Source organism: Puntigrus tetrazona, chromosome 7 (assembly GCF_018831695.1).
Source record: "Puntigrus tetrazona isolate hp1 chromosome 7, ASM1883169v1, whole genome shotgun sequence".
NCBI classification, from domain to species: domain Eukaryota; kingdom Metazoa; phylum Chordata; class Actinopteri; order Cypriniformes; family Cyprinidae; genus Puntigrus; species Puntigrus tetrazona.
In genome coordinates this window covers 15,405,839-15,463,013 of record NC_056705.1, presented here as the reverse complement: position 1 = coordinate 15,463,013, position 57,175 = coordinate 15,405,839, and the positions used below count along the sequence as shown (strand labels likewise).

Genomic DNA, 57,175 nt, shown 5'->3' with positions numbered 1-57,175 from the left:
TTGATGACAAAAAGCAAAACATCCAAACTCATGAAAACACTCCAATGCTTCGTTCTGTGGCATTTAATTATTATTTTGAAAAATGTATTTAAATTCAGAAAAAAATCCATAACACTTATGATTTGCTTTCTAACCTGGATGAGTATTTGTGCATGCATGAATGTTCCATAAATGTCTAGACTAATGGGTTTCAGGAAGTCTCCAGCTTGATAAGATCCAGGAAATTCCTCAAAGAGATCAGAAATCCAAACATGGACTGACACAGAAGCTAAGTAAAATGTGAACAGTTTGTTGACCCAGATGGTGATCGCTGTGATTGAGTGCTGGATGAGCCTGGCCGTCCGTAACAGCAACACCTTGTGAGTATTGTGATTTGCATAAACCCTAAAAATAAAATGGCAGTATAGTATCCCAAGTATTAGTACTCAGTTTCTCCTGAAAGCTGATAAAAACAAGTCTACAGCAGTATAAAGTAGAAGTTGAGCTCACACAGAATGACCACAAAAATATGCAGAAGTCAGCAGTCCATCCTAGTCTGTAAGTCTCCAGCAGCTGCCAAGAACAGGAAAAAGGGTCAAGGCCTATAGGTGACCTCATCCAGAGTGCAATGGAGTGCCTGGTGCTGATCTCATTGTCAGATATGTTGCTGTTTTACCAGGACCAAACCATTTCCAGACAGGAAATGATTCTTATTTTATACATGAAGACCGGAGGATGTAATTGTTTGGTGGTGACCTGGCTCATAGGTATTTGAGTATATTCTTTGAAGGAAGCTTGAAAAAAAAAAGTACTAGTGGGTAAAAATTTAAAATTCTCCAAAATGTCCAGACACACTTGGGAGAGTATGAAAAACAACTTGCTGTGTTCTGTCAAAAAAAAAACTGCCTGAACCCACGGCACACAACATTCCCTCTCCACAGAACATTACGTTTCCTCAAACCTCCACACGCTTTCTCTGTGGTGTCTGTTAGTGAAACACATGGGAAGAGCATCATGCAGCATAGCCCAGAAAGGAGAGTCATATGCGTGATTACCAGAGTTCATAAACAATGCGATAATCAGCATATATACTACACTTTAATGGTATAGTATAATGTTCTATTAATCAGCAATTTTCACTAGTCTTATAGCCTTCTATACACTTACTACAGTATACAAAGAGTGACTTTGTCTAGATTCCTCAGCAGTGTTTCTATGCTCTTGTGTGATATGACCAGCTAAAGGCGAGAGTCCCGAAGAGGTTAACAGGAGAAAAGGGTCCATCTGGTGTAGACCAGCTCAGATTTTTTACAGCGTTCCAGACCCACCAAGATCTTCTCCAGCCAGACCTTAAACATCACTGTTTTCAGGTCAGCACTTTTCACATTTTCCCCCTGACATCTCACCTTGTCCCTCCATAAAAACAGCCATAGAGACTTCTGCAGCTCAATGGTAATGTTGCCAAGTTTTTTAGCAACTGGAAAACACACACCCAGACATCCAGTCTGCACAGGGCATTGCTTTAAAAGGGATTTTGTTCCAGTTTTCTATTATGCTCTGCCAAAAGCATTGATCGTGTTTATTCCTTAAGCCATTTAGTTCCATTAAAGAAGTCCCCCTACTACCCTGGCATGTTATTCTAGGACCATCTCAGCATGGTGTATAAATGCAATGAATTATAATGGTGATTTTACTGTCCTCAAGCTCCAGCAACTTTTCCCGGCTATCTAGGAATCTTTTTCACTTAAAAAATATCATATGTGTGCACTGGTATCTATGAATTTTATTATATAAGAAAAATCTTACCGATGCATCAAAAGGAACATTTATTCATAAAGATGCTGGATTAAATTACTTGAGATATCAAAATACACTGGTAAAAACTAGTTTGTGTGCTCAACAACGAAAAACAACAAAAGGGAAGAGTGCATAACTTCATAACACGAACAGAATATTGCTATGGCATTGACAGAGAGAGAAACATCGTCACACACTTAATAACGATAAAGCAGTCGTACATTCTGCACTGTGGGTGCCAATCACTAACAAGTCCAAATACACAGCTGTATTCTGGAAATAAGCCCCCAAAAATCACAACCTGCATTCATCTATAAATAACATCTAGGAAAAAAAAAGTCCAAGAGCCCAAAGTCATTTATAATAAGCAGGCTTGGCAACTCTGTACGGTCCAATGCCCAAGTGCAGATGTACAGGATGAATCACTACTGTGAGGACACAAAAATCACCATAGTAACTATCACTGTCACAACTCCTATTAGCTATTTTTATTAAATTGCTATAATACTTTTTACTGAAATTAAATTAAAAATATATATATAGATGAAACATGTAATTAAAAAAGTTATATATATATATATATATATATGTGTGTGTGTAATGATTTGAAATAATTTGAAAAACAGTATTTCTGTAATTCAGAGCTGGTTTGACCTTTTGAACTTCTCCTTTCTTCTCATATTATTAGTGAACTCCCTCCTCCCCTTCATTAGCCATCTATGTGAAGTGAAATTAGATTAAATTCAATGAGGGTGAGCAGTGTATGACTCGGTCACAAGTGTGTGTGTGTGTGTGTGTGTGTGTGTGTGTGTGAATGACAGCTCTGTCTCACGTAGTCATAAATGTCTCTGTGGCTTCCTGTCAGCTGCTCTTGCTGTCAGTGACCATCGGCCATCAGTCTATGATACAGTATTTCTTTCTTTAGGTGTTTATAAACATTAGGAATTAACGAATTAATGAAACTAAGTTCAACAGGCGAACGTGAGACTGTAAATACTGCTTATAAAATGCAGTTTCTAGACTATTTCATAAAAAGGCCAGTGTTGAACGACTGTATACAGCCACACAATGAAATAATTCTGCATTCTATGAAAGCTATTAAAGCAAAGTGCGGCAGCTGTTGTTGCTCGGCGGGCTGGCAGAACATGATCAGAGAGATATACCAGACTGCATTCTGACAAAAGACAGCTCCAACGTCAGCCCATCACCATTATAATTACAAGTGTAGCTCTGGAGACCTGGAGCAGAGCATTACCGGAAGGATGGGAAAGGAAACTGATGTCCTCTTTGAGCTGAATTACCATAGATCAATGGAGAAAACGTGCAGGTTAGAAATACAAAACACACTGTACTGAAGGTACAGGAAGGTGAGGAAATTCATAACATGCTGCATTTATGTGGAGTACTGGACATGTGCATCTAAAAAAGAAATGTTTTCCGTGAGTATCCATGTGTGTGGCAGCTGGACAAGATTGTGTGAAAACAGGACGGAGCTCGTTGGGTAGGGCGGATGTGAAGGGGCCGAGCAGGTGGCAATGAACCCTCTATTGTTGAGGGAGAACGAAGGGTGGGCCGTGTCATTTAACACCTCATAGAAACACGGGAGAAACAGACCACCATGATGACCCCTTGAGGAAGACCACCATTTGCCTGCATAAATGTTAAAAAAGCAGAATGACACGATATGTTTAAATTTGGTTTTAGATGGTTTACTAATACAGTGTATATTGCTATTTACTCAACTGTTATGCAAAGCATTCTGATTTTAAACTTCCCAGTTCACTTTAGCTAGAACAGATGTGCTACTGCCACCTAGTGAAGATCTGGCAAAAGTACACGGTGGATAAAAACACAGAGCAAATAGGTTGGGTGAGTTTTTTTTATTATAACACATTCAGCTTAAGAAAGGTACATGTAGTTATAATATTTCTATCATTTCATAATTATTGGTAGGGGGCTGTATTCCCTGTATTTAAAAAAAATAGTATTTTTCACAACATTAAAATAAGTGTGTACCTTTTATTAAGAACTTAAAAGTTTTACATATGCAAAATATCCATTACAGATGCCAGAAAACACTGTTAGCGTATTTTTTTAATTTATACTTGTCATAGCAAGTATACAATTAAAGTCGTAGTGGTGCCAGAGAAAATCTGTTTAATTAGGAGCGATGCAATAAAAAAAAATCAAGTCTGCAGTCAACTTTGGGGGCTAATCTTCATTTTGGTTCACATCATCAAGGAATAGCTTCATATTGTAATTCCTTACAAATATCCTCATACAAATATGCTCAAGTCAAGCATGTAGAAAAGACATAAAATTTATCATCTGTACAAAAAGGCAAAAGTTTGACTCCCTAGACTTGTCAAAATCAACATGCAAATGAAATCTAAAATATATACACACTAATAAAAAATAAACAAAGCGACCTGAAACAAACACTGGTGCACAAACATACATGATGGACTATAACACAGACAACTTTCTTATTTGGGACATGCCGCTAGGGCAGAGTGGGAATTGTGTCAGTCTATGTATACCACAAAATGAGCACACGCTAAATATCTAAAGAAAAGTCCCTTGATTTAACGAAAGCAGGCCTTTGTGGTTTTTCTGTTGTCCATAAAGCATAACCAAAGTTTAATAGGATGTTAACTCAGTGTGGGCTGCTACAATGTCGAAATATCAAAGCAAACAGACCAGCCTGGGTGTTATAAGTGTGTTGTTGTATAAATAGACCATTCAGGGGCTCTAGGACTCATCATAGGCTTTCCATTAATTTATGTGGGCAGCTTTCATGTTCTACACTTCAGACTGTCATACAATGGACTATTCAAATTGGACTAAAAAAGATCTAATTAAATATCACAGGGGATAGTGTTATTGACGTAAAGTGAAATCTCATGACTAAACATAAACCTAAAGCTTATGTTTAGTATATATTGTAGAAAAAGAGATCTGTTGTTCCACGTAAATAAAGAAGGACTGAATACATTTGTGTGCAAATCCTCAGTACTTTGGCACTTTGGTGTAGTCCTCTTGGTGTACACTCTTGCAAAGGCCCATCGAGAGTATCATTCCAAGGAGCTGTAAGAAACAAACAACAGTCACTACACTGAGATAAGAACAGAAAGTCATCTGGGTCTTTACTCTAAGATACAAAAGCTATAAAGGTGCATACTATAAATGGTACATATAAATGCACATATTAATACCTTTTTAAAAAAGGCGCCACCCCAATGACAGTTTAATTTTGTTTGTTTTTCTTTGCACAACGATAATAAACAGCCCAAAAATTCTTAGTTATGAAGAGGTGTATTGTTCGTGCTGCCTAAGGCGGAGGAGATACGACATACCTCAATGACAGCCACACCAAGGCAGATTCCCAAAATAATTCCATAATTTGTGAAGAGCCAGCTCCCCACATTCTCCAGGCAGCCCTATTGAAGACAGAAAAACACTCTTTCCACCTGTACTACACCCGTTTCCAAATTCATGCTACTCAAGATTCACAAAACTATGAAAGAGAGAAGTATGTGAAATATAATTTGCTAGTCATCATCTTTCCCATGCGTGTGTAATGAATTTTGCCCACAGTGTTTAGTAAAATTATGTATTTCAAAGAAGAGTCCACACATTCATGTGTTTAACCGCCTTCATGTGATTCCAAACAGGTATGACTTAATGGGAATATTATTTTAAAGCAATGGGTTACACAGTTCCAGTTATGAACATTGAAAAACATATTTTTGACCATACAGCGGAACTCAATGAAATCAAAACGGTTTGGTTACTCATATTCAATATTTGTGGGATATTTAATGTAATAGTATTTAATTGGGCGGACTGTCACTTTAACAACACAAAGCGCTTACTTAACACATTAAAATGATGAACAAATAACCGATATTTCCCATACCGTCTCATAGATGGGCCAATCGTTACTTGAGGCCTGACAGAAGCCGCTATCAGCCACATTAGGTGGTGGGAGGGACACATTGTGGCAGGAGCATGGGTACAGTTCTAGTGAATTGTTCTTAATCATATGGTTCGCCAACCAGTCCTGACGTCCATTCCAGCCACAACACTGCATCTGAGACACGCACAGAAAAAACAACAGGTCATGAAGCATTCGATATTACTGGCGTGACTATGAACCAGAACTATTCAACCCGCTAGCATCTTAATCATTAATTATCAACCACTAATTTCTCATTAAAATGTATTCGGTATTCAATCTAATACACTTTTCCAGGGCAAAAAAATGACACTGTATTTTAAACGTTAGCAACTGAACAGTCTTAATGTCAGTTCTGAAAGGCTGAACTGACAACCCAGCAAGCATTTCTACATTCCAGAGCTTGTACCTCCCACAGAAACCGAGCGTGTTTTCGTGTCACTGAAATAAACAGCGTACATACACGTCTCTAATCTGAATTAAAGACAATGTATGAGTTACGCCCATTCTCAACTCACTGTGATCTGGAGGTAGTCCCAGGCCTGCTCCGCGGTTTTATTCTGTCCGGGGTAGTTCACCACAACTTGGGACACGATTTCGTTTGCCTCCTTCCTCAACTGCAACGAGAGTCAAGCGGGTCAGTGGTTTATTTTTCTAGCCCCAGGTATTTGACCTGAGACTCACTGTGCTGACTGAGGAAACAGTTGTTAGTAAAATGGTTCAAACACACTTGTTTCACACAAATCTTTTCCCACGAGAGAAGTACGTGTCGCATTCTGCATTGGAAGCACATATTCAGCTGTATGCTCATCTTGTCTCCAAAACGGTTCGCATTTATGTCTGAGACGACAGATTAGCAGATAAAGGACAGCATCTATCATCTACTTGCTTAAAATGCTTTATTATTTACTGCATATCCTGCTCAGATGCTTCCGACGGCCTCCTCAGAGACACTCGCTGCTGCCTGACCTAGGTGGAGGGTACAGAAGTGTTTGTGTGCATTCGTCCTCATCCTGCGTCCAACATTTATGATTATTTTTCTCATGGGTCATCATGGTGAAGGTCTGTTCAACAATAGAGGTTCTGAAATGCGTGTATTTTTTGCTATATGCGATAGGGGGCAGTACATTTTCATTTTCAGCCACTAAAAAACTCTTGACCTCGTTTCAAGCTGTTCAAGCCAGAATTCTAAACAAAACCTTCACAATGAATTCTAGCTGGCAAAAGGAACACATGGAGATCTGACCTCAGCTTTTCCGAAGCATTTTAACATGCATGCGAACCATAAGTGTCTTGCTCACAAAAATGTTTTGATGCCAGGCTTTTAAGAAATGGTTTAACCACAAATAAAAATTCAGCATTCTGGATCAAAACCTGTACGACTTTCTGTCATGAACTAGAGACATTTTTCAAAATATGCTGCTGCATAAAATCAAGCCAAACAGGTTTGGAACGATACAAGGGCGAGTAAGTGATTCGATTTTCATTTTTGAGCAAACTATCACTTTACAGCAACCACATTAGAGCATTCACTCACTCACCAAATCCCGCTGGAAGTAGATAAGAATGGCAGCAGCCACTTGAGCAAGGAGGATGAGCAATAGGCAGGTGAAGTACTGTAGAGAGGGAAAGAAAAAGACAATGGATTCAGATATCACACAACCACCACATATGTCAGTCTCATATATGCACTGCACAGTCTGCACATATGTGCAACAGAAACGCAACAGCTGGTTCAGTCTAGTCTATTTGGGGCATGTGACATGAAACCGCTCAGCACAGCAAATTTACAAGTGAGAGCAGAAGTACCTTTCGTACTTCAAGTTTGCATGAGAAAATAACATGCGATTTACAAAAACAAGCATGAACTAAATTAGGATAGACGGTAAAACTGTGCTAAATATTGGTGCAGTTTTGTGTCTTACCAATCCAAGCAAACAGCGGATTTCATAGATGGCCCCCAGACAGCCCAGAAATCCCAGAAGCATGGAGAATGAGCCCACGCCAATCAGAATATAAGAGACCACCTTCAAGACCATGGATGAATCCTCTTTTAGTGAGAAATACAAACGTAATTCTGGTTACAAACTAATCAAAATTGTTAACGAGCAGTGATTAAATAAACATAATAGTAATTTGGTTATTTTCCACACTTTGGTAACATGAAAATTGGTCAATTCAACATGAAACATGAATCCAACTATGTTGACTATATAAGACTTCTTGTTTAATGTAAAAAAATAAATAAAAATACAACAGTAAGAGGTATATAAATGTGTTTATATGTTTGCAAGAAAAAAATATTTATAAATTAACATGAATCAATGATATAGCATTTTAAAGTGTTACCAGTGCTCTTTTATGGTCTGCTGAGGTTTACACTTAGAAGAGAACAGCTTCAACTTTACATAATAAAATGCACTTCTGCTGGTCACTTTGCATGTCAACAGCTAATTTTGGTCTCAAATACTCCAAGCCAGTAAATACAGTCTCGGGTTGTCCTCATGAATATGCATTGTGTAATGTTGAGATGGGCTTGGCAAGTCTCCCTTGTGATCCTGACTTAGACATGAGGGCCTATAGTACCGGCCGATGCTCAGTGTATGCTATTGAACAGTTGGGTCAGGCATTCTGTGGCTTCGCCTCAAAGCAGCAGCACATTCTCCAACTGTGTTCTGGTCCTGCTTCAGTCAGGCTTTCGTGCGTACTGACTGAAAAGCCTCTGTCATATCATCCTGCCTCGAAATACCTCAATGGCTCCCCAGCAAAAACAACATTACCACAGACAGCCTCGCAAACAATACCACAGTGTGACTGTGAGTGCAGAGGATACAATGGCCCATCATGTGACCCGATGCAATCATCATTACGAAACCAAGCACTTAGATGAGATGACCATCTCGACCCTGATGATTGCAACTTGCGTCAAAGCACAAATAACAGAATGAGTTAATCTTTTCACACGGTTGAGAGGGTACTGTTTACATCTTACATAATTCAGGCTATTTGGTAATTAATGATTAAGAGAGAAATGGATACTGGGAAAACCACATGCCAGAAATTGAGAAACAGCGGGCTGCATTTAGTAAGCAAACAAATCCAGCATCCTAAGCAAAAATGTGGAGTTAGTTATCTTATTTGGAATCATTTCAGCTAATTCTGTTCTGTTAAAAAAATAAAAAACTTTTTTTCACAGCAGTTCGTTTTTCTGAAATGTCTGACTTAACTATTGGTAAACAGCTGTTAACGCAATTAAAAAAAATGTCAGAGTCTTAAACTGGAAATACTGAGATGAGTCTCTTTTTCGTGCCATGTGGTAAATATTATCAAATTTCTCTGTCGCCATAACAATACCACAAACAATAGAATAAAGACCAAGACCTTTTTCCTTAACAAAGCAAATGCCTTTTAAGTGCAACCACTATGTTTAGCAGAAACCAAGTTCAAAGCATTTGGCCGACTGCAATGAATGCAACGATTCAGTTTCAATTATTCCATCCAGTGCCCAAACCCCAAAAATGGGCAGTGACACTGCAAATAAAACATGTCTGCGTTTTAGCTTTAAATGTGTGGGCCTTTGTAGCTTCAGTACTGTAAATCTCAAACTGCCCCATGCTGTTGAAGTGCCTAATGGTGTCTAACGGAAACAGGAAAATCCTCTAGGGATCAGCTGAGCCAGTGAAGGCCACTGGCATCTGGATTAGAGAAACAATGATGTTCAGAAAACTTTTTTTTTTTTAACGATGGCCTCACAGTTTGTATGCATGGCTGGGAGTCCCAACAAACAGCCAGCAGCCGCTGTGCACTGCAGGAATGTGTCTGTCAGATGAATTATGACGTGCAAAAGAAGGAATAAGAGAGGCTGACAGATTCACTGCCGTTGGTATCATGCTATGGTGCGAGCCTGCACTTTTAAAAATCAGTTTTCTGCTCTGAACAATCAATCAAACAAAAAAAACTTTACATGCCACAGCCACTCGGACTGGGTTCAAGTCTTAGGTCAGGCTCACTACATTTTGCATGACAACCTTTAAAATGTTCTGACCCTTTCCAAGACTGTAATGGATCTGTAAATCTGAGGACTGTCAGTGCACTTTCAGTAGTGTTCATTTTCACACAACCTTATGTTGTAGACTAAAAAAACATTCAGTTAATAGTTTGTCACATCATATTCATTCATTTTAGTCCGTTTTACTTGGAATAAAATGGCTTCTAATTTTAGTCTTTGAAAACCAAATGAAGTAAATATTAAATATTATATTTATATATTAAATTCATTCTCTGTTCAGTTTACTGCACTGTGTTTTACTGTATTTTTGAACAAATAAATACAGCCTCATGGAGCATTAGAGACTTCTCTAAAAGAATCTTCCTGTTCCCAAACTTTTGAACCGCGGCATAGATTAAGACCACTTAGAATGAAGTGACAGAGGCAGATAGAGGGTCATTCTTTTGTATATACTTGCTCACTAGTGTTAATTTGTTCTTTCAAATGACTAATGCATCGAGAGGCCTGATCTGAGCATTGACGTGATGCATGCTAATGAGACAGCCGCTAAAAGAGGCCTGTGTGGCAGCGAGGGAGCACCTGCAGACTGCCTCAGACGTGCTATGTCACACACAGGCCCTGCCTGGCTCGCGCACAGAGCCGTGAACTCAATAGCTGATCCGGAGCCAGCTGTGAACATGTAGCTCCGGCCTGCTTGGCACTGTCTGTAAGACCCAGACCCAGTGACCCAGAGCTCCCTGCAATGGCCTCTGGGATGGAAAACAGATCAGAAGTGTGCAGGGGGGGAGGGGTGATGAAAAACACAGAGCCCATCGTGGACAATCTGTCCAAAAGCCTGAATCATGCGCTTTAAGACGAGACTAACAGTGATCATCAAACAACATGAAATGAGAGACAGATGGCCTCTGTAAAAGTGGGTCTGAGTCACTGGTGCACGAGCCCAGGGGGTTTTATTCAAAGGTAGAATGGGATTTCACTAATGAGACCGACAACCAACTCTTCTCATCGCTTCCTCTTGTTTTTACTGCAACCAACTAACAGCGAAAGAACTCTCCCACGGGGCATTAAATAGCCTCTTAGATTAATGTGAACGCATTTCAAAACCATCCCGAGAAACCGGCCAGAAGAGTAGATTTAGGTTATTAGGAACATAATTTTCCTGCTTATTCGCCTGCTTTATGTTTTACGGTTCTCTCTTAGTTGCACACATTATATGAAGACACTTACGCAACACCGCAATGAGGCTCTGATTGTCTAGGAGGATCCACAGTCCAAATCCCATAATCGTAGCTCCGAAGATCTGTGGAGAGACAAGAAGGAAAAGACAGGGGGCAGAGGAAGAGAGAGGAAAGAAAAAAGAAGCAGAGAATCAATCATGAGCTGCAGGACAGAAGGGGAATGAGGGGCCCCACATTTCAGTTTACAAGCTGCAACTTGTTCACTCCAAATCTCTTGGACAGACCTAAAGATGGAAAGTCTAGTATTCATGCGTTCCCTGAAAGACAGGAAGGTTGTGTGCTTCTGTGTGTGTGTGTGTGTAAGTATGTAACAAACACACTAATCCTGGCCCATAGGAAGCTAAGAACTGTTGCCTGATCTCTAACTGTGGGGTTTCAATTCTGCTCTGCTCTGAGCTCACATCTGGGATTGATTGGGCCGTGCTTCTGCGTGGCAGTGGCAGGAGGGGAGGGGGAGCTCAGCGGATGTTCCATGAGTTCAAGAACACCACAGCCTTCTCTAAACCCACTGGACAAGCGTTCTGTCTCCTCTCCTTATGTCTAACACCAGGGCACATGCTGAGGTGTGTGGTTTAGGGGGGCATGCTAAAAGTCCAGATATGCTTTGCGTACTTAGTTTAGGGGTCAGTTTTTTCCAAAAAGGTCAGTTTGGCATACTTTGATTCGTCTCAAATTATGTTACACCAGTTCATACCTCTGTAGTATATTTGAGCCTTTATTTGTAAGAATGCAGATTAAGCTTAAGGTTTATGATTTCTGAAACTAGATCCTCTAGTTATTTTGGTTCAACTTCATAAAAAAAAAAAACGGTGATGAAGGTAAACCCGGCAACATTTCTTGATGGATTTTTTTATTTAAAGGAACACTCCACTTTTTGTAGAAATAGGTTCATAATAAGTTAAGTTTCACCATTTTAGAATCTATTCAGCCGGACTCTGGGTCTGGTGATAGCACTTTTAGCATAGCTCAGCATAGATCATTGAATCCAATTAGACCAGTAGCATCGCATTCAAAAATGACCAAAAATTAATGACATACTGTATTTTTCAGTACACAGTTCTTTGTTATTGCAAATCTTTCAAAATGCTAAAATATAAACATATTTAAACAACAGAATAATATTTTAATGTTTTGTACCATATTGAAATATGATGTGTTTTTAATTAATTATCATCTAAAAATATTTTTACTAAAACATTATTTTTTAATTTAAATATTTAAAAAAATTATCTTTCTGTGCTTTATTTCTATGTACCAATCTAATGCAATCGTTTCGGATAAAAGCATCTTTTAAATAATAAAAAATGCTGTTGTAATGAATAATTGAATAAATGCAAACACAAGAAACTGCCAATAAGAACACAATTATGTTGTTATATATTTTTCTTCTTTAAACATTTTCCTGGGGTCATTTAAACATGTATTTAAGTGCACTGGTTGGGTTACAAATAGTCGGAATAAATCTTTTGGCTCTTCCTGTGCTCTTTGAGCCTGAGCACCCAGGACTGCAAAGAATAAACTTGGATCAGAGATTTCTTTTTTTTTTTCCTACATGGAATAATTCCAAGGATGACAAGAGAGAGCAGGCTGTTTCTCTCTGAGATGGAGAAGAGTAAACTGTCTGGGTAACAAATGGAAAACACTTCATCTGGATGATAACTGGTGCATTCTTGAGAAGGAGAGATGCCAGATTGCTATGATGCACCTACAACTAATAAAAACGGCACATCAATGGGTAAACAGAATTGAATTATTTATATTAATGTGAGCCCTGGTTCAGTGAATATCAGTGTTAAAGTAATGTAAAGAAAACTGGGACACCAGCTATGAGTGAGCAAAAAGCATAACTTATAAAAAGAAACAGGTTTGGTAGAATGTTTCAAAATCCTTGCCCAGAAATTTAGCCCAAATCGAATGCAGTAACACTTTATTAAAACATAAAAATTTGATTACGTTTGTTGTTTTCTGTAATGTTCATTTTTACATATAAACAATAGAATATATAGAAATTAGCATTAACCTATATTAATAAATGCTGTTTATTTATTAATGATACTAACTGCTTTAAAAATGTTAACAAACTTCTAAAAATGTTACATATAACGCTAACATTCCGTTGTTGAGGTTTATTAGTCCTAATCAAGCAACAAAAACAAAGCACATCAAATGATCAAAATAACCGAACTTGTTCTTTAAAAACTAAAAAGTGAAACTTACAAAGAAGATTAAGTTGAAGAGAAACAGGAAGTACTTGGTGGCAGCGATGCATCCTTTCCCCATTTTGTTGACCTTTAAAAACCCAAAACGGAAAAACAGCAATAAATTAAGGATCACCGAATGTGACACATGACACAGATTAAGAGAAATGGCAAAAGGCAACATGACAATGTTCAATTCATTGAAATGAACAGACAGCTGTAAGGATTACAAAAACATTTGGGATTAGTGATGAGAGCTAAACAAAAAAAAATTTGAATCTGTAAACGAAGGTACACAGTTTTCATCACGCACACAGGCTAAAAATATCTACATATGTTTGCTGTAGTTTAGATATTCAGCGCTTCCCCTTGCTTTCAGACAGAGCGTGCCGTCATAGTCAGATAAATCTATGGAGTACACTGATCTAAATACCACAGGATCGGTCAATATGATCCTCTGGAGTGTGATGGCTATTGCCACAGTTTTTTGACGATGACCCACATTCCTGCTATCATTAATAGGTTAGTATTATACAGGCTTCTCGTGCTATTTGTGGGACTGTTGGCGTGCCGCATGACACACTTTGGCACAGCAATGACCTCAGCGAGGGCGAAAGAATTGAGAGTGATGATAAGCAGATATAGAGCAACAACACAAAGTGGATCTGGCAACAGATGGAGAAAACACTATGGCTGGAGCCATTTATGGACAAGCACAGGAGCTCATTCAAAGCTTTCTTACTGTGGAGATCAAAGGATGGACTTTCATCTCACCTCTCAGTGATACTATACGAGAGATACTACATCGGAAGAACCTCTTTTACAGTCAAATTAACAAAGTTAATTCTGATTCGACAAAGCTGTTTCAACACTGATAAAATAATGAATGATTTCTGAAGGAACATGTGACACTGAAGATGGAAGTAATGGCTGTTAACAGTAATAAATTAATTTTCAAAATATATTATAAGCATACAAACAATATTAACCCAAAGTCTGTGAATATTCATAAACAGACTTAAATAAATCTCGCTTTGGATAAATGTGTCTAAAACAGGATAAAAGTGGATAAAGGAGTTAAAAAACCACATAAGCCAACGTCTGTCCGCAGAGTTCCTTAGTCTTTCTTTTTCTTGAAGTTATGTAACAGAAAGAAAAGCATTCTATTCAAAACTTCACAGGCAAACTCACATGAACTTTTTCAATGTTTTCAATCTTGGGAGAGGAGAGGAATACAATTTAAAACATGTTTAACTTTCTTGTTTCGGCAGAAGAGAATAGCAGGGCAGAATAGCCAAGCAGCTCAATTAAAAATCTCTTATACGTCTCTACCATGGGAGAGACTGTAGTGGGTTTTTTTTGAGATGCAACAGAAGTACGTGGAATCAAATTACCTGCACTTCCTCTTAATTCTGCAGAGTGAAACGAGGCCTTATTTTCACCTTAAGCGAGTTTCCTAATGTCTGTACCACGTGTTACAGAAGACATAAACAAAAAGGGGTTATAAACAAATTACCCTTGATAAAAGCCCTGTCGCGATTTGAATCAAGGCCAACATTGAGCTGATGTGCCACATATGAAGGTCACAGCTATTATGTCTACACACATGTAACTTATCCAACCTCAGTCAGACAGATAAAAAGTGTGTCACAATGCACTAAAATTTGAATTAGGCCAGCGCACCACCACAAGCCAATATATATTAACAAGACCTGTTTATCCGTAGTAGCTGATCTTATCCCTTCCCTGCTGTAATTGCTTTGGCAGCAAAATAACCTCAAATCACCTGAAAAGCAAAGCAAAGCTTGCGAAATGAGTACTGCCACTTTGAGAGTATCTATTAAGCAATTACAATTATCCTTTGAGGAGAGCCAGGCTCAGCCCTCATTCTGAAGTTCATCAGCATTCAGCTCATCTACCCAGTGTACACTGGGGCTCTAGTTCACACCCCGATCTCCAAGCACCCTCCCCCACGCTCACACAGATAGAACCAGCTTTGATTTCCCACCACGACAATGGCAGCTTTCAGCCACGCTTTTCAAATCGAACAAAAGGAGAAACTCCACACACTCAGGAGCCCACTGTAGCCTTGAAGTTACTACCAAACCGATGACATCCCTACCGGGGTGGGCAACTTTAACATCTAAAGCGAACATACAAGTGCACAAGTGTCATGGAACGCGTTACTAAAAGCACAAGTATGCACACACGTGCTTCATACAAGGAGATAGAGCTTCTTTGCAATCGCTTAAGCTAAAAACATTAAGCCTAAAAAGAATGATCCAAGGCCTTCCAGTCTTTGTCACTTCCACGACAACTTCATTTGAACTTGCGCATGCCAAACAGTTCGCCATGGTAACCAACAAGTGGGCTGGCACGAAGGGGTGCAGAGTGTCCCCTCTTGAGAGACTAAACAGTCTCACACTCCTCACAGCATGCAGAAAAAAGAAAAGTGAAACCCCAAATAGGGGGAAGCCCACTGGGGCCAATGGCCTTGTCCATCCACAGTTACTTCAGGCAGAAACAAGGCTTACATTCATTAGGACGGTTAATCTCTCCACCTGAACACAAAGACCAACTTGATGGCACCAGTCGTGTTAAAGTGGGCTGCACAAGTAGCTACTAAAATGGTCCAGAGAGGTTAATAAAGTTGACTAGTTTTATGATGAATGATGATTGTGGTTCAGAAAAACAATAAAATTTTAACAACAGGGAGGAACCAATGTTTGTGTCTGACACATCACCTATTAATGGAATGCAGACAAACTGGAACCGTACATTCAATAGAAAGCGTTACTGTTTAGAAATCGTTCAACAGAAATTCAGATTTGTTATGTTTTATCTTTGTCTCAATGGTGTATCTTAAAATTCGGGGGAAAACTTAAAGTAAGGACAGATGAGGTGATTGTTGACATAACAGCTATTAAAATATGGATGTGGGTATCATAGACCTGATCATATACTTTTAGAAGAAAAAAAAAATATTCAAAATGTTTTCAATGGCCTTAATTGAATATCCTGGTGCCTATTTATCACCGTTTATTATCATTGCTGTACAGAAGATACAGCTTAGACGGATTTTTCTTTCCTAAGGGCATGTTTGCCTTTCATAATTTAAAAAGAAAGAAATATAGAAATATAGTGGACTTTACTTGAACTCACAAATTGACTGTAAAGAAACTTGCAATACCGTATAAACGAATCAGTAAAGTATTAAAAGTATTACTGTTATTAGGCTATGAATGCATTAATTTGTAACTTACAGTAGATTACTGATTTGTAGTTCAATTTAATGGAAATTTTCACCCAAAAAAAATTCACCCAAAACTCCTTTCATCACTTACACACCTTTAAGTTATTCCAAACCTGAATTTCTCTGCTCTGCTGAACATCAAGGTATTTTTAAGTGTACAATTTCTGGTCACCATTGACTTGCACTGTATTTTTTTTTCCACACTATGGATGACAATGGGAACCAGCAGCTGTTTGGTTACCCATATTCTGCAAAATATCCTGATTTTAAACATTCAAAAGAAGAAAAAAAGCGTACAGGTTTGGGGGTGAGTAATGACAGACAGTATTTTTATTTTGTGGGGTGAACCATTCCTTTAATCCGATCATAATTTGTAGGCAAAGACACATCCAAACTACACAGTTATTGTGTCCATCAATTTCCTATTCGCCTCCAAACCGAAAAAAGACTATTTCAATTCACTTGCCAAATCACTTACAGTTGTAAACCGACCTGACCTACATTCGACAGATCTCACATTACAGTTCATAACCAGTGAATTAAACCATCCTCACGAAGAGAGCTGCCTAAAAACTATTAAAGAGGAAAAATACAGAATATGCGAAAACGGGATTTCTCATAACCTTGAAGAAAACTAACAAGCAAACTATTTTTAGGATTATAATACATTGTAAACACTCCTTATCCTGACTGATAATAACAGTTTAAGGGGAAAAAATGGATAAACTGAAAGCGAAATCACGACAATGAGTGGGAGAACAAACAATGGCCTACCTAACATGTTTTCATAATGTTTTATGGAAGCAAACTATGAATAGTAAATTAAATCCAAACCAGAACAGCGAAGCAACGTTAAAAAAAGCGACAATTGTAAACTTACAAGTACAAGTACACAAACTAGGCTACTCACAGAAAATCTGTTACACACGACACGACAAAACATTAAAACTGCCCGCGATATTAAAACATTTGAAAAGAAATGCAGGGAGAGGATCTAACCGACCAGCTCACGACCATCTAGGCTATTTAAACTTTTCACTTAATTCAGCTCCCCGTCTTCAGCTGTTAAATATGTATAGGCTAACCTGAAGAAATATTGAGAAAATGATACACAATCATCTTTGAGGTAAAGGCTACGTTTTAAAAGGTACTCACGTATAGTGTCGGGATGGGAAAATGAGAAAAGTAGAAGAGATGTCAGCTGCGCGTCTCGTCCAGCGTTCTTGAGTCTAGTGCGAGCGAGCAGCCTGGACTTCTAAGATAAAGAGGCTGCTCACGGTCTCCACCAAGCGGCTTTGATTAACATCAGCCAGCGGACCACCGTCCACTTGGGGGCGTCGTGCACAAGATATCTTTGAATTTCCCATTTAAGTTTGAAATCATTTTAGCAAAAGCGTAAAAAATAACTATACTATTTGGTTTACTTTACCTTCAATAAGACAGCATATGAAATGCTTGTGAAATGAAGCGCCCTTTTTTTTTTAGTGTTTTTTAACATGCTGAGAATCTCAACCTCAGGGAGAAAGAACTGGTTTTAGCCGGTTATTGTTCACGCTTTAGTCATCTTCTATAACAGACAACTCACAACTAAAGACTGTATGGCTGCTGTATGTTTAGATAGCAAAAAATAAAATAGGCCTAATACGTAGACAAAAACTCAATATCTTCCTTTCAGTTTAACCAATATTTCGTCCAGGACAGTACCTATATAACCGGCTTCACACTTACGGTCATCTATAAAACTAGCATTCATTTAAGAAATGCCGTGTGCTAAAGTGGGTATGTGCAGAAGCGTAAATGACAGCATGGGGGTGAAAAAAGAAACAAAAAGTGAAGGCTCCAACAGAGGGGAAACCCAATTACTTGAAACCCAACTTTACTATGAAAAGATTCACTTAAGAAACACCATTTGCTGAGACTGAAATGTGAAACCAGTCTTTTTAGATACCAAATAAATGACAGCATGTAAAAATCGAAAAACCCCCAACACCCCCATAACTCCTCAATAAGTTTTAATTTGAAATGTATGAAGAGTAGATTGAAAACACAGATTTTTGTATAAAATATTGTTTTATTAAAATGGCATATATAAAAACATAATGTTGACATACTACAACATATAAAACGTGCTACACACACACACATATATATATATATTGTGACGAGTCGGCTGCCCCTCCTCTTTATTGTCACCATCACCCCGTCCTTTATTCGCCGCCCTTCACCAGGCTCCCGACGGGAGTGGGTGTGTTCGAGAGGAGGGGCGTGGTATCGGTCAGGTCTGGCGGCGTGTGACGAGGCGCACCTGAAGGGGATTAGCCTTGTCACCGTCGCCGTTAAATACCTGACCGCGTCTCTCCTCGGGAGACCGGTCTCTTCCCCCGTGCATGCACGCTGGTGTCCTCGTGGGTCCAGGAAGGGTGCGCGATGGACCTCACCCCGCCGTCCGAGAAGTGCGTCGTGGGACCCCCGTAGTCCAGGCTGTGAGCACACAGCTCATCCCACTCTGCCGCCGGAGCAAAGAAACGACGGAGACGCCGCGGAAGAAGCCGCCGCCCCTCGCGCCCCGGGCCAGAAAAAGGGGAGCGCGTGCGACCGCCGGACTCCGCCCCTTACCTGGACCCTTCCCCCCTGGAACACGGCCTCAACCTTCACTTTCCCCGCGGCACGACGAGGACACCAGATCCCCCTTTTATTTGGACACTTTTCCCCTGGACACTTTATTATTTTGTATTATTATTATTTTGTCAATAAAAGCCTCTCCGAGGCCTGACGCCACGCCCACTGTGTCTGTCGTTGGCTCCTCCCGTCACAATATATACACACTAAACTATATCTACCCAAAGCATATATAAGAAAACTATATAACAATATAAACCAGGCTATTCCCTAGTATGTATTATTATATTCATATGTTAATATGATATAGGCCAATACATCTTACAGTTCTACAAGTGCAGCAATACATACTGTCCGATTAATCTTTTTTTGTCAATGAGAAAGTGAAAGCTGCATTTGCAGCAAAATATCATCTGATTAAATGCCATGGGTACACATTTCTTGCATCTTAAAATAACAGCGTGTGCATAAAACAAAAGTGCAAGTCTTAAGAAGGGGAAGCCCACAGTTATTTGAGCCAAATACCAGCAGTGCATTCAGGACAGTTAAGCTGTCCAAGTCATCATAACGCTAAATATTGAAAGAGAAAGCATCTAAACATCGGCATGAGTAATACTAAATGCTCTGTGATAGTTCAGTGGCCTCAGGGGGCATGTTCGGGATCATACATATTAGACTTCATCCGACTGTAAAACTTTTAAATAGCTTTTGGGCACAACTCTTTAACTACAGATCAGAATCAGAGCTCCTGTGAGAAATCAGTCAACGATTCAAGAATACTTTTTCCATTTGAAAAACTTTATAGATTTATTAAGCACATTCACTTTATCTCTACAAAAAGTAGATACATATGAGCATTTGAACAAACATTCTAAAAACTAACATTGAAATCATCTTTCTCAAAAACAACTACAAAAAAGTCGCAAATTTACAGACGTTTAAGAAGTGTTACTCATTCCTGAATCATTCAAATATTTACAAAGCAAAAAGTGACCTAAAAGATACCGAGTCGGTTATAATCATAAATTGTGCTTTGACTTCTCGATTAAATCACCGTCAATTGTTTTGCTAACGAACTATTACTAAAGTCAAGAGAGATGTACAGAATAAATAAATAAATGGCAGTTTGGTTTCGAAGTACTGCAGTTAATACACAATTACCAAATGGGTTCATCACACCTCCTTTGTTTGAAATACTTTAACTGGCCCTTTCCAAAGAATTTCCCTGTGGAATAAAGCCATTTGTGTTTCACTGGAAGTAGAATTTGAGATCTGTCCACGTCTCAAATGACATTTCAGTGATGGAAGCATTTACTATTAGGTATAATACCTGCTAGTTTTATAGAATAATCATTTATACCATCATTCACAATTAACTTTTGCTATGTTGGGCCAGATTCGCTTATGGCTACATAATAGTGACAATAAAAGGTGAATAAAAGTTCAGCATGCTAAGAATTTTAATAAAAACTGTGGAAGGTGAACAGATGTATTGTTCACTGATTATACTGATCAAATCTAAGATTTATAAAAGTGCTACATTTTAGCGCTACTGAAGATCTGCATTGTTGAAATCATGCAACGATCACTAAAGGCATAAAGCATATAGTACATACACTTCAAAAATATCAGACTGCTGTGCATAATGGTATGTGTTGAAAGAATAATTCACACATTCTCTGTAGTTTAATGTCAACACACACACACAAAAAAAAACATTGTATGAAATCAGTTGTATGAACTACTTTTATGATACCCCTTTTTTGTTCCACAGATGTTTTAAACCAAAATAAAAATAAATGTTGCCGCACTTGCACTTTTGGGAAAACTGTCCCTTTTTATACATAAAACTATTATTAACATGCAGCATGAATGTCATGAAAACTTGGAGAACGGGACATGGAAAAAAAAAAATCACCTGAATCCTTTTTCAGCTGACTTGTTCTCACAACCTTTTTAATCCGTCATAAAGGGGAGTTTTTTTAATCACATTATTTACTTCATTAGGTATGTGGAGCGTTAGAAATTTACATCTGACTGGAAGGGGTAAAATGTACATCTAGCGGGGGTAGAATTTCTTAGTTTGAAGCGACACAAAGCTGTACTTGACAGTAATACATTTACAACTACAAAGTTAATAAGGTACTTTCTTAAATACACACGTTAAATACCATTTAATACTACGTCCATTATTTTTTACCATATGACAAACTGTACTGTTGGGAACCCGAAATTCAAAAGGCATGTATTTGCAAAGTCTTCACTTTGCAATGTTTCTCACTTTTGGAATTTTAACTGCGATTTACCTGAACTACAGAGGTAATAATATGAATGAAATAAATCTATTAGACATGTTGGCAACTACACGTAAATGCAACAACTATATTTCTGTAATGTCGGATTAAAATGTTTTATTAATTTTGTATGCATGCTATTACTTGTTTTACCCTTTTTGCCCTGTATTATTTGTTGTACGGTGTGTCATGCTATGCCTACTGTGCCTGATGAATAAAACAAGTACCATTATAAAACGACACGCCACACAGAGGAAGTTCATTATACTCTTACTTATTATAACATGAATCGTGGGCATCTTCACAAACTAATTTGACGCATTTGGGATTCTCTGAGATTTAGAAATGTGCCGTAAATCTACCCTCCATACCAGGGGCCTAGCAGACATTTTAATAGTTGGACATGAGCAGCACAACGCAACAAGAACCCAATAATCAGCTATGTCTCCTTTAGCCAACGCTTTCATCCAAAGCAGCAAGTAAGAGAGTGTATGTGAACCTGGACAACAAAACCAATCATAAGGGTCGATTTTTAAATTGCTATACATCATCTGAATGCTGAATAAATAAGTTTGTTAGGACAGGACAATATTTGGTTGAGAGAGACAACTATTTAAAAATCTGGAATTTGAGGGTGCAGATTAAATATTTTCAGTAGTAAATGTACGAAATATCTTCATGGAACATGATCTTTACTTAATATCCTAATGATGGTTGGCATAAAACAAAAAAAACTATCGTTTTGACCCATACAATGTATTTTTGGCTATTGCTACAATACCTGTGCTTTTGTGGTCCAGGGTCACATTTAACACACACTGGATCCGTTGTTACACGATGAGGTATATGATGAGGTTCTACTGTCTTTCATCGCTCGCATGTACTTGTTAAGACGTTACAGTAGGTTATCATAACATGGCAATTTGATCGAGTGATTCGTGTCATCACAACATACTTGCAGTGTGTGTTTGAAATAAGGATGTAATCGTCCTCTGCTTATTTTCTGGGGTGCGTTTTTTTCTCCAGACCGCCACAGAGAAAAAAGTAAATAAAAGAAAGAAAAGCACGACAGGAGATTTGAAACTTATAGCAGACGCGCTGAAGAGATGAAATCTAAGGGGAAAAAAAAAATCTGAAAACCTGGACAGAAATATTGGCGATGAGTCGAAGTATTTGCCTGAGACAGAATCACCTGCTTCAACAAGTGTCCCCCCATCCCCTGTGGTTCTCCACCCCTGCTCCATACAATAAATTCCCAGAAAATGCTTTTGCTAAAAAAGTGAGCTGTCAAATAATTATGTCCACTGTAGTGAATTAATGTAACAAAAACAAAAATCTTAGATCTGTGGCCCTCTGTACCTAATGAGAGTAAATACCCAATTATAGTACTTACATAAAATGGAAATTGCCAACAAACAGAGTGTGATTTTCAGTCAAGTGTAAATTCATTTGGTCCAGGCAGTGGTTGCTACTGTATTCGAAGCATTCTGTGCTGCCGATCTACTCATCTAACAAACAGCTGGTCTCCCTCAGATCTTTTTGGAGCGCCGGCCGAGGTGGTGATAGTAACTCATGGTGACGAAGAGGAACAAGGTTTCACTAAGAAGAAGAACGATTGCCCCATTGGACAGCATGCCCATCTCCAAAAGGGTGATAGATGTCACTGGGAGAAAAAATAAATAAATTGTAAATCTAATTTAATAACTAATTCTGTAAAATCAAACAAAGTAGTAGCCTGAAGCATATAAAGACATTTAGCAGAAGACCGAAGAGTGGCGTGCAGAATAGCTAAAACTACACAAATCTACTTGACTCACAAATGTGTAAAATCAAAGGCAACAACATACTGCCCTCTTTTGGAAACACTTGTTGTAGCAACAAACAATGCTGTGAGGGAAAGGCCAGATTGAATTTATAAATACAATTATCACAAAAGAATAAAAGAAATACGTAAAATTTTATTAAAACAAAAAATAATAATATTACATTATGTTACCAACAACTAAGTAAATAGGCAATAAAATATAATCTAAATGTGAAGTACCAACAGATGCAAGTACCATATAGTTCAGAAAAATAAATTAAAACTATATAAAACTAATATATATAAAACTAAAATATATTTTAAAACTAGGCTATTTAAAACTTTTATTATGTGACAGTCATACATACAGTATGTGTAAACTCCTATTTTTCTTAGGAGTTTATAGTTTTAGTAACCATAAGAGGGCAGTACAGCCTTAAGAACAATAAGGATGGCTTAACGAAGGTAAGAGCAAGAGAGTTTCAGGACAGAAGCTTTTATTGACATTTCATAGTCTTGCATTCCAAAAACATTTCATTATAATGCTTTGCACTGTTTTCCAGCAAGAGGTTATGAACTTGTAATTATTATGAAGTAATCATAAAACATAATATTTGAACCAAAAAAAACAAAAACACAGAATGTGGAAAAAACCCTGACAAAAAAATAAATGTTAAAAATGAATTCTAAATAAACAGTTAAAAAACGTACCGTTCAGCCCTGCTAATTTTCTGAAGTGGATTAAATTTTTTTCATATAGGATCACTGCCACCTTATTTGAAAGGAGGCTCGTTTTCCAGCTTCCCTAGAGTTGAAAGTTTTACTGTTTTCAGATCATTCAGCTGTTCTTTGAAGCACATGTAGCTGTAGCTTAGCATAGATGATGTAGTCTGATTAGTCGCATCACGCTCAAAAAAGGCCAAAGAGGTCTGTAGTTACACCGTGTACTAAGACTGATGTAAAAGTTGAGATTTTTTTAGGCTGATACGAATAGGAACTATTCTCTCAATCCGGCGTAATTATCACCATGAGTGCATGCACAAGAATATTTTACGCAGCACATGAAAACAGTCCACACCTGTGTAATATCACTGCGCCTGCTGCAGCCATAGTACAGCAGCAAAATTCCTTAATTATTACGCCAGAATGAGAGTATAGTTCCTTGCCCTAGGCCATCAGCCTAGAAAATCACAACCTTTTATTTTCCCATCAGTCTTAATATATGATGTAAGAAAAATAGGAAAAAAACTGAAATTGACTGAATCATATATGCTAAGCTACAGCTAAAAGTGCTAACACCAGACCTGGAGATCGGCTGAATAGATTTGAAAACTGCAAAAGTCAACTGTTTGAGTTGGAAAATAAGTAGGGGTTATTTTGGTTGTTTTTCTAAAGTGGCCTGTTTCTTTAAGTCCCTTAATTATGGGTGGAATAGAGATTAAATGTCAGTTTCCATTCTCACGTCCCTCAGCACTGTCTGCCCACTGTTCTCAGGAAGATAAAAAAAAACCTCTCTCACCTAGAAATTGTACCCCAAAGTAACACGCTTCCGTAAGAAGCGTCCATTGAATGATGACCTTTTCTGCTGTGTACAAGCCATTCCACAGAATTAATGAGATACCTGTTGAGAAGAGCAAAACAGTCAATTTTTAAAATCATTCTGTCAGGTAGAGAGATAATGGGGGGTTGGGGGGGCTATCTATTAAATGTAATTCAAAATTGCATCAAAAACACCCAAACACTTAGGCACGGGATTTAAAAAGCTTGAAATCTGGCCCAAGATCAGAGGATCGATGCTGCTGTGGGTTCTGATTCTGTTCGGGGGGAAAAAAGCGCAGATAGTCCTTCTGATCTCCTCCCACACTGCGGATACAGATAACACAGAGAGTAGCCTTTTCTTCAACCCTGCCAAGTGCCATCTGCCAGCATATATTTTTCCAGTCTTGCTTGAGTAATTCCCACCATCGAACTGGCCATTGATCTGACAGAAGAACACTCACACCTTGCATCACCACAGGGGTATGAACCGTTTGTGAGCTAAACCAGGTGTCACGCTGTATAAAGACCACTGGAGCTCAGTAAGGGGTCTAGACCGCAAAATACAGCCCTTCTGAATTTTGCATACTAATATCATGTGTACATGCAGGAAAAGCTCCAGGGCTCTGCTGCAGAATTATACTCACAAGCACAGATAATGTATGTAATCACATTAGCAAAATATTCTATAATCACCCACCAGTTAAGGCCGGAATCTAAACAAATTGGGGAGGGAAAACTCCTTTTTGCTGAATTAGAGGCTGCGTTACGCTATTATGGAGAAATGACAAATAGGCTGCTGTTTATAATGAAATAAAGGCATAGTGAGGGAACGGATTTTATTTCTTTCGCACACCCATAAGCCAGCCCTGCAATCTTTTATAATACAAAACCTCCCACGGTTGAATGTAAGCTCGAGCACGGAGTGAGCCTGGCATGTGCTGTTATTGTGAAGCATCCTGGGACCAGTAGGGGGTCATTACTAGCCCTCATACAGTAGCACTGCCCAGCACTCTGAAAGCCCTGCCCTATATGTGGCTAAATGAAATTGTACGGTCTCATCCATTTTTAAAACCGAAGGTGTAAAATATTCATACCACTTGAAATCATACACTAATCTGGCAGTGAAAAGCTCATCTAGTCATGAATATTTCCTGTGAGTGGGAGACAGACCTGCACAAATGTGTTTACATTATGCATTTGCTATGCATAAATTGAGATGAAGCGAAAAATGCGAAAGTGTATGAACGTGCACATACAGTATATGCAATATGGCCGAAGGTCACCATGTTTTACAAAGTGTGCTAAACCAGGCCAGTACATATGCATGCATTTTATTTGAACAATTATCTTCAATTTTTTGGCTGTCCTATTTTATTTTATTTTTAATATATATATATATATATATATATATATATATATATATATATATATATATATATATATATATATATATATATAATATGTTTTTAACAAATACTAAAATGTACTATATGCAAAGGGTTGCATAATTTATGTAGTATAAGTCATTATCAGACCACTTGTCATTATCATTCTATAAACTGTTAAAGGCTCTTCCTCCAAACCTTATCGCATAAAGCTGAACATACATAGAAGGGCTCCTCCGTAGAGTCTGATGGAGATCTTCGAGGTAGTGATCTCAAATATTATCTCGTAGAGCTGGCTGGGAAAAGCCAAGGCCTACAAAAAGAGAAGGTCATCACATAACGAATGTAATGTAACCCTAGGGAGATGTGGCAAAAAACCCTCTAAGATGACAGAAAAATAAGAAATGTAAAATGTTTTGGAAGGTTCTTATGCTCAACAGGGCTGCATTTATTTGATAAAAAAAATACAATAAATTACAAAAAAAAAAAGTATTTTAATCTATAGCAGCCATTACTCCAGTCTTCAGTGTCACATGATCCTTCAGAAATCATTTTATTAAAGTAAAATTTCTGCTAAAGTAAAATTTATCAAATATTATTATCAGTGTTGAAACAGTGCTGCTTTATTTTTGTAGGATTCTTTAAAGAATAGACAGTAATTATTTACTTTTCTGTAACATTATAATAGGCTTTACTTGTCACTTGTTAATAAAATTAATGCATTCTTGCTAAATAAAACTATTCTTTTTTTTCCTTTTTTTTTTTAATGACCCCCAGGCTTTTAAACAGTAGTGTTAATAATTAAACAAAACACAATGAGCATTATTTAATTTTGTAGCATGAACTGTTACACGTTTTGTGTGAACTGCTCACCATTAAGGACGTGGATGTGAACAACACAGCAGAGACGAGGAGCCAGAGCCTGCAGTGAGACAAGAAAAGACACAACACATCAAACCAGCTGGCCTCTAATAAGACACAAATGAGCCACAATCAAAACCCTCAGCGATTGGCAAAAAAAAATAAATAAATAAACTGCACAGAACACTGGAGCAATTAAATTAGTAGGGTGACTGATGTCACAAGCAAAGACGGAGAAAAGCCAAGTCGATGCTCTGACATTAAAAAGAATTATCGTTTCTAAAGTCTTACCGCAGACCAACAGGCTCACGTACAGCAAACTTCATCTCATTACCCAACATCTGACTGATCTGCAAAACGAGAGAAATGTCAATATTAGCATGTAACACTATAAGAAACATGTGAGCCACGGTAATGACTTTGATAAACATTATAATATTTCTATAAACAGACCAAGGCAGCAGGAAAAAAAAAAATACAGGCCCTTGGTAGAAAAATGTCAGGTTTTAAGAAAACAGGCTTGACTCACAAAGGTAGGATTATCAGATTTGTTGATAGCAAGCCTGCCAAAACTGAATGGACCGTGCAGAAAGACACAGTTTTATTTTGTGAAATTGGAAACTTTGGTGTAGAATCTGAAGGGACTGATAGGAAAGTTTTAGCTCTGCTTTGATTTAATAGGTCTATTTTGACAGCAGGCTGGGTGGTTTCACAATGATGGCTTTGTGTTCGTAATCCAGCCTGTGGGCCACAGGGGAGTACAGCTCCTTCACACAGGATCAGACAGACACAGATAAGAGTGGTGAGGGTGGTACAATATAATGCTTTCTGTGGGTAGCCTAACTCTCGTAATTCCACAGGTGACATGAAATATAGTGCATTAAAAGTGCACACGAGTAAGTCATTTGCATCTAATGTAATCACAAAAACATAATGAAAGCTTTAAAATAGCATTTAAAAGAAGGAACTCAGCAAATAATTTGATGAAAAAAACAAAACAAAACAAAAAACAGTGAATTAAGTAATACTGGGAAATATTGTATATTTAATTAAAAATAAAAACCCTGTTTTTACTTTGAAGACTATTTAGTGCTCAACCATTTCTTATTTATAAAAAAAGTTTTCAATAATGATAATAGAAACCATGATTTGTCAGATTTTTTTTTAGGATTCTTTAAAACTTCAAAAGTACATTTATTTGAAAAACAAACCTTTTATAACATCCTAAATGTCTTTACTATCAATTATTTGCATCCTTTTACTTACAAAAAAAAATTGACCTCAAACCTTTGAAAGGTAGTGTATGTTTTGTGTGTAAACACAAACAGGTTGGCCGAGATAAGAAGGTCATTAAACCTTTCTTTAAACCCAACCTTAAAGGGTTAGTTCACCCACAAATGAACATTCTGTCATTAATTAGTCGTTCTAAATTAAGATATTTCTGATGAAATCCGAGCGCTTCCTGACCCTGTATGGATGGCAAAGAAACTACCACGTTCAAGGCCCAGAAACGTAGTAAAGACATTGTTAAAATAGTCCATGTGACATCAGCAGTTCAATCTTTTATTGGAACGACACAAGGGTGAATAATTATTGGCAGAACTTTTATTTTTGGGTGAACTATGCATTTAGAAACATTAACTGACCAATCGGTCATGTATACCTGAAAGCATACTAAAAAATCCTTTCATTTTATATTTAAATTCACAGTTGTTCTAGATGTTCTTGCGTAATCCCAAAGATAATTCTTCACTCTTCCCTTTGTTTGTATAAAAACATGTTAGACAATAGTAAGCAATAGTAACCATCAGACTTAAATAAGGGTCAAGTGCTTAAGGAAAACAGTAGCATACAGTAGAAACGTACATTTTACATATTTTTAAGATGCATAAATAGGCATCATCTTTACCTTGATGCACTATATTAGAAATCATCACAATGATGTTACTTCACCCTTTTTCATTTAATGTATGTGACCTCCAGGGCTAAAAAGAAAAAAAAAGAAGCCCTAATGGCTATTAAACATGCAGGCTTTCTCTTTCTTCCCCCACCCTAAAAGAGAAGGCTCTATCCATCTCCCTACTCCACCACGCTCCACTAAAAGCCTCCGCAGCACGGGTAATTTAGTGTTGATGAAAACCCGATCTGTTTCTGATGGGAGGATGGGTGCTGAAATCCTGACTAAAGGCCATTTTATAGGGAAAGCAAGAAACTGATGGAAGCAAAGGAGAAGATAATTTTGTAAAGTGATTGCTGTGGCATTCAGAACACGGCCCTGATTGGTGCTAGCAAGTGAACTTCATGTAATAGTTTCACTTTCTTTAATCCTAATACATTTTCTTTGTTGTGGTACGCCCCTTTAAGAAAAAAAAGCAGAGTTTCCATGCACCCTATAGTACAAAGTGTGTTTGTACGGGGGCGTGTGTCACAGCAACTGTTTTAGTCTCTTAGGAGAACAGAAATAGTAATGGCTTACAGTAAAACTGATGTCAGAGACGAGCTGAAATCAGCCATTTCGGTTTTAAAAATGTTTAGTTGTACAGGGTTAGCTTATTGTGATCTAGACTAATTCGACATCAATTTGGCCGATTTTGCCAAAGCAATTTGTTGAGACTTGACGAACAAATGCTGCTGTATTTACCCGGTAAACAGCAGTAGCTAGCAGTAGCGCCATTGATTATTCTCAGGAGAAAAGTGATTGCAGCGATAAAGTGTTCAGAAAGCATGTCGCGCTGAGAAACAAGAGCATGTCATGTGCTATGGAGACCATCACTCAATCGACACCTCGCTCTGGTTTCTGGGGGGGGTTAACAACACATCTCAACTGCTGGGAACAGGGAGTACTCGGTTTTCTCATAAGACCTGTAATGGCAGAAGCTACACAGTACATTCGTCTGACCGCAGTATCGCAGCAACTGGGCTGATGGCTTGTTTTAGTGACAAGCTAATGGGAAAATTAAACGGAGTGCTTCAAATACATCATGGCCCACATTATCGTGTTAATTGGCAGACAGAAAAATCAACATTGTAAAAGCTTCAGAAAACACACAAAAATTGGTACGCAAAAAGCATCTACTTTAAATGGTGAAACTCTTCAATTATGAAAGGGATAGTTCAATTTGAAACTACAATTTGAAGTTTATCAGCTTAAACCAACGCCAATAAAGGTGTAGGTGTCTTTTTTTCTTCATTAGATCCAATTTTGAGATTTGTAAGTCAAACCATTGTAGTCGGTATAGAGAGAAAACCAAATTAAACCATACCCCATTGTAATGATAAATTAATTGCCATAAGACACAAAACGAGTGGTTGGTGTGAAAAAATGTACAGTATTTATATTGTGATTTACCTCCTGCACACCACCATGTCCAAATGATCTGACCGCTGCATGACGTGTGTGTGTGCTCTGTCAGTTCAAACTGCTGACAAAAATATCAAAATAGTCCACAAGAAAACTTCATGACTTATGATGAAGTGGCTTACATTCTGAAGTTTCCATCAGCTGTTTGAACTACCATTGTGGTTGTACCTATTCACTGCAGAGAATCCATTGGTGAGCAAGTGATGAAGCGATGAATTTCTTCAAAGTCTACTCAGACCAAGAAACTTTTCCTTTATTATGAACTATTTCTTTAGGATGAACTACTTATTTACAAAATCCATTAAAATCTCATGAAGAGTTGCATTTATGCATACACCTCCAGCCATTATGGCGCTGTCTCTGTTGAAGCAGAGGGTGATGGGCAACTGCCCCTTAATGGATGTTGTCTTTGATCTTTCTCTGTGACCCTACCCAGAGTTTGATGCACAATGCAGGAGCAGAGAGGGGCGACCGTGTCTGAGTGGTGCCCATGTTTCATGTGGTCTACCTCAAAGCCCCATGAGTTTTAATAGCACCGAGCGCGAGGCGGACAGTCGTGCCAATAAGCTCTCATTGAGGGTTATTCATGGTGGTGTAACGTGACTGCAAGCTGCCTTGAGGATGAGTGTGAGGGGCCAGTTAGTGTACTACAGCCGAGCTGCGTGCCACACTGTGCCATATCTCATCTAGTCAGTCACCTCTCCCACAGCAGGTGTGTCCCTAATGCACAATAGATTTGTGATTCACGTGAAGTAAGACCACCTCCCATTAAGGAAAATAGCTCTGTTCGCAATATATTTTATCATTTAGAAACTCAATGAAATATGATTCAACAGAAATATATGAAAGATAAACAACAGCTTCTAAATGTGATGCTCATGCACAACAGAAAAATCTATAATATAATAAATCTAAATATATACATAATATCCACAGTACACAAACATATTCACACAATAACGTTTATAATCATGCTTAATCGTTGCTCAGCACTAATTTTCATACAAACATATATATATATATATATATATATATATATATATATATATATATATAATTCATAATTATATAATTATAAATTTATATATTGTAAATAACTATACAAAAACTAATAATATATAAAACATCTTTACAATATAGTTATCATTATTAAATGAGCAGATAAATAAACATGTTTGTTGAAACAACCAATTGTATGAATCATAAAATATATTTACAATATTTAAAAAAAAATTCTTGAACTATACGGTTATATTGAAAATGAACAGTCTTTCATGAACAGCTGCTATTGAAGTCAAATATGAAGACTGATGCAGGCAGGTGGGAAGTTACCTTGGACCTGTGCACCTCTCCGTCATCATCCTCCCCGCCGACACCCAGGACCTTGCGGGATTTGAGGCGACTCACAAGATCAGTCTGACTGTGTTTCTTCATGAGAGGTGGAGGTGTGGAAGCCATGGCAGTGGAGGAAAGCAAGCACTTCAATGAGCTGTTGGAGGGACTGAGGAAACGATAATACATCAGTAGGAGCACTTTCTCAGAACTGTTTGTTCCTAGTATTCCAGTAACAGAGGAAAAAGAATACATTAAAAAATATATATATATATATATACACAATATTCCAACAGCATGTCATTTTGTTTCACATCTATGACTAAGAATAATCAGAGCTATCAGTAAGGATTTTCTACAGGCAAAACAAAACAAGACAGCAATAGAAAAATATATAAACATTGCAGTGTGACCTATTGAAACAAGCCCACATCCTCCCACACAGACACACACACAAAGATCTAGAGGAAACTGTGTTGGCTGAATAGGGATATACACATTTTTTTTTAAGGACTCCCAATCACCACAGATTTCCCTTACAATGTGCTTCATTCACAAAATGACTACGTATTACTTATGCATCCTGCATGTTTGTACCATACACTACACTGTTTTTAAATGCTGGTAAAATTAACTAAAGATATTTTAGTTGGCGCCAATAGCCCTATCAGTTTTCAATGTCACATAACGATTTAGAAATGACTCTAATATTCTGATATGATGCTCAAAAACATTGCGTTTTTATATGTATATTTATTTGTTTGTGGAAACACTGATGAATTATTAAGTATTATTCTTTTCTAACATTATAACAGTCTTAAATGTCAACTTCATGGACCCTGAACAAAAATCTACTATTTTAAACATATTTTACCATGTTTAAATAAATTTCAAGATTAGCAAAGACTACACCAACACATCATTATAACTTTGCTTTTTTTATGTGGGTGTCAATTTTAAGACTGTGGATATAACCAAACATAAAAATTCAATATTCAAATAATAATAATAATAATAATACATAATGACCATAAATATTGGGTTATTTTCAGCAAAAAAAGGAGGCAGCAAAGACTTTACAGTTAATAAGCTTCAAACTGCATGAAAGAGTTTCATTTTTAGGCAAGAATAACTTCATCAGTAATCTCATCAGTAATAAATGTTGTATATATAAAGAACACACTTTTTCTGCAGCACAGAGGGGAATAGGACATGTTTCTCTGATATCTTGTGCTTACTGAACAACCCAAAGCCTGTCTAATCTAATTGATTAGGTTTGGTGTTAATGAATAGAGCTTGATTCTTGACAGCAGCTGCCCCATGTTGATCTCAACTCTTCAGCCCTTGATCTAAAGAGGACAGAAAGCACAGACTGACGCTGCACAACTTACTGGGAGACATTAGATGCTGCCTACTGCTAAAAGATTAACTGATGTTGCTGAAGGAGAACTGCGGGGTTAAAACTCTTGTTCTGTTCCATTACTCAACCCATTCCCATTAGACAGCTGAGCAAGGCACTTAATAAAAAAGAAAGAGGAAAAACTGCAGCCAATTGCCAAAATGGAGCACAAATTTCTTTAACTGAGCCATTTAACCAACAGCTGCCAGTACTAAAGAGCTCCTTTTTTGTTTTAAAATAAAGAAGCAAAATTCTCAAGTCTAAATAGAGTATTAATGCATTTCTAAATGCTATTAACATGGTCTCTAAAGAGATATAATCCCACTGACTTAATGAAAGTTAAGCAGGCTTTTGGTGTTAACCCTATGGGATTCATACTTCAACTTTAACAGCTCTAGTAAAAGTGAAAGTCTGTTAGGGTCTTTCATAAAGAATTACAACTCTGCAATGTTCCAGGACAGTATGCTACTACAAAATGATAGAACACAGTGATAAAACGTCACTAAACAACTCTCAGAAAAATATGAATTCAGTGAGATAACCTTAAATAAAGGGTTTCTATTTTAATATACTTTAAAATAGAATTTATTTCTTTGATGCAAAGCTGAATTTCCATCAGTCATTATTCCAGTCAAAAGTGTCACATGATCCTTCAGAAATCATTTTAAAAAGCTGATTTATTATTATAATTATCAATGTTGACAAATTGTGATGGCAAATGTTTTTTGGGAAACTGCAAAATGTCAGGATTCTATGATGAATACAATTTTTTTAAAGAACAGCATTTATTAAAATAATAATAATAATAATAATAATAATTTTCTAACAATATAAATCTTTGCAAATCTTTTCTTACAAAATAATAAAATTTTTAATTTAACATCCTAACTGAATAAAAGTTTTCATCTCTTAAAAAAATTATAATAAAACATATACACACATATACATATACTTACACATATACATATACTTACACATATATATATATATATATATATATATATATATATATATATATATATATATATATATATATATATATATATAAAACAGTTGTAGCTGCTAATGAAAACTGATCTCAGCACGTGTTCATTTCAGAGCAGTTATTCAGAAATTTGGTCACTACAGTCTGAGAACCCAGAGTAGAAAATATTCAAAACCCCTCAGGCTATACAATACAACACCATTATAAATGCAAACCGTAAACTGTCTGCTCCATCCCTTTTATTCACAGGCTGCCATCCATGACAGCTCATCCAATTGTTCTTCAATCTCATAACATTATCTTCACAGCAAACGTTAAGTTGCATCAGTTGCCTAGTAACACAAACGGTATGAACTTTGTGCCTTTCATATGATCAGAAATATATTCAGGGATCATGCCTCTCTAATCATTAATCAGCCATTTGAGGTTGGCCATTATTAATGATGTGCCCTCTATTCAAATGTTGAACATCTCATTTCCTCCATGCCATTGTATTTATGTTCAGGACAGTTTTATGAAGCACACAGAGGCCAACCATTTTCATTCTTGACTATCCGCAAGTTTACAATGTTTCAACAGCGTTTGCCAAAAAAAACAAAAAACTATTTAAACTAACAATTAAAAGATTATTTTACATTACCTCGACAATTCTTCAGTTTATTTTGAAAGAAGTATACAAAAGTATACAAAAATTGTGCAAGTATACAAAAGCAAATGTAGCTGTTACGTTTGATTTTGTATACTTGCCCAATATGGGCACACAAATCATTTGGGAAAAAGAAATAGATTTGCAAGATATTTGCATATAAGAGATCTGAACGAGGGAGCAGTAAACAATAAAATGTACCCACAACAAGCTATTTAATTATCTATTTTGCTGACAGCGCCAGAATAACTGAAATGATGATGAATCAGCCTGAAGGATGAAGCTGGCTGACCTGGTAATTTGGTGCAGGAAAAACAACATCCCTAAAATGAACTAAATTAAACTCAAATAACTTGAATGTTTTTACTGTACTCATAATAAATACATCCAGCATTGATAAGAGACTTATAATAGTAGTCATTCTACAAAGTATTTTAAGCCCTGAACCAACCCACTTATAAAAAATGTAGTAACTTGTGTAAGGGAGAGGTCCATAAAGTGTATGTGAAAGTTATTAAAATATCCCTGTGCATAATGTGCACTGTATACACCTTCTGCATTACTTGTGTTTTGATGCTGAAGATGATGCTACAGAAATCTTAAAAAAAGTGGTTTCACTAAGGCAGTTGCATCCACTTTCTAAAGAGTTGGCAAAGGCTTTTTACATAATTGTCATGGCAACTGTTCCTGATTAAGTGTGATTATGTCAGGGTTTGATGAGGGAAAAAAAAAAAAAAAAAACACACCAGACTGTTCAAACATTCCATGACCTGATAACCAGTGATTGAACATTCAGTGCAAGACATCAACAAACAACAACCCATCCAACTACAAGTTTATTTGCAAGCAAGTGCACCTCAGCCTCTACCCTTCAATACAATCTGCGACATCTTAACTTACTACCATTATCAAAAAGGCTTCTCCCGCTTCCATTACTAGCCTCTCTGGTATACTTAAGATCCCATCTGCACTATAACCTGCCGACACATACATTACTCCTGCACAGCACACCAACACTGCACTCAGCATAGTCTAGCTAAATATAAATTCATGTTCAGTCGATTTTGTTTTACTATTTGAATTCAATTACATCTAAATTCTAAGTCGGAAAATGATTCATTCTACTGCTCCTTTAAGGGTAAATATTCATTAAATGATATAAAAATAACATAAATGTTAAAATTAAAGGGTTAGTTCACCCAAAAATTAAAACTCTGTCATGTGGCTGAGTAATTAATGACAATTTTTTGGGTGAACTAACCCTTTAAATTTTAACATTTATGTTAATTTTATATTATTTCATGAATATTTATGGTTTAAAAAAAAAAACTAAAAGGAAGAGTAAAAAAATGTGTTAAGAGACATAATACATCATATATAAAGTACTAAAAATCAAAAAGATTACATTATTTAAAATTATAAATGAGAAGTAAAGCACCAGAGGTGTTTTTACACTGTACATTAATTAACCTCAGCTGTGTACAATAACTAATTTCTCAATAACTAACTTCATTAAAAATAGTTTGTGCATGCATGCACCAAGAAATGACAAAACATAGCTTTTTGGCCTGTTGCTCTGTAACCTTTTGTGACAGAGCGCTCTTGACTCTAAACAAACAGTTTGGCTGTAATCTAGTCATTAACTGCTTCCTGCTGCTTAAGAAAACATTGCATCAACGCGAGGTAAAAGAGGTTTGCGAATGTAGCAGGCTTTGAATGTGGAGAACCCTTTACAACGCAGACATTTCAACGTCTCAACAGCAGAGATGAACTTCCCGATCTCATGTCTACACATCAGTCAAGCTTTCGCCATGACAACACACTCTCATTCTCGGCAGATAAGAAAGGTCAGTGCAGATCTGCGTGGGATTTACAGTCATGCATATTACATGAATTGGGATCTGACAGATTAAACAGTTCACCTCAAGTACAAATTTGGAGTGCAAAGGTTCCATAAAACAAGGCATCCATTGCTCGTGGAAACAAAACAACGAGATGGAGATGATGCCGTGTTGAATATCTAATCCCTGGGCTTCACTGTGCTATATTAAGTAGGTTCCATTTTAGTTGTTAGGGAAAGACGTTTTTTTTTCTCCATCACTACAATGCTAAGAGTCATTAGCTGCAAGCAGAACCAACACCTTTTGAGAGAATCTGAGAGCCCCTCCAAATCTGATGCCTTACGCTGTCAGGCCTGTCATATCGATCTGAAGAGCTCTGCATGACGCTTTCTGCTGGATTTCTCTGGAAGAGGCTGCATGAAGTCTACAAGACATACCTCCAGTATGATGTTTATAGTTGTTAGCGGTCGCTCAAATGGCCTGTTTTAAGATGACAGCGTTTTCATTATTCTGAATTACTGGAGCACAAACAGTCCCTGCAATAAGTGCTCAAAATTAAGTTGACACTGCCATTTTTTTTTTTAATCGCCTGATGTTTATTAAATCATCCAGTGCTACCTTTCTGTAATTTCATACACAAAAATACCACATCATAATTGAGCTTTCTGGCAGCTGGCATGTGAAGGAAAGCTCTGCCTGCTGTGTGTAATTCCAGGAGCTGCTCTCAGTCACCTCAGTGGAAATAATGTGAACAAGCGGCGCAGTCCCGGTGAAGTGAAACGGAGCTGGCATAATGCTCATATTCCGACCTATGAGGTGATTCATCAGCAGGAATAGACAGCCTCTAAACAATAAACACTTCAATTTTTCCAGCAGAAGAATAAAACAGAGGGCGACAGGAAGACACATTGTTGTACAAAATTCATTCAGTTGTCATAAGATTTTACTTCATACTACTACACTAGAAAAATTATAAAACTATTAAAAGTTTCTACACTGCACAAGTAAATTATTAACTGAAATATTATACAAATATTATTTATAAAAAAAAATTATTTTGTACAAATATTTTTTAAATAAAAAAATATTAATTTTTATTTGCAACAGTTAGGCTAAGAACAATAAAAACACATTCATCCTAGCTGAAGATAATTACTGAAACTTAAAATGAAAAAGATATGAAATCATCCAATGTAAATTATTAACAAAACCTGTAATAGCACGTCAATGACAATGACACACATGCACAGATTTAGGTCAACTTAAAAAAACGAATTAAGTTAAAATCTTTATCTGCACCCTAAGTGGGCAGCAGAAAGTAGCACGACGATATTACATCTCCTCAATAAAGTTGCCTCCAAAACAAAAAAGCGGAAGATATTACTGTGGGCCATGCTAACCAAATTCATAAAATGACAATATATATTATATGAGATTAATGACCCATGCAATTAAAATATAAGAACACTGAATTACATCTCATGATATCTGTAAAACCGCTGAACTTTCAGCGAAAACAGAATTTTCAGTTATCACAGCAATAACTTGATTCACTCGCAGCGAATTTGTCTCCCACACTCTTGTTCCTCGACGTCTCAGAGCAATAATAAACTAAGCTGTTTGCTTACACCAGCTGGATAACTTCAGCCATCTCTGAACATGAACACCAAGTTAACAAAAGAAACTGTTCACCCATTAAATTACAAGCCTGCCTCTCAATCAAATTTTGACAGCATCAAATCAGTATCAAATTATAGCCTACTTAACAATTATTCCGTGGTGACTAGAAAGCAGATCATTCTTCTGCCTTCAACGTGTCCGAGTTAACATTTTCAGTGACAAAAATTGGTAAGTGTACATTCCTTGCAAAATTTTGCACGCAGCCGTCAAGCTTATAAAAGTTATGCATTTATAATCTTTAACTGATTCTGGGTAAACAGTTCAGCCCGATTCCCTTTTCTCTCTACAAGTGTGTTTATTGTTATAAAATTCAGTCAAATGCAGAACAACATCTGCAGTCGTTCCTAACTGACTGACATTCTTGCGGGGGAAAGACGTAACATTTCAATGCACAAAAATGCTGAGCACTTAAGTCAAATCTGCAAAACGTGCACAGTCTACGGTCACAAAAATAAATTAGTACGGCTAAATATTTAAATGCTCTTGTCAAAGAGGCTCCTGACAAAGACCCCCAAAGCTAATTAGGTTGGAGGACGAAAAGCCCTTTTTGCTGCTGTGCAGTCATCTGTGTTGGACAGTTAAAGGGTTGAGGATGTTCTTTCCATGGACATGTGTGGGGAAAAATCAATTTGGTTTATATTTAAAGGCGACGACTAGGGGTGTAACGATTCGTGTATCGTGTAATTCATGGTCATTTTCCAAATCATAGTGATCATCCCTATCCCCTTGTTAGTGGAGGCTTGAGTGACTAGAGCACGTGCGTGTCGTTATTTAGTGGTTTGAAAGGCACTTGTCAAAGGGAGCGATGTCATTTCCTCGTTATCTTCAGCTGGGATGTTCCTGTGATAACAGAAGCAGTACGACGTGCATCAGCAGATGTCTCAGTTTCAAAATGCTTTTAAAATACGCTAATACATTTTTTTTTTTAAAAGTTAAATAAAATATAATTGTATTCAATGTATCCATCCCTTGACGAATCTTCTGACACGCACCATTTCATGGGAACATCCCAGCTGGAGATAATGAAGAAATTGTGTCGCTCAATTTGACGAGTACAATCCAAACCACTAAATAACTCACTCCAAAGTCCCCACTAACAAGGGACCACTCTGATCATTTGGAAAACGACAATGAATCATAAGATACATGACGCGCCAATTGTTACACCCCTGGCTACAGCCATTATGTGCTTAGCTTTACAAAAGAACTTTTGCATCTCATTTTGCACGGTTAAGCGTAATGAAGGGGAATAGGAAACTTAGATCCTTGGAGCACAAGGAGGGTCAACAGGCTATTTATAGAAAGATGAATACTTTGATGCGAAGCGTAATTTAGTCAATCAAATAATTGCCCTTCCTAATATGTGACAAGCGATCAGCCGATATTGTGAGAAGTACATGCTCTTTGAATAAAAACAGCATCTGCCACATCAAAGTCAAAATGATCTGCAAAACAGGAAGCTAACCTCCAAAACCTCTAAAATTCTTCTGTCAAGACTGAAAAATCCTTTGATAAACAGCGTAAACGTTGGCCAAATAATTGAAACCATTAGAAACTAAGCATCACATAAAACCATCATTTATCATTAACCTTTATCGACCGGCCATCTGTGCCCCTGTTACTTTATAATATTTGCCATAACCAAATTTAAACAGATGCTTAAACCTTCTTAATTACACAAGATGGTTATTATTTGGACAGGCTTTGATGCTTTTCTCTTTTTATTTATACTTATGTTCTGTGTCTTCTTGCCAAATGATCTTGTAAAGGTCATGTAGTGTCATGTGATGATGACGTCAAATGTAAGGCCTGAACAAAATGGAGGCAAATTTATAGACTGAAACAGATGAGGGCTTTTATGTGGAAATATGGGAGTGTTAGTCTGACAGATGCAGCTAAATGCCATGGGTAGGATGGGTGGGGTGTTTGGTGGTGAAGATGATAACACTACAATCACTGGCTTTAATCTATTTCTAGCAGTAACAGTAAAACAAAGAGACACTTGTTATTTGCAAGTCTGGATGCATATTGTTTAAAACATATATATTTTCACCAGCACCATATTTGACATAGTTCATAGAAAATGTGCCCGCTCTACTGTAAAAATAATTTCACTCCTAACCTAACCTCCTAACCAACAAATTTACCAGTGAAGGGGAACATCGTTTCCGTCTGGCAAAGGGTTACTGATGATCCGGTCATTTGACTAAGCACAGAGCCATTACCTCAATCAGAGCTGTTAATGTTTCACTTCATGAAGCACAGCATGCATCTTCCTCACTGATTTAGTCCACGGCCTCACAAAATCGCTTTTCTACAGCAAAAGGACACGACGTCTAAAGAGGCTTTAGGAAGCTTTTCATTCATTATAAGTGTCCTTACTGTACTGACACATGTGACCATGAAAAACCATGGCTGCAGGCAATTTATTGCTTTAATGAATTTAGGAATTTACTTCAACGCACTTAATTATAATGAAATGAATTCAATAAAATAATTAATCCAGCCCCTGACCTGTGTGGTCATTCAATAAAAAAAAGGTTTTTTCATCAAAACAATTCAAGCTTGAAGAACCACCTTCATATTTTGCTTGTTTCACAAGCCGTGTTTTCCTTAGATTTTGAACAATATCAATGGAAAAAAACAACTGAGATGCTGTGGAAAAAATACACTGATTATAAACATACTATAATTTTACAAACATTACACATATTAAAAAAAGTACAAAATACTTACTTCTAGTCAATTAAGATGGCTGCAAAATTTTAAATCCCACTCTCTGAACATATGGCCCAGCGTCTTCCAGGAAAATCTCAGACACACATTCCACCACGCACCTACAGAGAGCTGAGAAACAGAGAAAATGATTAATTAATGTGAAGCAGGTTAAAGAAGGCAGACAGAGCACAGGGGACTGACCCAAATAAGAGTGTTTCCTGTAATGTGAGTCCATATGGTGTGTCACATTATTTGCCCATTTCATTTAGAAGCTACAGAGTATCTGTTAAAGGCATTAAAAAGTAAATAGCTATTTCTATACCATTTACATAACAGCCTTCGGGTTCTTGGGTATGACTTCATCAATCACTGTTTGTTTTATCAGAAGCATAAAGTTTATCAATATGTCATCTATATAGAGTAAAATTTGTTCTCTCCATGACTTTGCGTCCTTAACATGAAAAATATGAAAAACTGCCGATGCAGAAATGCATCAGATGGCACTGTGGTGCAAAATGCATTATATATAAATTAACACATTTAATAAATATCCTTTACGAATGAGAAAAGCAGTGTTTTTTATTTCAAATTCAAAATCCTAACTGCAATACTGTTAGTTAAACAACAATTAGACACGTTATTTGCTCAGCTTGTGCCCTGCCCAATGGAAAAAACTAGGAAAAAAAATTATATATGTCATTATATTATTATACAATGCAGCGTGGGTGTTTCTAAACACTTTTGTTCTTGAATAGAGTAACAACTAAACACATTTACAAACAAAGACATGTCTAAATGAGAGTTTCATTAGGTTGAATTGTATCAGTGTAGAAGGAATTTGGATCAAATAAGGTCCAAATAAACATAACTACAAATTATTTCAAACCCCTTTAAATGCATTTAAAGTGTGATCTTGTGACCAGTTGTTATGCTTACCCCTTTGAAACCCTGTCCCTGACGCCACTGATGCATTAAGTGCTTTAGATATGATTCTGTGTTTCTGAAACTGGTTTCTGTGTTACTATATAAGAAGGTGTAGCATACAAAACTGGATTTTGATTTTTGTCCACTGCAAAATGAAAACATCTACAACAGCCAATTATTTGGCTTTTTAAAATAATGGTAACATCACATTTAGTCATTTAGCAGTTATTGTTTTTTTTCCCCCTAAGCAAATGAGGACAATAGAAACAATTAAAATCAAAAGAGCAGTAATATGTAAGTGCTAGGACAAGTCTAAGTTAGTTTAATCAAGTACTTGAAGACTTATTAGAGGCATTTTTTCCAAGAAAACAAGCATAAAAATTTAATTTGAGTGCAACTGTTAGTATTAGAATAGAGAGTGCTTAAGGGTCAAATAAAGAAATGTGTTTTAGGTGGTTCTTGAAAATGCTATGGACTCACAGTTGGATTAATAAGTATAGGCCTACAAACTGTCCATCCCAAGTAGTTTATGTTAAAAAACTGATCGTATAGCATGCCCATAATACAAATCAGAAAGTATTTCTGTCTACATAACAAAGAGACTATGTCAAAAAGCTTTCATTTTGCCACAGAAAAACATACTCTAGTACAGTAAAACCACTAAAACGTTATAATATCGTAAACATCAAGAATTTTAAAACATTTACATAGATCAGGGAAAATGCACTAGTTTAATAACGAATTGAAATAAAATACAGACAGCCTGCGCCTAAAACGTCTCAACGTGTCCTACTCAACAGACCATAAACTGTTTCAAACCATTTCCATTGATTCTTCTTACCCATTTAGTCTCCGTGTGTTTTATTACAAAAGTCAAATGTTCGTCAAAAAGAACTGTCCAAAGCCAGTCTGTACGTGTATAAAGACAGAGGGCAGAGAAGACGTCGAGTTTGAAATACAGTTGATTTATTCGCTAACTTTTCAATGCCAGCCAGTCGTTCTCTTTAGTCCAAAGCTAAAACAGAACAATACTGCAAATGGCATGCGTTTCGTTACATTAGAAGTTGTTTCCAGGGTTTTCCGAATCGGACCAAGCAGAGAGAAGGTGACTAACTGTGAACACTCCCTTCCGTCAAAAAAAAGAAAATTGTCCTGGTAACACTTTTGCTCTCTTTGAACAAAACGAAGTGCAATAATGTCTGACTTTAAACGTAGAACTGCGGCTAGCATAAGAGCAAAGAAAGAGAAATCGTTGTTCGTTTTTACCTTTTCTCGTAGACAGGCTGTTGTTTGCCACCTTGATGTAGTGCGCGTGCTACAGTTGTGACAATCGCAAAACCAACACAAGCCGCGCGCACTTACCGTAAGGAATGGAAGAGAATTCGCGCGCTGCGCTGGAAAGCTACCGTAAGAAATGTAGCTGACTAAACAGCCGCTCTTCGTCCTCGCTGTAAAATTGCAGGTTCGTGTCTCGGGTTTTTCGTCCTCACGCGAAGCCGAAGGTGCCATATGGACGGTTTTCGCCGATATAGCAGTCAATACGTGTCAGAGTGTGCCTTTGAGATTGATGAGGCCATGTTCATGTGAAAAAAAAAATAAAAAATAGCCTATGTTGTTTCTGTGTGATATTCATAGTCAGACACGTTAGGCACTGCACTGCACACTTTTTTTCAAAAGGGTATCGTGAGCAAAAAGTAGGGCAGAGATATTAAGGCTTGCAGCAATTATACATGCTGTAGTTTGAATAGAAAACATACAGTGTCTGTGGTAATATTTCTTCTATGAAAAATAACAGATGTTAAAATGCTGTATAGAAGCGTATATCCTTGCTGGTAAAGAAAAATACGTAAAAAACAATAAAGGATAGTTCACCCAAAAATAAAATTCTTTTATCACATTCCAAAAAGAACAGTCAGAATGACATGAGTAAATAGGGTAAGTAAATGATGACAGAATTTTCAATTTTGTGTGTATTATCCCTACAGAGTTTCTGGTCCAATGTTCTCGGCCAGTAGGCTATGCATGATTCATGTTAGCTCGTGTTCTGTTTTACCCAAGAGCTATTACAAAAATATGATGATATTGGAATTTTAACTTGTGTAATTGGTCACTGGACTCAAAATGTCTGAGTTAATGAGATATAGCCCATTTGACCTGACAGAATGTTCTTCATTATTGAAGACTCGAAGACAGCCAATTTAGTGTGAACTGGTGAACATGCTGTCTTCAGCATAAATCAGAAGCCGCTGTTGGGTGTCTGTAATTTGTTGTGAGCATCTATTTTATTGTGAAGGTATAAACCGAATCACTCAATTGGTGTAATACGACGAAGGGTGCTTTGATCTCTCTCACAAAATCAAATCTAAGATTTTTGCCTTAGTGCCTCAGCAGAAGCCATTCATCAATGCAGACTGTAGTGAGCTAAATTAATTTGCGGATTGATCGGCACTTGGAAATTTCTTATTGCCGAATCTATTTTCTGCCCTGTGAAGCATCCAACCTCAAGACAGACATTTATTTATATTTATAATTGCATTTATTACGTAATAAAGAAGAAACATAAAAGAAATTTCCATTCATGATTTTAATTAAAGTTAATATAGATCCAGATTAGGTTGGGTGTGCTTTAACTGGTATGGTTTTTATCCAGTTTCACAATTACTAAATGAAGATGTAGTTCAAGGCAGATCCAGAACATATAGAATTTAAAGGAACACTTCACCCAGGAATGAATCTGAAATGTTCAGTAGATGAGTTTAATTCCAAAATCAGTTGAATTAAATGAATTTGGAGAAATTACATCACTAACTCACCAGTTGATCCTCTGCAGTGAATGGGTGCCAACAGAATGAGGGTTTAAACAGTTGATCCATATTCAAAGTAATGCTCCATTGTTCTCTCACATCAAACATTAATATTTTTTTTAGAATTGTTTTGGAATTGTGTGAATTAACAACACGTGTATCTGCTAAAAACTGAATTGACTCACTTTAATTTCACAGAAAAGTCAATAAAAAGATGTTGGCATTGAACTAGAGATGATCATATTCTCACTGGATTACTTGCATCTTCAATCAATTCCTGTCATATACTGTATGTAATATGTTTGTATGTCCAGCAACCCAGTGTAAATCCTTATCATATTGCCAAATGCTTGTTCCTCCATCTATTCCTCAAATCATGTGAAAATCGTATCTCCAAAGTAAAGCGCACAACATACACAAGACCAGAACAGCTCTTTAATATTGTGGCTAAGCATGTCTTGTCATGCAGTCCACAGCTTGAATCACATCTTATCCAATACTTCTACATCTCTATAGGGGCTCTGAAAGGCTCTTCACATGAGCTCAAACAGAAATGCTTCGGACACGCTCCTGATTACGTCTGACCCTCATCAGATGTGGGCCGAAACCACTATGCAATCAGTCTTTTTGCATTAGAACGTTCCTGGCCTACTCGCTTTTTTAGGAAAACAAGGACTCTTTTATCGATAACTCGCAAACGATGAGTGATATGATATGACTGAACCTGGTTAACGGTTAATCTGTCATAGAAAATATTAAATAATATTAAAAGTAATATGACTGTTTGCATTGCACACGACCTCAGTTAAATTCTAGCCATCTAATAGAATGGATTCCCAAAGAGGAAAATACTGAACCACTCCCCTGTTATTCTATGCCTCCCATGATACTTCTAATGGATAATGATGATGAGTTAAGATGTAAAAGTGAACAGCAGAGAAGAAACATCCTGCCACAGAAGTGGAAAGGAAAACCACAGTTTATAACAACAGTTAGTCAAAGTGCAAAGCTTGAGTGGATAAGATGTAAAGAGAGCAAAGAAGAAATGACCAGAAGGAAAAAAAGAACAAATACTTTTAAATGGAGTCATGACTCATACAGATGTGAATGATGACACATTAGAGAGGATGTTTATCAGGCTCCGAGCTTTGGTTTGGTTCCTCAATGTTTCATGCAAATGTTTTCTTTTTTTCAAATAAAAAGAAATAAAAATAACAATTAAGAAAATGTTTGTTTCTAGTTTTTCGGTGTTCGAAAAATGAACATAAAACAACAAAAAAACATGATAAGTGTATGTTATGATGTCTATTAGTTATCTATCATTCATTTTTTCCATTCTTGTAGATTAAAAAATGTACCCTGTATTAAACTTATCATTTCAACTCACTAGTCTAATATAAAACATAAAAAAAAATATTAAATTAAAATATTTGTACAGCATTTGAAAACTCCTGCTCTTGAGTCATTTGAGGGAAATCCAAGCAAGCCAGGAGTTTCATACAGGCTACATCTAACACTAACATTTATAGATCAAGCTATATTAAAAGTATTGATCGAAGTTGCATATATATTGTGACTTTGCTACTTTAATGGGTTCAGTTTAATGTATTTAAGTGCAGTGGTCATATGAAACCAAAGGCATCACCATGGCAACAGAAACTCTTGCTGTGCAGTTGTGAGGAGATGGGATGGAAGAGGATATGGACCAACCATCATTTGAAGCCACAACTTAATGACAACAAACCCATAAATGCAGAATTTAATGTGATTTTTCATTTACTGTCATTATAACCCTCATCAAAACACTACATTTCCAGCTAGTCATATTGTCCATCGCTAATGAAGTTCTCAGAACATCCCATAAATAAACCACTACCTCATTTTGCGCTGTTGATTTTGGCATCAAAAAAATAGTATTTTACAATGTATGACCAAAACATATTAAACACATGCTCAAACCAAATAAGTAATTTCTTAGCTTTTTTCACTGTACCTAATGTGCCTCACAAAAGCCATTATCAGTGTCCCCTTCCACTTACTTGAATAAAAAGATTTTATTTAACTCAATGTGTGGCCTCAGTCCCTGGTGCTTTTTTACATAGCAACATTTAAATCATCACAGCAGCAAAAATGCAGATAGACATTAAATGTTATAATAATAATAATTAATTAATGAATTAAAAAGGGATTCCCTTCCAATCTAAGGAATGTGTATAATCTATAACGCATAAAAAATACTACAAAAACTGTTAAAGCCTAAAGAGTTTTGTCTCATGGGTTATTGTGATAAATATACAGGAAGGAAAAAATCTTGCTCGGGAAGAGAGTGAGAGAAAATGGTCCACTTCATGTTACAGTCCAGAGGGAAAGTGTACCCCCAGCCGAGATATAAAATTACCTCCTTCCAGTGTGTTGAAACTTTGAGCTTGCAACAAAGAAGGGAATCTAATTTCCAACTACCCGTGGTTGCACAAATGCAAATATAGTACCACAGAGATGCATAGAAACATATTAACACCTTGATAATGAGTATCGTTCACCCCAGATGTCCCTGTCCGCAAAACACGAGATATCCCAAGGTTTTACCTCACTTATTTTCTTTCTAAAAAAATTCTAAAAAGAAATTACGGCTACTTCACCAAACATCTGACACAATCTCGCCATTTTGATTTTGCTGTGAATATTATGATTAATTGGTCAGTTTAAAAATAATGACGTATCTTGAACAGGATTTTAAAGCAAAACTTGTATGATTATTGTATGATTTGGAATAGGATTGTAATCCAAATGTTCATCAACAAAATAGCTCCACCATGTGGGCAGTGTTGATAATTATTCTTATTTATGAAGACCTTCCTTCGGTGTGGATTTTTCAAGTAATCTCAGCTATAAGTGTATAACATACTTGTATTGAACTGTCAATAAAGCAATTAATATGTCAAAAAAGAGAGAAAACAATAAATCCAAAAATTAGTAATAAAACAATTGGACATCTTTAATTAGCATTATTAAAACATCATTCATATACCGCAGTATACTGTAAAAAAAATCCGTAAAAATACAGTAAAAACGTCTGTTTTTAACTGAAGGAATTCTCCGTATTTTTAGTTTACAGGTGTTTTTCCGTAATTTTCAATGACGCATTGCATTGTGGGTGCAAGATCCTTGCGGCGCGAACTGTGTGGGCGAGAAGCAAACGCCATTAATACAGATTACTTCATTCAGTTGCCGGAGAAGGATTAGTTTAACGCTTCAAACGTAAAATGTAAGTTAAGGATTTAGTTTTTGTTTTTTACAATCTTTAGTAATGCCAACGTTGTATTTAGGTGCTATATCTTATTAGTTTGTTGAGACCCGTTGAGTTTAACTTAACGTTACTGTTTTGCATGTCCTCACACAACGACACAATTATTTGATTCCGGTTTCGATTTAATTGGTATTTGTGGGGATAATGTGAATATATGTGACTGTGCCCTTATATTTCAGTGTTTTATTAGACTAATTTATTGTGGTTGCAAGACAACAACCCTGAGGTAAAATATTAAGAAGACTTGCTTTTTCAACAACATATTGCCTGTTTTTGCTCTATTTCGCCATCAAAAACCATTACAAACCCGGCCACAGCACTGTTTTCCTTCCTGAATGAATCAACAGTTTAAATGAATCGGTTCAGTCGTTATGACTCGCTTATTAACGGTGACTTACTGCCACCTACAGACGGATTAATTTTTTATTTTATATCAAAACATGTATGCATAAAATTAGGCCTTTATAAATGTTTAAGTTTTAAGTATGTAAAAGCTGATAGAGCACTGAATATATTGCTTCAGAATAAATTTACACCACCAAAAATCTAGGTGATGCTAAATTCTAAATCTTGTCTGCGTGTTAATCTTTCTGTGTCATTCATTTCTTTACTTGTGAAGTTAAACTAGTATTCATTTCTTTCAGAATAAATCCTGGTCAAAGGCTGAGATGAAGGGAACAAAATATCAAAATCTTCCAAGACCGCTGAAATTCCTGCAACCCTGTTTGTTATTTTTGATTTTTTTTTTTTTTTCTTTTGATTTGACTTGGACACTTTACTGTTTTGCTTTGGAGCTCAACTTTTGGACAGTGCAGCACTAATATTGCACACACAAATGAAAAACAAACAAACAAAAACTTTAGCAGGCATTTTCTGCACATTGTTCAATGAATTAGTACCATGATTTTGTATTCAAGGTTTGGTGCTTGTATGTACGCATGTAGGTGTGATTATTTAGCTGCAGCTTTGTTTTTATTCCTGTCTTTGTGTTTTTCTTTTAATTAACTTGACTTGGTTTCTTTTATTTTACTAATGGAGCTAATTGTTTTGACAGTGCATCACTAATATTGTACGCAATGCTATTTGAAACATGACATTGTTTTAATGTTGCTTGTATGTATGTATGTATGCATGTTATTAGTTGGTGTTTTTGAAAATTATTTTGCAGTATTACAGTTTTGTGCTTGTATTTTCATATGTAATACAAAAGCTATTGCATACATTTACCTATAGTAAAAAATAAATGTTTGGTTTGTGTACACATCTTTCATTCATTGGACCATGTTTATTATGTATTGTTCGTTTTTGGTATAAATAAAATTAGATATCTTAGCATAACTAGTGATTATATATAGAGCAATACAGATTTAGTTAATGCTACAGAAGAAACAGTATGCCAAAGTTTCATAATTTGCTATATAACCATTAACGGAAGTAGTTAAATGGTACGGAGAATGTTTCTGTTTTTAAATAGAAGGAAACTTTTTTTTGTACTTTTAAGAACTACTCAAATGGTTCTTTGTGAAATCAAAAATGTTTCATGGCATTGCTGAGAAAAACCTTTTGAAGCACTGATATTTTTATTTTATGAGTTTAACCTAAAGCTCTCAACTTCTTATTTGCCTAATAGAGAAATGTGTTATTTCTGCTCCACTAAGCGGACTAGAAAATAATGACTGTTTTCACACATAATAATATTTTGGTGTCATGCAAATTTGTTAACAATGACAATTTATTATGATTTGTTAAGATGCTGAAAATGTAAGTATTCAATTGATTTTGACTCTGGGTGACACTTATTTTCTCTCTCAAGCCTAATCCCATCATTTATACCTTGTTTAATTTCATTAAAACTGACCTTGGTTCATTAAAAAAAAATCCAGTTTTTCCACTGAATACTGGCCATGTACCACAAACAAAAAAACTGAACACTGAAAAAACAAAAGAGAACTCCATGAGAACTTGAGTTATTAGCATCAAATGATGAGGAACATTCTAGGTTATTGCTTTCCTTTACAGGGTGCTCTATAACCCAATGATGGAAATGCTTGCTGTGAATCTTTCGTTAGAAGTAAAACAAGTCCATCCATCCTTGAGACCTGGGGCTGGGACTTCTGACTCTTGGCTTGGGCTTGTTCTTTTGGAAAAAAAGGCACTGATGATTTACATGGTACAAAAGTCTCTTTCTCAAGTACAGTTGTATTATTTGCTGGACTCTGTTTGAAGAAGAGGTAAATGCCTATTTCTATGGTTTACTTGAAGCACTATTGCCACTTATTAAAAATGAAATTGATGTATTCCTTTATGATGCCAGCTATATATTTGAATGCTCAATGAGTTTTTCTATATGTTGGTAATTCAGGTGATCACAAAGGTTTTCATTTGTCAACATTAGTTAATGTAACTAGCAATGAACAAACAAAAACAATACATTTATTACAATACTTACTCATCTTTGTTAATAATAGTTCATAAAAATTCAATCATTCATTGTTTGTTTATGTTAGCTCACAGTGAGGTAAAACACAAACTTGTGATTTTAATAATGCAATGGTAAATGTTGAAGTAAGCATTAACTAAGGTTAATAAATGCTTAATAAAGAGGAAATTAAATGATACGAATAGGAATGGTTATTCAACCGATTCATGCATGAACGAAGCACTGTCTTTATTCATGTTATTATGAATGTTATGATACTTGAACTGTTAAAAAAAGAAAACCCTATGAAAATAAGATGTACACTTATTGTTTGTTTGTTTTTTGTTAAACATGGCAAATCAGAATGTATATCATTTTGTTAGTAGTAGTAGTATTTTTGTATGTATGTATAATTGTATCTATGTTATAATGCTTGTACTTTTCAAAAATAGTAATAAAAAAAAAAATCAGCGCGTGACTTCTGTGACGTCACCGAACTTTTAGAACGTGTCGCCCTACTATTTAAAGGATTCGAATTTAGAACTCATTTTGTTGGTTGAAGTTTTAGTGTAGTGTTTTTCTGAGTGGAAAAAAAACCTGTTGTAATGGGGCTGTTTTCAAGACTAAAGAAAGCGTTTAAACGGGAGCATGCACACGAACCCGAGCCCTGTGTGCTGCTCAAATACTCCCCCGTCAGGCCGGAACACCATCCTCATCCTCACGATGAGACGCCTGGTGCTGCTGCCGATGAGATAGGGAGAGAAGAGGCAGGAGACCAAAGTTCTGGGGATGTCGTCCTCTTCACTTTTTCCGCCGAAAAGCTGGGAAATACAACCTGGCTAAGGCTGAGGAAGTCTGCCAGAAGGAGGCGGCATTGTATCGGAGACTTAATGATGGTACAATCACAGAAGATGATTGAAGTTTTGATTCAAGGGAGATTCTTTAATTAGGGAATGTTTTTGTGTACAATTAAAAAAATCACTTGTTCACATACTTAAGATAGCACTGTCTAAATCGTCCATAATTGTTACTGAGCATTTTTTCCACTTCGTTATTAATATTCCATCTGTAGGTCAGACTTCTCGACAACAGGGATGTGTTGTTGTCGAGATCCATGATCATCAAGACCCTCCAGTCTCTGAAGTCCTCCTGCTCTAGAGAAACTGCTGGAGCAGGACGTCCCCAACAACTGGATGTCAACATTCCAGCTAGTTTGAATAAAGAGGACAAAGTGGAAGAGCTGGACAAGGGTAAGTTTACTGACATAAGCCCATTCTCACTTTCCCGGTGAAGGGATTTAGTAGGCCTCATTGCCAAGCCTGACAGTAAAAATCTTAATTCAGAAACAAAGTCATGTAATGTAATTAAAAGGTACTGTAATTTGAGTATGCGATATTTTATTCATATTACTCGTGTGTTCCCCTCTTTAGATCAGATTTGTCTCATGGATAATCGCACTGAAGACAATGAAGTGGAGGAGCCAGACAACAGTACGAATATTAAATATATGAATATTAGAAATTGTTAGTAGAAATTCTAGAATGCGTATTTTTGCTAACTGCATTTGTTTATCTTATAAATAGATCACGTATTCAGGCAATACGAATTTGGGCCCCAGCTGGTGAAGGAGGCGGTGGCTGTGTATATGCAGGGACTCGCCGCAAGGATGGCCTTAAGGTTTCATTTTTGCTTCCTTTTTTTGTTTTTACGTATGAAACTTTCCATACTTGTTTGGTATTGGTGACTGGAATGATCTCTGTGCACCTGATAATTGACTATTCTAGCTTTGTTTGAACAGGTGGCTGTGAAGATTGCCGAAAAGACTCCAGATATGCCATATATCAGAATTGTGAATAGCCTGTGCTCTTTATAATGTTGCTTCTCAGTCGTTGTTTTCAGTTTCGAACGTCTTATATCACGTTAAATCTAAGAAACCACCTTCAACTAAACATCATGCTTTCTTTTAGCCTGGCCATCCCAGTCGCCTCCCTTGGAGATTGGCCTTACACTCTTGGCCAATGAGGACCCCAGCGTTCCATACATAATCAAACTCCTGGATTGGCAGGACAACCCGGACAACTATGTCATGGTTTTGGAGCGACCCATGCCTAGCATGAGTCTGTTTAGTTTCGTGGAGGTCCGTGAAAGGCTCAAAGAGGGGCTAGCACGACATTTTATGTTGCAGGTCGTTCAGGCCGCTAACATTTGCTGCGAGCGCGGGTCTTCCATAGAGACATCAAAATGGAAAACCTCCTGGTGAACCCAGACACATTGGAGGTCAAGTTGATCGACTTTGGATGCGGCGAGCTCATGAAGGACACTGAATATGTGACCTACAGTGGTAAGTTTTACCATTTGCTAGCAGGTCGTTTAGCTCCCGAAACACATCTAGCTGCACACGCTGTAGAAATGCATTAAATATCCAAACCCCTTTCTTCCAGGTACAGAAATATTCTGTCCACCAGAGCTCTGGAGCAACGGCAGCTACTATGCAAAGCCGGCAACGGTTTGGTCTTTAGGGATCCTGCTGTTCGTTATGGTGTGTGGTTATTATCCAGACGACGACGAAGACCTGCAAGAGATCAGCAAGAATACGTGGTCCGAACCTGATCTGTCAAAAGGTAAGATCTTCATCAAAGAAAAAAAGAGGTGGATTACCAAATATGAAAGTATACTATTTAGAAACTTGATTATAAAAAAGTGGAACATACAAGTTTGTAATCATCTCTCAACTTTTTGACCAGAATGCTGCCAGATGATTTGTGATTGTCTGCAGCTGGATCCCCAGCAGAGACCTATTCTGGAGGATATGCAGCTCCATAACTGGTTTATGGTACTAAGATTAGAATTTGCTAAATGTTGTTTTTTTTTCATGTTTGCTCCAAATGTCACGTATTAAGATAAATAACACTGATTTATGTTTTTGTTTCAGGTCGTGGAGTCAGAAAACTCCCTGCCCGTCTAGAAGTGCCTGGCACCTTGAAGTGGCATCATTTATATTTAGAATTTGTGTTAGATAAATATGTGTTAAGACAATTGTTTTAAAATATTATCCGAGATAAAGTATAATATAGTAACAGTTACATAAGTATAATTAAAAAAACCAAAAAACAAAAAAAAAAAAAAAAAAAAAAAATGTATATAAGTATAAGAATAGAGCAAGTAGATATAAGTATATCTTTATAATTATTTTATTTAGATGTTAAGTATTAAGATATTTGTAGTTGTATTAAGACATGTGTTCAATGTGTTATATTACCCGAGATCTCTCTGTTGAAAGCATTTGGAAATACCAAAAAATAAAAATGAATAAAATCAACAATTCATTCAGCACTACAGTCATCCATGACACAAACAATCAGTGTAGAATGTACAGAAATATTCAGAAATGTCAAAATGACATAACTCATGTACACTTCACACAAAAACACATCCCATGTTAGCTTGACAGAATTTTGGATTGGAGTTGAATTGTTCCAAATTAGACTAAAAGATTTATAAAAATATATTTAGTCAAAACTGTGTATGCTATGTCGGTTGACAACACATACATTGTACACACATTATGACATTAGCCACTTCCACAAATTTCAGTACAACTGACTTGATTATAAAGCGGACAATTGATGTATTCTTTTGTAATGCCAACTATATATATATATATTTGGCAATTCAGGCAATTCCAAAGGTTTTCTTTCCGTATATGAAATCCCTGCTTAAGGTAAATCAGTTAAATCACCAGTGCTGCATCTTTGGAATAGGAGCCAAGCATGATTACATGTAGGCATAATAAAAATGGCAAAAATTTTATAGAAACACAGAAAACATCACATCAAAATTTCATGTAGTTGCTGCTCAGTAGTCACATTACCACGATTAACAGAAGCACCACGTCCCAGCCATAAATGAGCACAGTTTTTACAGGTTGACTACATCCAAAGTTTTTTCCCCATTAATAGACCTGTGTCACGGTGTGTTTCAAGGAAGGAGCACTCGACGAGAATATGACATTAACAGTTTTAATCTTCTACAAACAAACTGAATATAACGAGATCGGACAAACTGAACTGAAATAAACAGGAACTATATACACAAAGTAATTGACATAATTAACACGACACCTGAATACAGTTAGACAGTTAACTGAAGGTAGGGCACACACAGCACATGATACATGAAAACAACAAATACGTGACAACCTGCTGACCATAAACAGCATTAAACTAATTCAATTAAGATATTAAATACCAAACACTCTATTACATACCAAGAGGAGTATATGAAAAATGGTAACACTTTACAAGATGTCAAGATTGTTATTGTTACGACCTACGGCGTAGGTCTAGGGGTACTGGGGTATATAACATTTAAAAAGACAGACAGTAAAGAGTGCGTGTACGGTGTGCCGGACCAAAAAAAACTCAGCAAACTAAAGTACAAGAGAATGCTTTTGTTGTTGTTTGTGATCATTAAATACTGAAAGTTTGGAGGTGACAAAACAAAAAAGGAAAATGTATATACACATGTACACTATTTACATGAACAATACACGAGACGGAGGGAACGGGAAGAAGAGACGAGGCCGGTGCTAAATCAAAGAAAATAAGTCAAAAACAGCCTCCAGCTACTTAATTTCCCCTAAGCTATCTAGAAACAGAAATATACAGAGAGAAAATGTTTTCAGCGTCCGAGACGCCCTAACTAAACTACACTCGTTTAGCCAAAACAGGAGCACATGGGGTGGCACGCGGCCACAACCTAAAGTACTAGACGATGACAGAATCCTGCGTGTTGTAGTGTATGTCACGTGACGTCCTTACCTGTCCATCATAACACATAACGCGTGAGGATTTACAGTGTGGGGGGAAAGGGAACGAAAAAACAATACTCACGGTGGCAAGTGACAAACATCAAAACAAATACAATACGCAAGGATAGCGAAGCAAGTAGCGAGTACGAACAGCAACAAAATGGGGGGCTCTATATGCAACATCCCAGTGAAAGATCAAGTTACATACTTAGGAATTCTAATTAATGAAGATAAAATAACAGGAAGTAAATTGACACTTTAATAGCGAAAACTCAAAAGAAGTTTAACTCATGGTTGCAAAGAGCCTTATCAACAAGAGATTTTGGTGTTAAAACAACTCTTTAAGAGTTCAATTCAACACTGGACCCGAGTGTATTTGGTCCCACTCAGATTTGGTGATAAAATGACCCTTAAAAGTGTCCAATTTTCAGAGTAAAATGAACTGAGATTGGAGTAAAAATTTAACACTGCTCAACACTGAGTAGTGTTACTGCAATTTAACGCTACAAGATATGCCATTCATTAAGTAGTTCAAAAATTAACTACAGTGCCAATATTTCACTCTCTGGTTAAAGTGCAAAGTCAACTCTTACATCGTTTTCTTAATAAAAAAAAAAAAAATAGAAAAATAAAGAACAGAAAACAGCTTCATTAGCGAAACATTTATTTGTCAGAACCGGGACTTGAACATGGGTCTCTAGCGCCGTAATAAGATACTCTCCACCGAAGTGTTGGACCCAAAATGCAAGACACAAAAGTCAAAAGAAGAATATCTTTTATTTCCAGGGCAAAACAAAACAGTCCAAACAAAAACTACTCCAAAAGGCAAATTACTTCTCTCAAGAGTAGACAGAAAAAAAATCAGGAAGTCAGAAGCCCAGGGACAAAAATTAAAAGAAAAGAGATGATTCAAGAGAACTTACACATGAACCAAAAGGGCACCAGCAAGCAAAAATAACCAAGCACAAATGACAAAAAGAAAGCCACTTAAATAGGGAAGCTAACTAGACAGGGCTGGGACTAATAAACCTAATTAGCTGAGAGAACGAAACACAGGAAAATTGTCACCATCAAGTGGCGAAAATAAGGCATGGCAGATTACAAATCCTGACAGGACCCCCCCCTTCTAGGAACGGCTCCTGACGTTCCTCCAGCTTTGCCCCTTTGAGCTCTGAATTCTCAAATCAACTCAGGATCTAGGATGTCTCTGGCGGGAACCCAGGAGCGCTCCTCCGGACCGTAGCCTTCCACAAGATACTGCCGGGACCCTCGAACTTGACGAACATCAAGTATCCTGTGGACTGTAAACGCGGGTCGACCCCCAATGACCCGAGGAGGCGGAGGAGTTTTATCTGGGATAAAAGGAGAACACAACACAGGTTTTAACAAGGATACAATACATGAAATGTGGGATTAACCTTAAGTGAACGGGTAAAGTTAAACGATACGTGACAGGATTTACTTTCCTAGCTATTTTGAAGGGCCCAATGAACTTCTGACTCAGCTTATGGGACTCCACCCTAAGTGGGAGGTTCTTAGTTGAAAGCCAGACCCGTTGCCCCACACGCAGAGAAGGAGCTGCTCTTCGCTTCCGATTGGCCTGGGTCTGGCGCTGGCCAGACGTGCGGAGATGTTTAGCCCGGACAGTTCTCCAGACCCTCCTACAGCGTCTGATATGAGACTGGACTTAGGGCACGGCCACATCCATTTCTTGCTCGGAGAATAGAGTAGGGACATAGCCGAATTGGCACTGGAAGGGTGAACGGCCGGTAGATGATGAACGGAGGGTATTATGAGCATACTCAGCCCAAATCAGGTAAGAGGACCAGGATGAGGGATTGCTGTGTACCATACACCTCAGGGTGGACTCGAGATCCTGGTTGACTCTTTCGGCCTCTCTGTTGGACTCAGGATGAAAGCCTGAAGATAAACTAACTGTAGCCCCCAGAGACTGACAGAATGCGCTCCAGAACTGGGATGAAAACTCGGGTCCTCGATCAGACACAATGTCCTGA

General features: G+C 37.0%; 2 protein-coding genes across 3 annotated transcripts; both read right to left on the bottom strand.

Moving 5' to 3' along the window:
• Positions 1-3,641: 3,641 nt before the first annotated feature.
• On the bottom strand, positions 3,642-17,696 carry cd82a (CD82 molecule a). Its single transcript, XM_043245039.1, has 9 exons — positions 17,588-17,696; positions 13,199-13,270; positions 10,971-11,043; positions 7,660-7,784; positions 7,276-7,350; positions 6,253-6,351; positions 5,696-5,869; positions 5,133-5,216; positions 3,642-4,863 (listed from the first exon to the last, which is right to left on the bottom strand). The coding sequence occupies exons 2-9, from the start codon at positions 13,259-13,261 to the stop codon at positions 4,786-4,788; spliced, it is 771 nt and encodes a 256-aa protein (XP_043100974.1). The 5' UTR covers positions 13,262-13,270; positions 17,588-17,696; the 3' UTR covers positions 3,642-4,785.
• A 4,345-nt stretch (positions 17,697-22,041) lies between these two features.
• On the bottom strand, positions 22,042-43,401 carry tp53i11a (tumor protein p53 inducible protein 11a). Of its 2 annotated transcripts, none has more exons than XM_043243402.1 (8): positions 43,183-43,401; positions 40,915-41,025; positions 31,628-31,796; positions 27,226-27,284; positions 26,947-26,995; positions 26,296-26,386; positions 24,669-24,770; positions 22,042-23,008 (listed from the first exon to the last, which is right to left on the bottom strand). In XM_043243402.1, the coding sequence occupies exons 3-8, from the start codon at positions 31,751-31,753 to the stop codon at positions 22,875-22,877; spliced, it is 561 nt and encodes a 186-aa protein (XP_043099337.1). In that variant the 5' UTR covers positions 31,754-31,796; positions 40,915-41,025; positions 43,183-43,401; the 3' UTR covers positions 22,042-22,874. The 2 variants fall into 2 exon arrangements, with proteins under 2 accessions (XP_043099337.1, XP_043099336.1); XM_043243401.1 differs by lacking the exon at positions 43,183-43,401 and adding an exon at positions 43,087-43,178.
• Positions 43,402-57,175: the final 13,774 nt, after the last annotated feature.

Coding starts and splice junctions, on each gene's coding strand:
- cd82a (XM_043245039.1), bottom strand. CDS start 13,261: ATGGGGAAAGGATGCATCGCTGCCACCAAGTACTTCCTGTTTCTCTTC. Junction 5,870..6,252: donor GGGACTACCTCCAGATCACA/GTGAGTTGAGAA, acceptor TGCGTGTCTCAG/ATGCAGTGTTGTGGCTGGAA. Junction 4,864..5,132: donor TTGGTGTGGCTGTCATTGAG/GTATGTCGTATC, acceptor TGTTTCTTACAG/CTCCTTGGAATGATACTCTC.
- tp53i11a (XM_043243402.1), bottom strand. CDS start 31,753: ATGGCTTCCACACCTCCACCTCTCATGAAGAAACACAGTCAGACTGAT. Junction 27,285..31,627: donor GAGAGGTGCACAGGTCCAAG/GTAACTTCCCAC, acceptor CTCGTTTTGCAG/ATCAGTCAGATGTTGGGTAA. Junction 24,771..26,295: donor CTACGGAGGAGCCCTTCTAT/GTATGTTCAGCT, acceptor TCTTCTCAACAG/GTATCTCATTAATTCTGTGG.